Genomic DNA, 72,089 nt, shown 5'->3' with positions numbered 1-72,089 from the left:
GCGTCGATACTTGGGAGTGAATAGGAATCTTTTGTGCAGGCTTTGTTGAGATCGGTGTAGTCGGTGCACATTCGCCACTTTCCATTTGACTTTTTCACCAAGACGACGTTAGCCAACCATAGTGGGTACTTGACTTCCCTTATGAATCCTACCTCTAGTAGAGCTTGTACCTGCTCTTCCATAGCCTGGGATCGTTCGGGTCTGAGCCTCCTACGTCTCTGTTGTATTGGCCTAGATCCTGGATAGACTGCTAACTTGTGGCACATTACCTCAGGGTCTATACCTTGCATTTCCGCAGCCTTCCATGGAAAGAGGTCGACATTGTCTTGTAAGAACTGTACGAGTGATTCTTTTATGTCTCCCTTTAGGTTTGTTCCAATATTGGTCGTTTTGTCCGGGATGTCTCCGATCTGTACTTTCTCTATCTCACCTTCGGGCTGTGGGCGGAGTTCTTCTCGCCTCTGAACTCCCCCGAGTTCGACTGTGTGAAACTCTTCTCCTCTGCCTCTGAGGTTTAGACTTTCGTTGTAGCAGCGGCGTGCCGTCTTCTGGTCTACTTTTATTGTGGCTATCCCTTCTGCAGTTGGAAATTTCATGCATAGATGTGGAGTCCAGACTATTGCGCCGAGCTGATTCAACGTTGTCCGACCTATTAAGGCGTTGTAGGCTGAAATCACGTCGACCACGATGTAGTCTATCTTGAGCGTTTTTGACTGGCCCCCTTTGCCGAAGGTTGTGTGTAGCGAGACGTATCCAAGTGGTTGAACTAGGGTGTCTCCTAGTCCGAATAGGCTATTCGGATATGTCCTGAGTTCTTTTTCTTCTAGGCCGAGCTTGTCGAAGGCAAATTTGAATAAGATGTCGGCAGAGCTCCCTTGGTCTATCAGTGTGCGGTGGAGATTTGCATTTGCCAATATAATGGTGACGACCATGGGATCGTCGCGTCCTGAGATGACACCAGATGCATCTTCTTTGGTGAAAGTAATCGCAGGGATGTCGGGTGCTTCCTCCTTCCCCTCGACATGATATACTTCTTTGAGATATCTTTTGCGAGATGATTTGGAGATTCCTCCTCCTGCAAACCCTCCATGTATCATATGGACGTGTCTTTCTGGTGTGCGAGGTGATCGCTCAGTTCGTCTGACATCTTTGTCCCTTCTTATTTTTCTTTGCTCATCGTCTCGGGTGGCTAGGTATCGATCTAATTTCCTTCTCTTACTAGTTTTTCTATGACATTTTTTAAGTCAAAGCATTCGTTGGTGGAATGTCCGCAGAGTCTATGGTATTCGCAATATTCAGACCGATTTCCTCCTCCCTTCTTGCCTTTGAGTGGTCGAGCTGGGGGTATTTTTTCAGTATGGCAGACTTCTCTGTAAACATCCACAAGGGACACCCGAAGGGGGTGTAATTGTGGTATTTTTTTATTTTTTCCCCATGTCGATCTTCTTTCTTTTTGGATTCTTTATCCTTATCTCGAGACGAGTAGGTGAATCCGGACTTTGAGGTCTCTCCTAGTTGAGAGTTCTCCTCCATGTTAATGTACTTCTCTGCTCGTTCTTGAACCTCGTTCAGAGATGTGGGGTGTTTTTTTGATATAGATTAGCTAAAAGGTCCCTCTCGCAAGCCATTGATGAGGCCCATGATGGCGGCCTCTGTTGGTAGGCTTTGTATGTCGAGGCATGTTTTGTTAAATCATTCCATGTAGTTGCGAAGACTTTATCGTTCTCCTTGCTTGATTCCTAGTAGACTTGGGGTGTACTTAGCCTTATCTTTTTGGATGGAGAATCTGGCTAGAAACTTCTTAGCTAAGTCCTCAAAACTTGAGATGGACCTAGAAGGTAGATTGTCAAACCATCTAATTGCTGTTTTTGTTAAAGTAGTCGGAAAGGCTTTGTAGCGGACTTCATCTGAGGCGTCAGTGAGGTACATTCTACTCCTGAAATTACTGAGATGGTGGCCGGGACCTGTAGTGCCATCATACAGAATCATGTCAGGAAGTTTGAAGTCCTTTGGGATTTTAGTCTTCATGATTTCTTTAATGAATGGATCTTGGTCCTTGCGGGAGTCATTTTCGTGACCGGATCGAGTAGTCTTGGTTTTGAGATCGGCCTCAAGTTTTAAGAGCTTGTCTTCTATCTCACGGCGTCGTCTAACTTCCCTTTGTAGATCTTTCTCAGCTTCTCGTTGATGCTCCACCTTCTTTTCGAGCTGTTTCAAGCGATCTTGAAGTGCCTCCACTGCTTCCTTATTTGGTGAATCCTTGTTTTTGTCAGGTTGAGGGGCATCTTTTGGTGTAGTGTCCGTGTTCTTATGCGGTGTTCTATCTTCTAGATCTGACTCGTGGTCGTTGTCATGGTCATCTGCCATGGCGGTGGGATGACTTCCAGGTTCCCCGGCAACGGCGCCAATGTTCCAAGGGTTACCTGAAACCGTAGGTCGATCTCGGACGAGATCCTCTATGCTGATCGGACATGATGTGTCCAACTGTGAGTGAAGGCCGGGGCTATCATATCCGACTTGTTGAGCTTGGCTGTACTGTTGATCCTTCACCACCGGAGGGTGGGGGGTACCTGCAAGGGACTCCGTTGCTTAAGTTAGCAACGGTATTAAGTAGGTTTTTAGTAGAATCAGAGTATGAGTTATACCTGGGTGCTCTAGTGTATTTATAGTAGTGTGGAGTGAGCTTTTTAGATAAGATAAGTTAGTTATCTTATCTTATCTTATCTTATCTTTGGGTGAGGTCAGCTTATCCTCAAGGGAACCGCCCTTCTCTTTGTAGGCTTGGGCTGCCTTAGGATTTGGGTCGTGTTCCTTGATTTCGGGCCCTTCTTTGGGCTTTCCTGTCGATTTGGCCGAGCTCTTTGAGAAGAGGTCGGATAGTCTGACCTAAAGAGGTTGGTCGCCTTGTTACTGAACATCCTGGGTCGGATAGCTCGACCTAGGGTATAAACACCGGCCATCTTGGCCGAGATCTTCTGAGCTGCAGTAGCTTTTCTCGCCTTCTTAAAGGCCTTCATAGATTCATTGTTTTTCACCATCTCTGGAAAAAACACAAATATTGTTACAAATTGAGAGAAAAAGAACAAAGCTCGACAAAAAGGAAACAAAACGAAAACAAGATAAGACAACCACTACCCAGCTCAGCTCGAAGAAGTGAAGGATCCCCTAAAAACCTTTTTGTGTCAAGATAAGGAGGCTGTCCCCAGTTCTCCTCCAACACGTTAACAAAGGCCTGTTCGACCTCATCCAACATCTCTCACGTATACCTCGACACTACAACATTCTTTTGCCACTCTAAGGGAAAGGCGGGCTCATCGTTCTCATCCAGAAAAAAGGGATGAGGTCATTCAACAGCTCGAACCTTAAAGAAATAATTCTTGAAATCTCTAAAAGACTCATCATACATTGAAAAAACTTTCTTTCCTTGGGTAGACCGAAAAGAAACCTAGGAAGCTTTCTTTTTGGCAGAAATCACAGGCTTGGTCAAAACGAAAAGGTAAAGAAAGAGAGTCTGAGAAGGCTTAACATCCAATTCTTAACACAACAACTGGAAAATCTTAACAAAACCCCATGAATTCAAATGAAGTTGGGATGGAGACACATTGCATGACCACAATAAATTGGTTTCAAAGGGAGTAAAGGGAAAGGTAATGCTCATTTGACTAAAAAATAGTCGTAGGCATAAAAGAAAGGACGTTCCCCCTGGACTGAAGTCGGGAAACAGACCCTCTCATCAGAATCAGGTGCTACTAGCTCATAATTTTTTTCCTGCACCCGATTACTACAAATCCGCTGATGTTTCCTAAGTTCCACGGAAACACACATTAAAACAAGGGAGTCCAACCAGTCAAACATCCCGTCAGGAACCTTAGAAGACGCCTCTACAATATTTTTGCGAGAAGACATGGTCAATGACATGGCGGAAATTGGCGAGTTAAGAATTTGTTATAAGAGATACGTTGCAAGTATAGTTCTTAACCAACCAAAAATCCACTTATCAATTTAGAAGGGTTGTCACAAAATTAAAATTAAAATTCTGGGAGTATGAATCCCAGGTCATCTCCCAACGAGTTGCAGAAAGGTGTGCTATTTTATTAATCAGATGTTTTCTAACAAATGATTTGAGTTGATAAACAGGAAATTAAATTGGAGAATTTATGTAATTTAAATAAAAACCTTGACTGGGAGTAGATTAGTTGGAAGCCCTATCCTTGATGGAGTTCTCTCAAGATCATTTGATAATTGAAGGTTATCTGCTCAGTTATCCTTTACCGGATAAAGGAAAGTCAAGCAAGTTGGAAGTCAGTTTCTATTCACAAGTTCTAATCCTCTCCCTTGGGAAGGATTAGTGTCAGTGATTAGATGGCGACCCAACGCGAATCCCAATTATAATTTTTCTCTTGAGCATCCAACTCAAGGTCCTCCTTTCAATCAACTCCCAAACAAGTTATGGAACTACTCGCTCATTATGTTTGTAAAATCCATGAAATAGGAAAAGGAAATATTGAAAGACATGATAAATAATAATCAAAAGGATCAATTAAAAATAAAAAAAGAAATAGTTCTTGTATTAATAAATTCTAAAAATAATCCAATAATAATTCTGAGTAAATAAAGGATATAGAAGAGTAAGTGACAAGTAAGGAAACAAACTAGAGTGATGAACTCTTGACGGAAGTAATAACTCTTCTTAATATCTGTTCCGAGGGTTACCTAAAACTGTAGGTCGATCTCGGACGAGATCTTCTGTGCTGGTCGGAACCGATGTGTCCGGCTGATGAATGGTGACCGGAGCTGGTACGTCCGACTTGTTTGGACTTGAACGTGCTGCTGATCCTCTCTCACTGAAGGGTGGGGGTACCTGCAAGAGACTCTGATGCTTAAGTTAGCATGGGTATTAAACAGGTGTTATGTAGAATCAGAGTATGACTTATACCTGGGTACTCTAGTGTATTTATAGTAATGTGGGCTGACCTTTCGGGTAAGATAAGTTAGTTACTTTATCTTATCTTATCTTATTTTGAGTGAAGTCAGCTTATCTTCAAGGGAACCGCCTTTAACTCTATAGGCTTGAAGTGCCTTTGGATTTGGGTCGTGTTCCTCCATTTGGGCCCTTTACTGGGCTCTTTTGTTGACACGGCCGAGTTCTTTAAGAAGAAGTCGGTCTGCTCGACCTGAAGAGGTCGGTCGCTTTATCATTGATCATTCCGAGTCGGATAGTTCGACCCAGGGTATGAACAGTGCCCCTGCTTGAGATCGGTCTTCTTTGTTGAGGTCGAGTCCTTGACTTCAGTCCTTCTTGAAGCCGAACTCAAGCATTTTTGTCGATTCCTTCGTAGTAGCTTTTGAATGTAGAACGTTTTCCCTCAAAAAGCGCACGCTTTTGTATTAGTGCTTTGTTCTGGGGAACGTGCGAGGGTTTAATACCCTAATTAATTGGCATTTAATTGCCCCGTTTCCCTTAAACTTCTTTATTTTTGAATTTCATACTCAGGAAACGGTTTCCCTTCTTCGCTCTTTTCGTAATTTCTTTGCAATTTCTTCATTTGTTCTCTTACTCTCTGCTTTTCGCCCATATTTCTATTTTCCTTGCGTTGCGGCGTTGCTTGGCGTTTTTCTGGGTAGCTTTCATTTCTACGTCTCTTCCTTCCCTTGAAGCTTCTTTCTTCTCCAGGTTAGTTTCACTCGCATTTTTCTTCTTCTTTTGTCGCTTTGGTTTTATGATGGAGTTTTGATTTTTCTTTTAAGGAAAGTTTGTATCTTTTCTATTTTTTGTCGCTCCTATTTGAAATGTGTGTTCCGGGAGTTTCTTTCCTCTTCTGCATGATCCTTTTTGCTTTCCTGTTGCTTGATGCTTTTTGGGGCTTTGCATGTTTGTGAGTTGCGTCTTTGATGATTCGTGTTTCGATGTTGATGCTTGTTCTCTACCGATTTTTTGCTGTATTTCGAGAAAGTTTGCGCCTTTTGCTGTTTTTCTGCCTTGGCCTTTTTTGGAACTTCTGATAAATTGTAGGAGGGTGGACCTTTTGCGTTTTTGCTTCTTTTGTTTTTCTTTCTGTATTTTATTTTGATGAGTGCCGGGATGTAGGCTGTAGAAGTAACTTGAAAGTCCTTGTTTGTTTACTGCCTCCAAGGGATGCCCCAAGGGCTTTGGTTTGAGTCTTGGGGTTTTCCTTTCCTGTTTGTTTGTCTGTCGAGTTGTTTTGCCCCTCATCCGAGATGTTTTATTAGTAATCCAATCTTCTTTTCTTTTGTAGGATTTAGTTGACCTCATGTCTTCCCGAAATAACGTTGTAGAGATGCCTTCCCAAGTTCCCGCGGGTATGGCCGACTGGGTGGACTCCATGGTTCTCATGTGTGTCTCGTTGGTTGATTCTGATTTTTGTGCTCAGCTTAGGCAGTTTCATAGTGTCTGTAGTAATTCTGGAGATGAGAAGAACTATGAACTTGTCCCCCCCTCTTCTGACGAGAGAGTCTGCTTTTCAACTCGGGTTGTTGATGGTCGCCCTTTCTTTTATGCTTATGATTTTTTCTTTGGTCAGCTGGGTATCACCCTTCCTTTTACCAAATTTGAAGCCGATCTATTATGGTCTTGTAATGTTGCCCCTTCTCAACTTCATCCCAATTCCTGGGGTTTTATTAAAATTTTCCAATTGCTGTGCGATGGTTTTGGTATTCCTGCTTCTCAATCTCTCTTTTTCTATCTGTTTGTCTTGACTAAGCCCGGTGTGGTAAAAAAGAAGTCAGCTTGGGTCTCCTTTCATTCTACCCAAGGAAAGAAGGTTTTTTCCATGTTTGACGAGTCGTTCTGTGATTTTAAAAACTACTTTTTCAAGGTCCGAGCTGTTGAAGGAGCTCGGCCCTTTTTTCTGGATGAGAATGACGAACCTGCTTTTCCCTTGGAATGGCAAAAAGACGTGAGGGTCTCCCGGTATTCGTGGGAAATGTTGGATGAGGCTGAGCGAGCCTTTGTGACTATCTTGGAAGAACGCTGGGTCAACCTCCCCATCTTGACACAAAGAAATTTCTAACCAATCCTTCTCTTCTTCAAACTGAACTGGGTATCTTGTGTTTCTTTTATTATCTTGTTTATGTTGCTTGTAGCTGTCTTTTCCGACTTATCCGACTTGTAGCTGAATTTTCTATTTTGCTTGCAGAGGCAATGAAGAATAATGAAGCTATGAAAGCTTTTAAGAGGGCACAAAGGGCGACTACTGCCAGAAATGTTGCTGCCAGGGCAGCTGGGGAAGGATCCTCCCTGGTGCGCGAGAAGCCATCAGTGCATAGTTCCGCCGGGGTGAAGAAAGTGATCCCTACACCCCGAGTTTGTTTGGTAGATCCTCACGTCGCCTCTACTGCTCCTTCTGTTGCTCCTCCCAATAAAAATCAAAAGACTGCCGAGCCCTTCGACCTCGATGCTCCTGATTTTAATGCTATTGAATTCGTGGATCAACAAATCGGTCCCTACGGCGCTCTCTCCATGGACGATGTGTCCATCCTTCATCACTTGAAATTCATGGCCCGAAATCATGTGAAGATGGCGTATATGTCGGCTGCCATATATCGGACTGCTCAGAATCTCCCTCTCCCCACCACTAAAGCGTTTATGGAGGAGGCGAAACAAGAGTTTGATCGGATGAAGGAGTTAAAGGAGGAGCTTGAGACGAAGGTGGCCAAGCTGGAGAAGGACTTGAAGAATGAGGAGGCGAGTTCTCAGTCATTGGCAGCTTCGTTGAGGTTGGCTGAGGACGCAGTCTTGATGCACAAGGATAGTTACGTTACCTCTTATCGAGAGGTGATGCGCCTGAGGGAGGAGCTCGACCATGCCCGGGAAGATTATTCTGAGCTTCAAGGTCATCTCGTTGGCAGCGTGACTGCTGCTTACGAGAACTTGAAGGAGCAAGTTCGGGTCATTGCTCTCGAGGCCGATCTCACCCTTTTTAGCCTGGATAATATTGTTAGAGATGGCAAGATTGTCCCTGATGATGAGGGTGATGATGATGAGGTTGTTCCTCCCCCTGTGTCCTCTGTTAAAGTGCCGACTTCTTCTGTTCCTCCAGTTGCACCTGATTCGGATTGCCAGATTCTGAACCGGGAGGATGGAACTGTAGATGCCGTACCGATTCATACTCGTCCTCCTTCTCCTTGTCCTGATACTGCCAAGAAAGTTCCTGATGCTTGCTGATCTCTTTCCTGGGTATTTGTGTAGTTGGCCCGGCTTGTGGGCTTTTTAAAACTTTCTTATTTATTTATTGACGCTTTCCTAGTTGCTTTTCTAGCAACTTTTATTTTGACAAACAAAAAAGGTAGCTCGCCATCCTTAGATTTTGCTGGCCTTCGAGGCTTTTGCAACTTTGTAGATTTTACATAATGCCTTTTGATTTGCCATTTTTCTGTTTTCTGCTGATGTGTGATATCTTGTGGCTCGACCTCCTTGGGTTATTTCGTTGTTTGCAGCTTGAATCCTTTGAGGTTATGATTTGTGAGGTCCAACTTGTTTCTCGGCTTTCCGTATTTGTGACTAGTTCCTTTGCGTTGGTCCCTTTTTAAGTTATTATTGTAATCCTCTCTTTTAGAGATTACTTTTTTTATAACTTGTCTGTAGGAGATTGACTTCGTCAGGTCGATCTCTTTTTAGTTATTTTTGTAATCCTCTTTCTTGGACCTTTGTCAGGTCTCTTTCAGGGATTACTTTGATAACTTATCAGTAGTAGGAGTCCGACTTGGTTATGTCGGTCTCCCTTAAGTTATTTTTTGTATCCTCTTTCTTGGATCATTATCAGATCTCTTTCAGGGACTACTTTGATAACTTTTTGGTAGTAGGAGTCCGTCTTGGTTATGTCGGTCTCCCTTAAGTTATTTTTTGTAGTCCTCTTTCTTGGATCTTTGTCAGATCTCTTTCAGGGACTACTTTGATAACTTTTTTGGTAGTAGGAGTCCGACTTGGTTATGTCGGTCTCCCTTAAGTTATTATTTGTAGTCCTCTTTCTTGTATCTTTGTCAGATCTCTTTCAGGGACTACTTTAATAACTTTTTGTTTTGGGCTGACTTTGTTATGTCGGGCCCTTCTAAGTTAAAGTAATCCTCTTTAATAGGGTTGGCCAGACCTCTTTCCAGGGTTCACTTATAACTTGGTTTGACTTGGTTCGACTTCTTAATGTTCGACCAGTCTTTAAGTTATTATTTTACCGATCCGTAAGACCTCGTCAGGTACTTTTTTAGATCACTTTCGATAACTTCTTACATTATTCTGTGTTCATCTTTGCCGATTTGTAGAAAGTGGTTGTCATCTCTAGATCGTCCTTTGGGTGAATCGCGTTTTCACCTTTATCGGACGGTTGTCTTTATCGTGATCGTGCAGTGAAATTCTTTTTCACTTTCTGCCGATCTGTTGCTTTATAATCAGACGATGAATTCTTCAGATTAATGCATCTTGAAATCTTTGTAGAATATCTAAAATATATTTTATTTAAAGGAAAAGTGCAAATAGATACATATGGGTTTGTCTGAGTCTCAACTTGGTGCCTCATTAAAAAACCTTTTCAGGAAAAAGATTGCATCCAATGATGAGATATTTTTATCATTTCTTAACTGTAGTACCTTCTTAGGTTGCAAGCGTGCCACGACCTAGGAAGCTCTCGTCCATCGAGTTCAGACAGTCTGTAGTAGCCCTTTCCAAGTACTTCTACAACTCGGTAGGGTCCTTTCCAGTTTGCTGCCAGCTTTCCTTCTCCTGGTTGAGTTGTTCCGATATCATTTCGGATTAGGATGAGATCATTCTCTGCAAAACTTCTCGGCACTACCTTTTGATTATATCTGGAAGCCATTCGGCGCTTTAGAGCTTCTTCCCTGATCCGAGCTCTTTCCTGGAGTTCGGGTAACAAGTCGAGCTTTTCTCTCTGAAGTTGGGAGTTTGCTCCCTCATTGTAGTGAACTACTCTGGGCGACCCTTCCTCGATCTCTACTGGAATCATTGCCTCTATTCCGTATGCTAATCGGAAGGGGGATTCCTTCGTGGTGGAATGTGGCGTTGTTCGATATGCCAATAGGACCTGTGGAAGCTCTTCTGCCAAGGCTCCCTTTGTATCTTGTAATCTCCGTTTTAATCCGGCCAGTATGACTTTGTTAGCAGCTTCGGCCTGTCCGTTGGCTTGTGGACGTTCAACGGAGGTGTACTGGTGCTTTATATTCAAGTCGGCTACTAGTTTTCTGAAGCCTGCATCTGTGAATTGAGTGCCATTGTCTGTGGTTATTGAATATGGAACCCCGAACCTCATGACAATGTTTCTATATAAGAATTTTCGGCTTCTTTGAGCGGTGGCATTGGCTAGGGGCTCTGCCTCGATCCACTTTGTAAAGTAATCTACCCCTACTTTGAGGAATTTAACTTGTCCTGATCCCTGTGGGAAGGGGCCAAGAAGATCGAGTCCCCATTTTGCAAACGGCCAAGGTGAGGTCACGCTGATGAGCTCTTCTGGCAGGGCGATGTGAAAGTTGGCATGTTTCTGACATGGTGGGCATGTCTTTACAAATTCTGTGGCTTCTTTATGTAGAGTTGGCCAATAAAATCCCACCCGAAGCACTTTTTTGGCGATAGCTCGTGCTCCGAGATGATTGCCACAGATACCGCCGTGTATTTCTTCTAGCACTTCTCTTGTGTTGGAGGTTGGCACGCATTTTAGTAAAGGTGTTGAGATTCCTCTTTTGTACAGGATGTTGTTTATGATGGTGTAGTACTGTGCCTCCCTTTTTAACCTTTTTGCCTCCTTTTCTTCTATGGGGAGCGTTCCTGTTTTGAGGTAGTTGGTTATAGGGGTTATCCATCCTTGGTCCTGACTTATTATAGTCAGGACTTTTTCCTCTTCCGAGATTAACGGGTTCTGCAACATTTCCTGGATGAGGCTTCTGTTGTTACCCCCTGGTTTGGTGCTGGCTAGTTTTGAGAGTGCATCAGCTCGGGCATTTTGTTCGCGGGGTATGTGGCAGATCTTATACTCCCCAATTTGTCCAAGCTATTCCTTGGTTTTATCCATATACTTTTTCATGGTGGGATCTTTGGCTTGGTAGCTCCCTGTTATTTGTGATGTAACCACTTGTGAATCGCTGTAAATATTGAGTTTTTGAGCTCCGACCTCTTTAGCCAGCTTCAAGCCAGCAAATAATGCTTCATATTCTGCCTGGTTGTTTGAGGCCGGGAACCCAAACTTGAGGGAGAGCTCAACTTGGGTTCCTTGGTTGCTTTCTATTATCACGCCTGCGCCACTTCCAGTCTTATTTGAAGAACCATCCACGTAAAGGTTCCATTCTGTGGGGGTTTCTAGGGCATCTGTGAATTCTGTGATAAAGTCGGCCAGATGTTGTGATTTGATTGCCGTCCGAGCTTCATATTGGAGATCAAACTCTGACAACTCGACTGCCCATTGTAAGATTCTGCCTGCTAGATCTGTTTTCTGCAATATTTATTTTATGGGTTGGTTAGTTCGAACCTTAATGGTGTGAGCCTGGAAATACGGGCGGAGTCGTCGAGATGTTAGGATAAGAGTATAGGCGAATTTTTCTATTTTCTGGTAGTTCAGCTCGGATCCCTGTAGTGCCTTGCTAATGAAGTAGACAAGTTGTTGTCCATTTTCGTCTTCTCTGACTAGTGCTGATGCTACTGCCTTGCTTCCCACTGCGAGGTATAATATGAGTGGTTCTCCAACTCACGGTCGGGATAGGATAGGTGGCTGTCCTAGGAACTTCTTGAGTTCTTGGAAGGCTTGCTCACACTCTATTGTCCATTCGAATTGTTTTCCCTTTCTTAAAGTAGCATAGAAGGGAAGAGATCTTATCGCGGCTCTTGCTAAGAATCGGGATAGGGCGGCCAGTCTCGCGTTGAGTTGCTGTACTTCTTTAACACAGGTTGGGCTCTTCATGTTGAGTATGGCCTGACATTTATCTGAATTTGCTTTAATTCCTCTTTGAGTGAGCATGAAGCCTAAGAATTTGCCTGCTTCTACTACAAAGGTGCATTTCGTGGGATTGAGTTGCATGTCATGCTTCCTTATGGTGTCGAATACTTGAGCCAGGTCGGACAATAGTGTCTCTTCGCTTTGTGTTTTTATTAGCATGTCGTCCACATAGACCTCCATGATCTTTCCGATGTGATCCGAAAAAACTTTATTCATTAGTCTTTGATAAGTAGCTCCTGCGTTCTTGAGACCGAAGGGCATCACGATGTAACAGTAGTTCGCCTTTGGTGTTAAAAATGAGGTCTTTTCTTGATCTGGTAGATACATGGGAATTTGGTTGTATCCTGAATATGCATCCATAAACGAGAGATATTTATATCCAGAGGAAGCATCTACCAGGGCGTCAATACTTGGGAGTGGGTATGGATCTTTTGGACAAGCTTTGTTGAGATCGGTGTAATCGGTGCACATTCGCCGCTTCCCATTCGATTTTTTCACCAAGACGACGTTGGCTAGCCATAGCGGGTATTTAACTTCTCTTATAAATCTGGCTTCCAGCAGTGCCCGTACTTGCTCTTCCACAGCCTGGGATCGCTCTGGCCCAAGCTTTCTTTGTCTCTGCTGTACCGGTCGAGATCCTGGGTAGACCGCCAACTTGTGGCACATTAGCTTAAGGTCTATGCCTGGCATGTCTGCGGCTTTCCATGCAAAGAGGTCGACATTATCTCGTAAGAATTGTATTAGCAATTCTTTTAAATCTCCTTTGAGGATTGTGCCGATATTAGTTATTTTTTCCGAGGTGTCCCCGATCTGAATTTTTTCTATCTCGCCCTATGGTTGGGGTCGAAGATCTTCTCGTCGTTGAACTCCGCCCAACTCGATTGCGTGGAACTCTTCTCCTTTGCCTCTGAGGTTTAGGCTTTCGTTATAACAGCGACGTGCCATCTTTTGGTCAGCTTTTATCGTGGCTATCCCTTTTGGAGTTGGGAACTTCATACATAGGTGTAGGGTCGAGACTATTGCACCGAGTTGGTTGAGTGTTGTCCGACCTATGAGAGCATTGTAAGCTGAACTTACATCGACTACGATGTAGTCTATTTTGAGGGTCCTGGATTGGTCTCCTTTTCCGAAAGTTGTATACAGTGATATATATCCTAGTGGTCGAACCGGGGTATCTCCTAACCCGAACAGACTGTTTGGATATGCCTTAAGTTCTTTTTCTTCTAAGCCGAGTTTATCAAAGGCTGTCTTGAATAAGATGCCGGCAGAACTCCCTTGGTCTATTAAGGTGCGGTGTAGGTTGGCGTTTGCCAATATGATGGTGATGACCATGGGATCGTCGTGTCCTGTGATGATGCCGGACGCGTCCTCCTTAGTGAATGTTATTGCTGGGATGTTGAGTGCTTCCTCCTCTCCTTCGATATGATATACTTCTTTGAGATACATTTTGCGGGAAGATTTGGAGATCCCTCCTATTGCGAATCCGCCATGTATCATGTGGACATGTCTTTCTGGTGTCCGAGGTGATCGTTCTGTTCGTTCGGTATCTTCATCCCTTCGTCTTTTTCTTTGATCATCATCTCGGGTGGCCAGGAATCGATCTAATTTTCCTTCCCTCACCAATTTTTCTATGATATTTTTTAAGTCGAAGCATTCGTTGGTGGCGTGTCCTCTGACCCGATGATATTCACAATATTCCTTCCGATTTCTTCCTCCCCTTTTTCCTTTGAGAGGCCGTGCTGGGGGAATTTTTTCTGTATGGCATACCTCTTTGTATATTTCGACTAGGCATGCTCTGAGGGGAGTATAATTATGGTATTTTTTAATTTTCTCCCCTTGTCGGTCTTCTTTTCTTTTAGATTCCTTGTCTCTGTCACGGTAGGAGGCCCCCGATTTTGAGGTCTCTCCTAACCGAGCGTTTTCTTCCATGTTGATGTATTTTTCTGCCCGTTCCTGCACTTCGTCTAAGGAGGTCGAGTACTTTTTTGATATAGACTGGCTGAAAGGTCCCTCTCGTAGGCCGTTGATAAGTCCCATGATGGCGGCCTCTGTGGGTAAGCTTTGTATGTCCATGCATGTTTTGTTGAATCTTTCCATGTAGTTGCGGAGGCTCTCCCGATCTCCTTGCTTGATCCCTAGTAGACTGGGGGCGTGTTTAGCTTTATCTTTCTGGATGGAGAATCTGGCAAGGAACTTTCCGGCAAGGTCGTCGAAGTTTGAGATGGACTTGGGAGGTAGGCTGTCGAACCATCTGATCGTCGTCTTCATGAGGGTTGTCGGAAAGGCTTTGCAGCGAACGGCATCTGAGGCATCGGTAAGGTACATTCTGCTTCTGAAATTACTGAGATGATGGTTGGGATTGGTGGTGCCGTCGTACAAAATCATATCCGGGAGTTTGAAGTCTTTTGTAATTTTGGTTTTCATGATTTCCCTGGTGAACAGATCCTGTTCTTTGCGTGAGCTTTCCTCAGGAGTGACCCGAGGGGCTTTTAATTTGAGATCGGCTTCTAATTGCTGTAACTTGTCTTCCAATTCACGACGTCACCGTACTTCTTTTTGTAGATCTTTTCCGATTTCTCGTTGTCGTTGGGTTTCTTCTTCAAGTTGCTTCAAGCGATATTGAAGGGCTTCTATTGCTCCCGGTTTAGCTGAATTTTTGTCTTCATTAGATTCCAGAGTGTCTTTTAGTGGGGTATCCGCATTTTTGTGCGGTGTTCTATTTTCTAGATTTGAGTCGTGGTCGTTGTCATGGTTGTCTGCCATGGTGATGGGATGACTTCCAGGTTCCCCGGCAACGGCGCCAATGTTCCGAGGGTTACCTGAAACTGTAGGTCGATCTCGGACGAGATCTTCTGTGCTTGTCGGAACCAATGTGTCCGGCTGATGAATGGTGACCGGAGCTGGTACATCCGACTTCTTTGGACTTGAACGTGCTGCTGATCCTCTGTCACCGAAGGGTGGGGGGTACCTGCAAGAGACTCTGATGCTTAAGTTAGCATGGGTATTAAACAGGTGTTATGTAGAATCAGAGTATGAGTTATACCTGGGTGCTCCAGTGTATTTATAGTAATGTGGGCTGACCTTTCGCGTAAGATAAGTTAGTTACTTTATCTTATCTTATCTTATTTTGAGTGAAGTCAGCTTATCTTCAAGGGAACCGCCTTTATCTCTATAGGCTTGAAGTGCCTTTGGATTTGGGTCGTGTTCCTCCATTTGGGCCCTTTACTGTGCTCTTTTGTTGACACGGCCGAGTTCTTTAAGAAGAAGTCGGTCCGCTCGACCTGAAGAGGTCGGTCGCTTTATCATTGATCATTCCGGGTCGGATAGTTCGACCTAGGGTATGAACAATATCCCAGTCCAAAAACCAATAAAATCAAAATCCTAATAACTATGAATGTGTAGAGAGAAAACCTAGAGGAGGAGTAAAATCAGATCTAAAACTAAAAATTATGCGGAATGAATGTTGTTTTTTTCGTCTCTGCATGTTCCCTGGCTCTAATATGCTTTTCTGGGCCAAAAACTGGGTCAAAACAGGGCCCAAAATCGCCCCCAGCAAATTCTGCAGATTCTGCAGATCGCGCATGTCACGCGATCGCATCATCCAGGAGTTCGCGTCATCTAGCGTTTTGCCTTGCCATGCGTGCGCATCGTCCACGCCTTCGCGTCACTTGTGCAGTTTCCAATCCGCGCGGTCGCGTGAGCCATGCGTCCACGTCACTTCTCGCTGGTCATCTCCTCCATTTCTTGTGTTTCTTCCATTTTTCCAAGCTTCCTTTCTAATCTCCAAGTCATTCATGCCCTATAAAGCCTGAAACACTTAACACATAGATCACGGCATCGAATGGAATAAAGGAGACTTTAAAATACAAAATTAAAAGTCTCTTGGAAGCAAGTTTTCAACCATGAAGTAATTTTGGGAAGCAATTGTAAATGCATGCTAATCATATGAATAAGTGGGTAAAGATTTGATAAAACCACACAATTAAGCACAATATAAACCATAAAATAATGGTTTATCAACCTCCCCACACTTAGATATTAGCATGTCCTCATGCTTAGTTGAAGGAGATAAAATAATTGAGTAGGAACATGTAAAACTCATGTAATGTAATGCAACCTATATATGTGAATGCAACTATATGATTCTTGTCCACTTGGTCAAAAGTAAATAAGCTCTTCAAGACAATTACAAATTAAATTCCACTAATTCAATTCTTATACAGTAAGAACAGATAAAAATGCAAGAAGGTAGCTCATGAAAGCAGGGAACATAGAATTTAAGCATTGAACCCTTACTGATGATGTATGTATGCTCTAATCTCTCTAGTGTATAGGATAATCACTCTATCCTTCTCTAATCATGCTTTCTAATTTTTGTTCTTCTCCTAACCAATCAATAACATTTAATATACCAATGCAAACATCATGAGGTCTTTTCAAGGTCGTAATAGGGCCATGGTATGGGTAAGGGTACATGTATATGGCTAAGTAAGCATATAAATTGAATCTTTAATTAACCCAAGCTTTCACCTAACACACATATATATTCTTTATAGCTTAAATTTCACAACTAGCTACCCAAAATTTTCTTTTCACATTCCTTACTCAGGTATCAACTTTTATTTTAATTTTATCTTACATGCATTGATCTTTGAATTCTTAACTTAACATTGGGGTAATTTTGTCCTCTTATTTAATTATTGAATATTTTTGGATTTTTTTTGAATCATACATATAAACATAGTTTATCAATGCACATAGATTTTTAATTTTTTTTATGGTCTAACATGAGTAGGTACCCAAATTCCCATTATATTATCATGACACATTCCCTTATTATCTTTTGTTCCCATAATTTTCCCATACTCAATTAACACACAATTCTATCTTAAGCTAACTAAAGATTCAATTGGGATATAAAATTGTTTTTCTGCTTAAGGCTAGTGATGTGGTGATGCCAGGGCATTTTGGCCAGTTTCACTGACCTTTTCTTTACTATTTTTCAGGTAGTTTCATGCATTTTCTTAGAAAATAAGCTAGTTTTGGGTAGAAATTCACTTACATCTTGATTCAAGCATACATTGGGTACCTTACATGATTTCATGAGAATTTTGCATGAATTATATGACAAATTGGATGATGCATGACTCATGACTTGGACTAGAACTTTGATGCACTTTGTTGCTTGATTTCAGGACAAAGGAAGCAAAGAAGAACCACGTTAGCAGTCACGTTAGTCCCACTAACGTGACCTCTAACATGGAATGGGTGCTAACTTGCAAAGTTAATGAGAAAGGTAATCGCCAATAATGCCCTCGAAGCCATCATAAGCCCACGTTAAGAGTCACGTTAACCAAGTTAACGTGAACTCTAACGTGGAAGAAGACAACAAGGCCAACATTAGTGACACTCTCCTTTGTCACTAACGTTGGACCAAGCTCATAATTGGCCACGTTAGTTGCCACGTTAACTTAGTTAACATGGACTCTAACGTTAAGAAGCAAAAGAGAAGCCAACGTTAGTGACATTCACCTTTGTCACTAACGTTGGCCAAGCCTCCATAAGCCGCGTTAACTCCCACGTTAACTTAGTTAACAAGAGAGCAATTGATAGCCAACGTTAGTGACACTTACCTTTGTCACTAAAGTTGGGGTGAACCACCAAGAGCCACCATGAGCAACGTTAACTCCCACGTTAACTTAGTTAACGTGGGAGCTAACGTGGATAAAGAGATGATGAGCCAACGTTAGTGACACTCACCTTTGTCACTAACATTGGAGATGGCTAGCATGACTACGTTAGAAGCCACGTTAACTTAGTTAACGTGGACTCTAACGTGGGAAAGAGGGGCACATTGGAACGTTAGTGACAAAGGTAAGTGTCACTAACGTTCTCGAAGGATTGGCATTACTACGTTAGAAGCCACGTTAACCTAGTTAACGTGGACTCTAACGTAGGGACAGGGGAGGACTCTCCACGTTATTGGGAAAGGTAAGTCCCAATAACGTGTGCGAAGGACCAAGAGGAAAAGTTAGTGGTCACGTTAGTGCCACTAACGTTGAAGTCAACGTGATCATATTTGGGTTAGGAACGTTAGAGAAAAAGGTGATTGTCACTAACGTTCTCGAACCCACACTTTCACTTAACGTTGACACCACTAACGTCCTAAGCCAAAGTCTCTGCCTACTTTACCTTTTCTCTCTGCAAGCAAAGCTAAGCCCAAGGAAAAGGATAACTGCTTCAAACTCAAGATTCAGAGGCCCATACCCAAGACTTGAAGAGCCAACTAGAAGATCGGAAGAGTAGTATATATAGGAGTAGCTTTGAATTAGTTTAGAGAGTTGGAAACTATAGGGAGCTTTTGGCATAGAACTACTCTCTGTATTTACTTTCTCTGCAACTAAACTAAACTATAGGGAGCTTTGAATTACAACTAAACCCCTTTCATTGGGTTAGGGAGCTCTGTTGTAATTTGATGGATTAATATTAGTTTTCATTCTCCTTCTTCTATCTTTTCTCTTGATTTTACTAGAAAGCTTTCGATCTTCATCCAATTGGGTAGTTATCTTGGAAAAGAAGATATTCATACTTAGATCTCTTCTAAACCTTGAAAGAGGAATGAAGAGATCATGCTAGAAATGCTTTCTCATGCTGGAGCAAATTGGGTTTGGATGGATATGTGACTATAATTCTACCAACACTTGATTTAGAAAATACATGTGGTATAATCAGTGACCATACTTCATCTCTTCTCATGAGTAATTGACCAAGGAATTGGCTATTGATCAAGATTTGAGAGATTGAATTACCAAGAAATTGGAATTCGATCACTTAAGATTGCCAAGGAGATCAATGAGTGCATTGATTGAGGAAGAGATAAAAATGAACTTGATCCGGAGAATGCAACATCTCCTGAGCCCAATGAACTCCCCATTTCTGATTTTACCCATTCTCTTTAATTTCTGCCATTTACTTTTATGAGCAATTACCCCATTCCCGTTTAGGATTCTGCAATTTACTTTCCGCATTTACATTTAGCTCTTTATTTCTAGCATTTACTGTTTTTGCTATTTACTTTCCTGCCATTTAATTTTCTGCAAATCTCAAATCAAATTCTGGTTCGCTCAACTAGAACATTCCTCTAATTAAAGTTGCTTGATCAATCAATCTCTGTGGGATTCGACCTCACTCTATTGTGAGTTTTTACTTGACGACAAATTCGATACACTTGCCGAAGAAAATTTGTTGAGAGATAAGTTTTGTGCGTATTAAGTGGTAAAGTAAAGAACAAATGGGATTTAAAGCTCAAAGTAGCTAACAAAGGTAACTTAAGGGGTAGGCTTAATTTGGATAAGTAAGCTAAATAATTAATGGCCTCAATCATATGCAAGCATATAAATATATTAAACATTGGACATATAGGATGAAACAAAATATAGATTACAATTATAGAGAAGTAAACACACAAGAATAAAATAATTATGGTTAAATATTGTAACCATGTTTAAAGGCTCAAATCTCACAGGTTGTGTGTTCTTAGCTCAAAAACCATGTTCCAAATACAACTTCAAGCAAATTTTAACATAAAAGTTTTGATTAAAATTAGTGAAATTTTGTTCTAAAAATAGGGTCTTAGAGGAAACTTATTTTCTTTTCAATCAAGTAGAACATGCATGCAACTAATCTATTACTATGCAATTTATCCTATTCTACAAAAGAAAAACTAACTAAATATTCTATTTTACTGACCGACCTCCCCACACTTAAGGCTTTGCACCGTCCTTGGTGCCATCTGTCAGGAACAAAGGTGGGCTGGTAGCAGTATCTCTATAGTCGGGACCATCATGGCTCCCTGTGCTGGTAAAGGAAGTGGAGTCCGGGGTGTCTGAGTCTCCGTATTTTCCTTTAAGTAGCTCCTTGAGGTATGTGAATCGGCGCTTGTTATGGCGCTCTCTTAGCTTTGCTTTGTGTTCCTGCCGATACAACCTTTCAAGTATATGATGGAGCAGTTGGTTTGTTGTAGGTGCTTGTGGTGTTGAAGGAGGAATGTCTTCAGCCGGTTCAGTAGGCTGGCTTGTAGTGGCTGTCGGAGGTCTGATATATTTCCTGTTAGGGACATATTGATCATCTCGTGGGAGCATGGCTTTGGTGTCCCCAACTCTGTAGGAGACTCCGATTGCTGAGACAAGATCTGAGACTAAGGCGGGAAAAGGTAAGTTGCCCGCAATTTGTACATGTCCCATGGCATTTCGGATGTGTCTTGGTAGGTTCAGAGGCTGGTCTGTAAGGATGCACCACAGTAGAACGGCCATGTCTGCAGTGAAGGAGGACTCGTGAGTGCTCGGAAAGACATAATGGGACATGATCTGTGTCCATACGCGAGCCTCCAAGGTAAGTGCAGAAGCCAAGATTCCCTTAGGACGAGAACGATGGTATCCGTAGATCCATCTGCTGCCAGGTAGGGCGATAACTCTGAGAACGGCGTTCCAGTTAAATTGGTACATCTGGCACTTAAGTGCGACTTCGTGAAATGAGTCCAGTCCTTCTGGAGTAGGGGGAAGATCTAAAGCTCATTGAATGGCCTCTTCTGTAATGGGGACTTACTTCTGACGGACATAGACAGACTGCAGAGTTGGCAGGTGGAAATTGGAGTAGAACTCGACTACCCAAGAAAGATTAACCTGCCGTGGCTGTCTCCGTAGGAAACCCAATTATCTTCGTTCAATTTGCGGCTCAACAAATTCAGCAATACGGGTCGGGAGGATAAGAAGGTATTCATTGTTGTAACTCCTTTCTGCCAGGATGGGGAACATTTGCTCACAGAAGCGATTAGAAAATCGCGCAGTGTCCTTTGCTGGGAAGGCTTTCTCCTTTTCATCAACCTTTATAATCCTCTTAATTCTTTTTGTTGAGGGCTTAACTGCAGTCGAAGATGGCTCTGCCACTAATGCTCTCTTTTTTCCCCTTCTTGCTGGAGGTTTGGGAGTAGCTTTCTCCTTGCCTTTCTTGGTGGCCATCCTAAAAGGGAGAAAAGAGAAAGTATGTCAAAATGTCAAGGGATAGAGCAAGGAAGAGAACAGGAAAGGTGGTAATTACTACACATAAAAAGGTAAATGATGTTAACGCATGGTCATGACTACATGTGAAAAATCATAAATGGAAATATAGGAAGTGCATATGATGACAATTAAATGCAAGGTGTTTATATACAGGCAAAGACATGAGTAGCATAGAGCAGGCATTCAATGTCCATGGTGGATTACCAAGCCTTTCAAACTGATAATTTGTTTGTATTGACAATTATATTAAATGAATAAAATATAAAAAGGGTATTGTGAAAAGCAAAAATTTAGAGTAGTAGGATAAAAGAAATCCAAAAATAGTGCACAATGCCATAAGGGCATTTTCGCAAACACATAGCATGCATGGTAGGTAATTAATTGAAAATAATAAGTTGAACATGCAAGCAACCCTTTAAAAATTGATATATAATTGCCAAACAATTTTGCAACAATCCACAAGCATATCATAAGAAACAATGACCCAAATAAATTTCCAACACCAAATAAAAGAGAAAGAAAGAAAAAGAAAACATGAATAATGAAAATAAAAAGGGAAGAAAAAGACAATATAAAAAACAAGAATAGAGAAGTAAGGAGGGAAGAAGAAAAGAAAAACCTTGTTAATGGTGGTGAGAGAGAAAAAGTAGAGAGTGAGAAAGAAGGAAGGAGGAAGAAGGAAGAAATAAGGGGATAAAGGAAAAATAGGATTTGGGGAAGAGAAAGATAAGATATTTTGGCAGATTAGGTTGAGCTGTGCAACGCCAGCGATGCGGACGCGTGGGGTACGTGTTCGTGCCGAAGGCGCTTAGATGGGTCGACGTGGTCGCATCGGTCACGCGGTCGCGTGACATGATTGGTGCGAGTGGCGCGAGGGCAGCCTCGCACTCGCACAACTCTCTGTTCAGAACTTATTATTGCCAAGTATTTGGGTGACGCGGTCGCGTGGTTGACGCGATCGCGTGAGTGGCCAATATTGGGATATGACGCGGACGCGTGGGGCACGCGTTTGCATGGTAGGGACTATGCGTCCAGCGCCAGTCCAGCACCACTCTAGCCCAACTTTCTGCCATGCACCCTCTTTTTTACGTCGATTTCAGGTCACGCGTCCGCGTGGGTGACGCGGACGCGTGGAAGGCAATTTTCCCACATGACGCGGACGCGTCAGTGACGTGGTCACGTGGGGTAATTTGTGCCAAAGGCAGGCCTCCAGCCACACTCTCGCGTGACTCTCTGTTCGATTTCTTATTCTTTCTGAGCCACCTGCGACGCGGACGCGTTGGTGACGCTGTCGCATCGCGTGCTCCTTTTTCCTTTTTTTTTAAATTAAAAATATGTAAATGCAGATGCAAAATAAATGTGCTAATAAAGAGAAGAGTTATTGAAAAATAAAACTAAGAATAAAGAAAGGAACGATCATACCATGGTGGGTTGTCTCCCACCCAGCACTTTGCTTTAACGTCCTTAAGTTGGACACTCCACTAGCTCAGTCTTCTGCTGTGGGTGGATCCTCCAAGAGGAAGATCTCGTGCTCCTTGGGTTTCATCGCCTTCTCACCATGATATAGCTTTAAGCGATGCCCATTGACTTTGATGAATTCAGAGCTTGAAGGATGACTCAGATGGAAGACTCCGTATGGCTCATCTTTCTCTACTCTATATGGACCTTCCCATCTTGATCTTAACTTGCCTGGCATGAGTCTCAGTCTAGAGTTGTAAAGGAGGACAAAGTCCCCAAGTTGGAACTCTCTCCTCTTGATGTGCTTATCATGCACAGCCTTCATCTTTTCCTTGTACAGCTTTGAGTTCTCATAAGCTTCTAGGCGAAGGCTTTCTAATTCTTGCAGTTGCAACTTCCTTTCAGCTCTGGCTTTCTCAAATCCCATATTGCACTCCTTTACTGGCCAAAAGGCTTTGTGCTCGACCTCTACTGGGAGGTGACAGGCCTTTCCATAAACTAAGCAGAAGGGACTCATCCCAATGGGTGTCTTGTATGCAGTTCTGTATGCCCAAAGTGCATCTTGTAGCCTGGTGCTTCAGTCTCTTCTATGAAGTTTGACTATCTTCTGCAATATACTCTTTATCTCTCTGTTAGACACCTCAGCTTGCCCATTAGTCTGGGAATGATAGGTTGTTGCCACTTTATGAACTATCCCATGCTTTTTTAGTAATCCTGTTAGTTTCCTATTACAGAAATGGGTGCCTTGATCGCTCACGATTGCTCGTGGTGATCCAAAGCGACAAATAATGTGGTTTCTAACAAAGGAAACAACGGTGTTAGCATCATCAGTGTGGGTAGGAATTACTTTCACCCATTTAGAAACGTAATCTACAGCTAACAATATATAAAAATGACCATTAGAATTTGGGAATGGACCCATGAAGTCAATGCCCCAAACGTCAAAATTTTCACAGAAAAGCATAGTTTGTTGAGGCATCTCATCCCTCTTGGATATATTACCAAACCTTTGGCATGGGGAACAAGATTTACAAAATTCAGCAGCGTCTTTAAAAAGAGTAGGCCACCAGAATCCACAGTCTAAAATTTTCCTAACTGTTCTTTGAGGGCCAAAATGTCCTCCACTCTCAAATGAGTTGCAGGCCTCTAAAATGGACTGGAATTCTGATTGAGGCACACACCGTCTAATTACCTGGTCAGCGCCACATCTCCATAAATATGGGTCATCCCATATATAATATTTGGACTCGCTTTTCAGCTTGTCTCTTTGATGCTTAGTAAAGTTTGGAGGAAAGGTGTGGCTAACTAGATAATTAGCTACAGGCGCATACCAAGGGACTACTTCAGATACTGCTTGTAAGTTATCAAACGGGAAATTATCATTTATAGGAGTGGCAGCATCCTTAATGTGTTCAAGGCGACTCAAGTGGTCTGCCACTAGATTCTGGTTACCACTCCTATCCTTAATTTCTAAATCAAATTATTGTAGTAGCAGTATCCAACGTATAAGCCTTGGTTTGGACTCCTTTTTACTTAATAAATACTTTAGAGCTGCGTGGTCTGAGTACACTACAACTTTAGTACCAAGTAAATAGGCTCGGAATTTATCCAGAGCAAAAACAATAGCAAGAAGCTCTTTCTCAGTAGTAGTGTAATTAGACTGAGCTGTGTCTGAAGTCTTAGACACATAAGCAATTACAAAAGGGTCCTTACCGTCATGCTGAGCCAGTGCTGCTCCTACTGCATGGTTGGAAGCATCGCACATGATTTTAAATGACTGGCTCCAGTCTGGTCCTTTCAAAATTGGAGCTTGAGTTAGGGTAGTCTTTAGCTTATCAAACGCTTGTTTGCAATCCTCACTGAACTCGAACTCAATATCCTTCTGCAGTAGTCTGGATAAGGGTAGTGCTACCTTACTAAAAACCTGCATGGCCAAGGAACGAGCGGACTTCCCTCACAGAGGAGGGGTAAGGTAAACTAGAAATATCATCCACCTTTGCTGGATCCACAGAAATGCCAGTATTAGACACAACATGTCCTAGTACAATCCCTTGTTTTACCATAAAGTGACATTTTTCAAAATTCAATACAAGGTTTGTACTGACACATCTCTCTAATACTTTAGATAAACTATCTAAGCAAAGGCTAAAGGAATCACCATAAACGCTAAAATCATCCATAAAAACCTCCATACAGTCCTCAATAAGGTCAGAGAAAAGACTCATCATGTACCTTTAGAAAGTAGCTGGTGCATTGCACAAGCCAAAGGGCATTCTCTTATAGGCATAAGTTCCAAAAGGACATGTAAAAGTAGTCTTTTCCTGATCTTCAGGAGTTATATGAATCTGGAAATAGCTTATGTAACCATCTAAAAAGCAATAATGTGATTTACCTGACAGGCGATCCAGCATTTGATCAATAAATGGAAGGTGGTAGTGATCCTTACGAGTGGCCTGGTCGAGGCACCTGTAATCAATGCAGACTCTCCAGGCGTTCTGTACTCTGGTTGCTATGAGCTCTCCATGCTCATTCTTCACTGTAGTGACTCCAGACTTCTTGGGTACCACTTGTTCTGGTCTTACCCATTCACTGTCTGAGATGGGATAGATGATATCCGCCTCAAGTAGTCTGGTCACTTCCTTTTTGACAACCTCCAGGATAGTGGGATTCAGTCTTCTCTGGGGTTGACGAACAGGCCTAGCTCCCTCTTCTAAAATTATTCTGTGCTCACAAACTTGAGGGTTGATGCCTTCTATGTCTGCCAAGCTCCATCCAATTGCCCTTTTCTGTTTCCTCAGTACATTGAGTAACTGCTCTTCTTGTTGGGAAGTGAGTTCCCTTGCAATAATAACTGGAAACTTCTGCTTGTCTTCAAGGTAAGCATACTTGAGGTGTGGAGGGAGGGGCTTATAATCTAATTTCTACTCATGGTCAGGCTCTGGATTATCTGGGGCTGGTGATAGTGGCAAAGGACCTTCATTGTCCTCTGAAAGTGTCTCCACACTTGGACCTTGTCCGGTGTACTTCTCTTCTAACTCCTCCTGGTGAACTTCAGCCATGGTTTCGTCTATGATGTCACACTAGGAGATAGAAAGGTCATCCAGAGGGTGCTCCATAGCTCCATTTAAACTGAATTTCACTATTCTGCCATCTATTTCAAAGGAATAAGTTCCTGAAAATGCGTCCAGCTTAAACTTTGAAGTCTTCAGGAATGGTCTTCCAAGCAGGATTGATGATGGCTTTCCTGAGTCATTAGGGGGCATTTCTAGGATATAGAAGTCAATGGGAAATGTGAGTCCCTTAATGCTCATTAATACGTCTTCAGTAATTCCAACCACTGTAATTATGCTTTTATCTGCTAACACAAAACGAGCTGCTGACCTTTTTAAGGGAGGGAGCCTCAAAGTATCTGATGAGAGAACTTTTGCGTGGTCTAGAAATTCGCAGATAAATCCTCGTTGCAAGTATAGTTTCTAAACCAACAAAAGTCCTTTCATACAAAAGTTTTGGTTGTCACAAGTAACAAACCCCTTAAAAATTGATAACCGAAGTATTTAAACCTCGGGTCGTCTTCTCAAGGAATTGCAGGGAAGTATGTTCTTATTATTGGTTATGAGTCTTGTAAATTGGGGGTTTTGAAAGTAAGGAAGTAGTATGTTGAATGATAAGAAGAATAAAATAAATAAATAACTATAAAATAGACTCTTGGCAAGGTATGAAAACTGAAAGTCCTATCCTGGTTATCCTTATCAATTGTAATGAGAATTGGATTTTTCTCCCACTTTGTTAACCTCTAACTATGAAGGTAAGTTAAGTGGATGAATTAATTTTTATTCCTTAGGTCCTAGTCTTTCCTTGGGAAAAGTTAGAGTTATTGGAACTCGAATTAATTCTTGAAGAATTCCAATTTTCAATCAATAATGAATTTGTTAACTCAAGTGTCTCCAATGACTCAACCAAAGCTAAAAGGGAAAAATCTAAATTATTTATATAAATAAAGGAAAGCAATCATAATTCTGAAATACCTCAAATTATATCAAATAAAGAGAATCCTTAACTTGGATGGTTCATAAGCCAATTAGGCAACATAATTAATACAAGCATTAAAGCATCTGAAAGTAAAAGAGAAATATAAAATAAAAGCAATATCGAACCTGTGACTGAAGATGAATTGAACTAAACTAATAGAAATCCTAAAATCCTAAATCCTAAGAGAGAGGAGAGAACCTTTCTCTCTAAAAACTAGATCTAGATCCTAAAATTGTGAATATGAAGGTATGATGATGAATGGATGCATTCCCCCACTTTATAGCCTCTAATCTATGTGTTCTGGGCTGAAAATTGGGTCAGAAACAGCCCAGAAATCACTCCCAGTGATTTCTGTTACGTTCAGGTCGCGGGAAAGTGACGCGGAGGCGTTGTCCACGCGTTCGCGCGGATTGCAATTCGCAGATGCGACGCGGGCGCGACATTCACGCGTTTGCGTCATCTAACTTCGAGGCAGCTATGATAAATTATATATCAAATCGAAGCCCCGGATGTTAACTTTCCAACGCAACTGGAACTGCATCATTTGGACCTCTGTAGCTCAAGTTATGACCGTTTGAGTGCAGAGAGGTCAGGCTGGACAGCTTTGCAGTTCCTTCAACTTCTTGTATTCCTTCCACTTTTGCATGCTTCCTTTCCATCCTCTAAGTCATTCCTGCCCTGTAATCCCTGAAAACACTTAACACACATATCAAGGCATCTAATGGTAATAAGAGAGGATTAATATTAGCAAATATAAGGTCAAAGAAGCATGTTTTTAATCATAGCACAAAATCAGGAAGGAGAATGTAAACTCATGCAAATAGTATGAATAAGTGGGTAAAGAGTTGATAAAATCCACTCAATTGAGCACAAGATAAACCATAAAATAGTTGTTTATCAACCTCTCCACACTTAAACATTAGCATGTCCTCATGCTAAGCTCAAGAGAAGCTATAAAGATGAAGAGGAATGGTAGATTGTATGAAATGCAACCTATGAATGCAACTAAATACTAAATGCTTTTACCTACATGGTTAAAAGTAAACAAATCCTTCAAGAAGAAGTATGAACTGGATTTCACTAATTCAAATCATAAAAATGAAGTACAAATAGACTTGCAAGAAGAAAATAGCTCATGAAAGCAGGGAACAAGGAATTGAGCATCGAACCCTCACTGGTAGTGTATACACTCTAATCACTCAAGTGTTTAAGGTTCGATTCTCTCAATTCTCTACTAAGCTTGCTTTCTAAGGCTTGCTCTTTATCTAACAATCAACAAAAAATTTAATGCACAAATACACAAATCAAGAGGTCTTTTAAGGGTTGTAATGGGGTTAGGGTCAAGGTAGGATTGTATTTGGTCAAGTGGACTAAAATCTGAATCCTTAATTAACTTAAACTTTTCCCACCTAACTTAAGACAATCCATGTAATCATAATATAACATCTAACTATCCATTAACCATGTTTTACACATATTCATGCATTCTAATTTTAAGTACAGAACATAAGCATTGCTTTCACCACTTACTTTGGGGCATTTTGTCCCCTTTAACTTATTTGCTCTTTTTCTCTTTTTTTCTTCTTCTTTTTTTATATTTTTTTCTTTTATTTTATTTTATTTTATTTTTTTCAATGCATATGGTTAAATTATTGAATGCATGAACATGTCCTAAATATTTCTTTTCACATTTTCAGAAAATTCTAACATACTCAATTCTCAAACCAAATGTTTTCAAACCCAATTTTCCCACACTTAATTCATGAGCACTCTCACTAGTCTAAGCTAATCAAGGATTTAAATTAAGGACATTATTGTTTTTTGCTTAGAGTTAATGATGTGCTAAAAATAAAGAACAGAGGGGTAAAAATAGGCTCAAATTGGTTTGCAAGGTATAATGAAGGGTTAAGGCCATATGGGTATGTAAGCTCAGTGAAACAAAGGCCTCAATCATATAAGTGCATGCATACATCAAACCATGGAAATACGTTAGTGACAAAGGTGAATGTCACTAACGTTGGCTCATCATCTCTCCTCCTCACGTTAGCTTCCACGTTAACTAAGTTAACGTGGGAGTTAACGTGGCTCATTATGGCTTGTGTGGGCTCCTTCCAATGTTAGTGACAATGTTAGGTGTCACTAACGTTGGCGATCACCTTCCTTCTTCACGTTAGCTTCCACGTTAACTAGGTTAACGTGGGAGTTAACGTGGCTTATTGGGGCTTGTGTAGGTTAATCCCAACGTTAGTGATAATGTTTGGTGTCACTAACATTGTCGACCACCTACTTTCTTCACGTTAGCTTCCACGTTAACTAGGTTAACGTGGGAGTTAACGTGGCTTATTGTGACTTGGCCAACGTTAGTGACAAAGTTGAATGTCACTAACGTTGGCTTCCCCTTTACTTCTTAACGTTAGAGGCCACGTTAACTAAGTTAACGTGGCTCTTTACGTGGCCACTTATGAGCTTGGTCCAACGTTAGTGATAATGTTAAGTGTCACTAACGTTGGCTCCCTTTACTTTCTTCCACGTGAGAGTTCACGTTAACTTAGTTAACGTGACTCTTGACGTGGGCAATGATGGCTTCGAGAGCATTATTGGCGATTACATTTCTTATTAACTTTGCAAGTTACTCCCATTCCACGTTAGTGCCCACGTTAGTGTAACTAACGTAGCCACTAATGTGGTTCTTCTTTGCTTCCTTTGTCCTGAAATCAAGCAATCAAGTGCATCAAAGTTCTGGTCCAAGTCATGGGAAATGCAACATCAAATTTGTCATAAAATTCATGCAAAATCCTCATGAAATCATGTAAAGTGCACAATGTATGCTTGAATCAAGATGTAAGTGAATATCTACCCAAAACTAGCTTATTTTCTAAGGAAATGCATGAAACTACCCTAAAAACAGTAAAGAAAAGGTCAGTGAAACTGGCCAAAATACCCTGGCATCAGTTCCTGGATGAGTTCAAGCACAAGCCACCATAACAGGGAGCTCACCAAATGTCCAACTTAAGGACATTTGGAACATATAACGTGGACTCGAACGTGGGAGCTAAGGGCACATTGGAACGTTAGTGACAAAGGTAAGTGTCACAAATGTTCTCGAAGGTTGGCAAGCCTACGTTAAAAGAGCCACGTTAACTAAGTTAACGTGGACTCTAACGTAAGGAAGGGGGAGACTTCTCAACGTTACTGGGAAAGGTGAGTCCCAATAATGTGTGCGAAGGACATAGAGGCAGCCACTAACGTTGAAGTTAACGTGGCTCTTACTTTGTTGAGGAAGGTTAGTGAAAAAGGTAATTGTCACTAACGTTCTCGAACCCATATTTTCACTGAACGTTAACACCACTAACGTCCTGAGCTAAAGTCTCTGCCCACTTCACACTTTCTCTCTGCAAGTAAAGCCAAGCCCAATGAAGAAGATAACTGCTTCAAACTCAAGATCCAAAGGCCCATACCCAAGACTTGAAGAGCCAACTAGAAGATCAGAAGAGTAGTATATATAGGAGTAGCTTTGAATTGAAAAGAGAGTTGGAAATTAGAGGGAGCCTCTTGGCGTAGAACTACTCTCTGTATTTTACCTTCTCTGCACTTCTAGTTTCATAATGTATTCTCCATCTTTGTTTTCATTTTCTAGAGCTATGAACAACTAAACCCCTTTCATTGGGTTAGGGAGCTCTGTTGTAATTTGATGGATCAATACTAGTTTTCATTATTCTTCTTCTATCTTTTCTCTTGATTTTACTTGAAAGCTTTCGATCTTCATCCAATTGGGTAGTTATCTTAGAAAAGAAGCTATTCAAACTTGGATCTCTTCTGAACCTTGAAAGAGGAATGAAGAGATCATGCTAGAAATGCTTTCTCATGCTGGACCAAATTGGGTTTGGATGGATATGTGACTATAATCCTCTCAACACTTGATTTGGGAAATGCATGTGGTATAATCAGTGACCATACTTCATCTCTTCTCATGAGCAATTGACCAAGGAATTGGCTATTGATCAAGGTTGAGAGATTGAATTACAAGGAATTGTAATTTGATCACTTAAGATTGCCAAGGAGATCAATGAGTGCATTGATTGAGGAAGAGATGAAAATGAAATTGATCCGGAGAAAAGGAAACTGTGGAAGTAGCATTCAAAAGCCAACCATCCACGCCAACAATTTTGAACTGAAGCCACAGCTCATCACCTTTGTTCAGAACAACTGTTCGTTCGGAGGAAGTGTCCAAGAAGACCCCAATCAACATCTAACCACCTTCCTGAGAATTTGTGACTCAGTGAAGTCTAATGGTGTTCATCCTGATGCCTATAGACTGCTTTTATTTCCATTCTCACTCAAGGACAAGGCAGCTAAGTGGCTGGAGTCTTTCCCAAGGGAGAGCTTGACAACTTGGGAAAATGTGGTGAAAAATTTCTTAGCAAGATTTTACCCCCCTCAACGAATCAATAGGCTGAGAGTTGAGGTCCAAACTTTTAGGCAACAAGATGGTGAGACTCTGTATGAAGCATGGGAGAGGTTTAAGGACCTGACAAGGAGGTGTCCACCTAACATGTTCAACGAATGGGTGCAGCTGCACATTTTCTATGAAGGGCTATCTTATGAATCAAAGAAAGCAGTAGACCATTCATCCGGAGGATCTTTGAACAAGAAGAAGACCATTGAGGAAGCCATAGATGTCATTGAAACAGTAGCAGAGAATGATTATTTCTATGCTTTTGAAAGAGGCAACACTAGAGGAGTAATGGAGCTAAACAATGTAAATGCTCTGCTGGTCCAAAACAAGCTCATTACCCAACAGCTGGCTGACCTCACCAAGAAGATAGAGAGGAACCAAGTAGCAGCAATATCCACTTTATCAACAACCCAAGAAGGAGTGAATAAAGAAGCAGAGGGAAGTCAGGAGCAAGTCAACTACATTGGGAATTCACCTAGGCAAAACCATGATCCATACTCCAAGACCTATAACCCTGGATGGAGGAATCACACAAACTTTGGGTGGGGAAATCAACAAGACCAAAGCCTTGATCAAAGACGCCCAAATCCCAACAATGCAGCTCACCAACATTTCACATCTAGACCATATCAATACTCCCATAACAACACCTCTCCACATCCATATCAAAACCAAAATAACTTACCTCATTCTTCCACCTCTAATCCCAATCTACAATCATTTGACGACAGACTCTCAAGGATTGAGAATCTACTTGAAGGCATAGGCAAAGAGATTCAAGATAGTAAAGCATTCCGAGAAGAAGTGATGTCCAATATGCAGAATCAGGATGCTACCATCAAGAAACTTGAGACACAAATTGGCTACTTATTCAAGCAAATTTCCAGCCACAACCTTCGCAACAATACTAGCTCAACACAGAGGGAGGAGTGTCAGGCTATCACCCTTCGGAGTGGGAAGGAACTGAAGGAAACCCCCCAGAAACCACAAGAAAAGGACTCAGATAAAGAGGAAGAAGAGCAGGATGGAGCTCAAGTTCCTAATCTGAGTTCACAAAAAGGGGAAGGAGTACTGAAGCCAGACATACCAAGAGTTCCATATCCTTAGCAATTAAAGAAGAAGGGGGATGACAACCAGTTTTCGAGATTTTTGGAAATCTTCAAGAAACTACAAATCAACATACCCTTTGCTGAAGCAATAGAACAAATGCCACTCTACGCCAAGTTTTTAAAGGAGCTAATGACTAAGAAGAGAAGCTGGAAGAACAACGAGACTGTAATATTAACCGAAGAATGTAGTGCTATCATTCAGCACAAACTACCCCAGAAATTGAAGGATCCCGGGAGTTTTCAGATCCCTTGTATTATAGGGGAAATCACAGTGGAAAAGGCTCTTTGTGACTTAGGAGCCACCATCAATTTGATGTCGGTAGCTATGATGAGAAAGATGAAGATTGAGGAGGCTAAACCAACAAAGATGGCCTTACAATTGGCAGACCAATCGTTCAAGTTCCCGCATGGCGTCGTAGAAGATTTGCTAGTGAAAGTGGGAGATTTTATCTTCCCAGCAGACTTTGTAGTGCTGGACATGCAGGAGGAAGCCAAGGCTTCCATCATCCTGGGAAGGCCATTCTTGGCCACTACTGGAGCTGTCATTGATGTACAAAAAGGAGATCTCACCCTGAGATTACACAATAAAAAAATGACGATCAATGTGTTCAAGGCCATGAGTTACCCACAAGAACAACTGGGGGAATGTATGAGGTTGGACTCACTTTAAGAGGAAGTGCAGGAGAGTTTTGAAGAAGAAGAGTCTGAAGAGCCGGAAAGAATAATAGAGGAAGAGTGTACATCAAGTGAAGAGGTTGCAACAAAAGAAATTGGCATACCAGGTGCACCAAAGGAAGAGAACGAAAAGTCAGAAGCACCTAAACTTGAATTCAAAGCACTGCCACCCACTCTCAAATATGCATACTTAGGAGAAAATGAAAATTACCCAGTGATCATAAGCTCATGCCTCAGCAAAGATCAAGAGGATGAACTGATCAAAGTACTGCGACAGCACAAGGATGCCATTGGTTGGACACTTACTGACCTGAAGGGGATAAGTTCGGCCGTATGCATGCACAAGATACTGCTAGAAGATGATGCCAAACCATCCATTCAATCCCAAAGAAGGTTGAACCCAATCATGAAGGAAGTGGTACAGAAGGAAGTTATGAAGTTATGGCAAGGGGGGTAATTTACCCAATCTCAGACAGCCCCTGGGTTAGCCCCGTGCATGTCGTCCCAAAAAAGGGAGGAATTACCGTAGTTCCCAATGAGAAGAACGAACTAATTCCTACAAGGACAGTCACAGGATGGAGGATGTGCATAGACTACAGGAAGCTCAATGAGGCTACACGAAAAGATCATTTCCCCCTTCCATTCATGGATCAGATGTTAGAAACACTTGCAGGGCACACATATTATTGTTTTCTCGACGGTTATTTAGGATATAACCAAATAGTGGTTGATCCCAGAGATTAAGAGAAAACCTCATTCACTTGCCCATATGGAGTGTTTGCCTACAGGCGCATGCCATTTGGGCTATGTAATGCACCTGCGACTTTCCAACACTGCATGCTTTCTATCTTTTCAGATATGATAGAAAAATTCATTGAAGTTTTATGGATGATTTCTCAGTATTTGGAGATTCCTTCCCTAGTTGCCTACATCACCTCGCCTTGGTATTGAAAAGATGCCAAGAGACCAATCTGGTCTTGAACTAGGAGAAATGTCACTTTATGGTGACAGGAGGAATAGTCCTTAGTCACAAAGTTTCTAACCAAGGGATTGAGGTTGACAGAGCTAAAGTAGAACTTATTGAAAAACTGCCTCCACCCAGTGATGTCAGGGCAATTAGGAGCTTTTTGGGGCATGCTGATTTTTACAGAAGGTTTATTAAAGATTTTTCAAAGATAGCCAAACCCTTAAGCAATCTCCTTGTATCTGATACACCATTTATCTTCGATGAAACATGCATGTTAGCCTTTGAAAATTTGAAAATGAGGTTGTCCTCTGCTCCTATCATTTCCCCACCTAATTGGAAATTACCGTTTGAATTGATGTGTGATGCATCTGATTTTGCAATTGGGGCAGTGTTAGGACAGAGAAAAGACAACTTAGTCCATGTGATATACTATGCTAGCAAAATCCTTAATGATACTTAAAGAAATTATACCACTACTGAAAAGGAGTTACTAGCAATAGTTTTTGCATTTGACAAGTTTAGATCATATCTCATTGGTACTAAAGTGGTTGTTTTTATAGATCACACAGCACTTAAATATTTGTTTGCCAAGCAAGAATCAAAACCAAGACTAATAAGATGGATCTTATTGCTGCAGGAATTCAATATTGAAATCAGAGACAAGAAAGGAGTGGAGAACAAGGTAGCAGATCACCTATCCAGGATTCCTCAGGATAAAGGTGGAGCACATGATACGAGTGTGAACGAGCTCTTCCCTGATGAGCAGTTGATGACAGTTCACAAAGCACCATGGTTCGCAGACATTGCCAACATCAAGGCAACTGGGGCCTTACCTCCATAGATCAATAAACATCAAAAAAGGAAGCTCATGAATGATGCAAAATACTTTGTCTGGGATGAGCCATATCTCTTCAAGAAGTGTTCAGATGGAATCCTTAGGAGATGTGTTTCGGAAGAAGAAGGACGAGAGGTCCTATGGAATTGCCACGGCTCATGCTATGGAGGCCACTTTGGAGGGACAGAACTGCAGCAAAGGTGTTACAAAGCGGATTTTTCTGGCCCACCCTTTTCAAGGATGCCAAAGAACTAGTAAAGAGCTGCAATGAATGCCAAAGATCTGGAAACTTGCCCAAAAGAAATGAGATGCCACAAAATTTCATCTTGGAACTAGAATTGTTTGATGTGTGGGGAATCGATTTCATGGGACCATTCCCAACCTCATATGCAAACAAGTACATCTTGGTAGTAGTGGATTAAGTTTCCAAGTGGGTAGAGGCTATTGCAACCCCAACGAATGATAACAGGGTGGTCATGAACTTCCTCAGGAAGAATATCTTTAGCCGGTTTGGAGTCCCACGAGCACTCATGAGTGATAGAGGGAGCCATTTTTGTAACAGACCACTAGAAGCTCTTCTCCTACGATATGGGGTAAAATACAAGGTAGCCACGCCTTACCATCCCCAAACAAGTGAACAAACTGAGATATCCAACAGAGAGCTTAAGAGGATCCTGGAAAAGACTGTGGTTGCATCAAGAAAAGATTGGTCGAAGAAGCTGGATGATGCTCTTTGGGCATACAGAACAGCATTCAAAACACCACTTGGAATGTCCCCATATCAACTGGTGTATGGGAAAGCTTGTCATTTACCACTGGACCTGGAACACAAAGCTCTCTGGGCTATCAAGATACTAAATTTTGACAGCATTGCTGCTGGTGCAAAGGGGATCTTGCAGCTGCAAGAGATGGAGGAATTCAGGTCACAAGCCTATGAAAATACCAGGATGTATAAAGAGAAGGCAAAGAGAAGACATGACCTGCATCTTGCACCCAGGAGTTTCGAAAAGGGGTAGCGAGTACTCCTTTACAATTCCAAATTGAGACTGTTCCCAGGAAAACTCAAATCAAGGTGGTCCGGCCCTTTTCTTGTCACAAAAGTTTCGCCATATGGACACATCGAAATCATGGATGAAGGTTCAGATAGGACTTTTACAGTGAACGGACAAAGACTCAAGTATTATCTGGGCAACATGGGGGAAAACCCCAGAGTACAGTATCATCTCAGGTAAAGGAGGAATCGTCGAGCTAGCGACGGTAAAAGAGCGCTCTGTTGGGAGGTAACCCAACCTCAGGTAGTTTCCTTTTCAGCTTTATTTCAATAAAGGTCATAAGATGTTTCCCCTGTATTGCGAGGAGTTAAGTTTGGTGTTCCACACCAACACAAACTAAGAGTGAAAGTGTAATTCTAAGTTTGGTGTTCCACCAAAGGATATTAGTTAGAATCACACTCCACTCCCAAAGAACATTGCTAGCTCCAACCAATCAAGGGAAACCACTTAGATGTAGTTAGACTTTAGGTAATCATTGTTTGTTAATAACAAGATATGAGGTTCTCTGCATATATGCAATGTTTTGCACTGGGCAAGGAACTAAGTTTGGTGTTCACACACCAAATTAAGTTCAAAAGTCACAAGCATACATGCAAGCTAACTATTTCTCAAGTACTTTGGGAACAAGCAACTTCCAATAACTTTGCAGGAATCTTATGAGGAAATGGTGCACCTTCACCCAAAGAAGTGAGGTAGCAAGGACTAGGATGGTGACAAAAAAAAAAGAAGGCAACTAGAAATCATCACCCGAAGGTTGTATTGTTACTTAATTCCATTGTACTTAGAATGTTGAAAATTGAAAGTCCGAATGCACTTTTGATCAATAGTGACTCGTTAATTGGAACCTTTTTCAATTCTGTCTTTTAAATTTTTGGTTGAAGAGGTCTATGATTGCTAGTCTTTATGTCACTGTATCCGTACTTTGCTTACTTGTATGCTTGTCCCTTTGAATCAAATAAAAAAGAGAATGAGTGTTTTAAAAGACCAGAGAGGAGTTCATACTATGGAGTAAGTTCATGAGTTTATGGTATAGTCATAAGTTAGCTAAGTTGGTTCAACCATAAGGTGGGAAGACAACTATCTGTCCTGAATCATATGCTTTGAATACACCCTATGAGACTAGCTAAATAAGAAGATCCTAATGAGAAAAAGGGAAAGAACAATAAAGGTTGAAAAATAAAAGAAAAAGAGTAAGCAATAAGGCTAGGCACCAATGGTTTTAATCTTGAGGCATGTGTCTGTGGTGCTCCTGTGTGCGGGATCTACTTGGATGAATAAGCTCTTAGGGGTGCCTTATCACTTGGTAACTTGGGTTAACTAACTCGGGATTATCAGTTGAAAGTCCACTATCAAGAGTAACCTTCACTACAGAGCATTTAGTAACCCAAAGAGGTCCTGGACACCAAGGTCTCAAGAAAAGAAAATAAATAAACTATATGCCTGTGGTGTGTATGTATGGGGGAAAGAGACTTGAGGGAGTAAGTTCTTAGGGGTGTCTTAACACCTAGCACCTTGAACCAACTGGTTCGGGAGTGTTGGCTGAAAGCTTATTTTAAAAAGTCGCCCCCTTACAGAGCATTTAGCCTAAGAACACAAATAAGCCCTGAAATAACAATAAAAGGATCAATGAATAAAAGTCTCATGGGATGCAATCACAGTGAGTATTCTAGGACATGATAAAGGTCTGAAAGCCAGGAATGAATCTAAGTTGCTATGCATAAAACCACCATAAAACCAGGGGCATGACCTCCACAAGAATGACTCATTTCTCTTAGCATTCCATTCATCATTCTCTTGTTCCAGTACTTGCTTAGGGACAAGCAAGCTTTAAGTTTGGTGTTGTGATACCAGGGCATTTTGGCCAGTTTCACTGACCTTTTCTTTACTGTTTTTAGGGTAGTTTCATGCATTTCCTTAGAAAATAAGCTAGTTTTGGGTAGATATTCACTTACATCTTGATTCAAGCATACATTGTGCACTTTACATGATTTCATGAGGATTTTGCATGAATTTTATGACAAAATTGATGTTGCATTTCCCATGACTTGGACCAGAACTTTGATGCACTTGATTGCTTGATTTCAGGACAAAGGAAGCAAAGAAGAACCCCATTAGTGGCTACGTTAGTTACACTAACGTGGAATGGGAGTAACTTGCAAAGTTAATGAGAAAAGTAATTGCCAATAACGCTCTCAAAGCCATCATTGCCCACGTTAAGAGTCACGTTAACTAAGTTAACGTGAACTCTAACGTGGAAGAAAGGAAAGGGAGCCAATGTTAGTGACACTTAACATTATCACTAACGTTGGACCAAGCTCATAAGTGGCCACATTAAGAGCCACGTGGCCTCTAACGTTAAGAAGTAAAGGAGGAAGCCAACGTTAGTGACATTCAACTTTGTCACTAACGTTGGCCAAGTCACAATAAGCCACGTTAACTCCCATGTTAACCTAGTTAACGTGGAAGCTAACGTGAAGAAAGTAGGTGATCGATAACGTTAGTGACACCAAACATTATCACTAACGTTGGGATTAACCCACTCAAGCCCCAATAAGCCACGTTAACTCCCACGTTAACCTAGTTAACGTGGAAGCTAACGTGAAGAAGGAAGGTGATCGCCAACGTTAGTGACACCTAACATTGTCACTAACATTGGAAGGAGCCCACACAAGCCACAATGAGCCACGTTAACTTAGTTAACGTGGAAGCTAATGTGAGGAGGAGAGATGATGAGCCAACGTTAGTGACATTCACCTTTGTCACTAACGTTGGAGATGGCTAGCACAGCCACGTTAGAGGCCACGTTAACCTAGTTAACGTGGACTCGAACGTGGGAGCTAAGGGCACATTGGAATGTTAGTGACAAAGGTAAGTGTCACAAATGTTCTCGAAGGTTGACAAGCCTACGTTAAAAGAGCCACGTTAACTAAGTTAACGTGGACTCTAACGTAAGGAAGGGGGAGACTTCTCAACGTTACTGGGAAAGGTGAGTCCCAATAACGTGTGCGAAGGACATAGAGGCAATGTTAGTGGAAACGTTTGTGCCACTAACGTTGAAGTTAATATGGCTCTTACTTTGGTGAGGAACGTTAGTGAAAAAGGTAATTATCACTAACGTTCTCGAACCCATATTTTCACAGAACGTTAACACCACTAACGTCCTGAGCTAAAGTCTCTGTCCACTTCACACTTTCTCTCTGCAAGTAAAGCCAAGCCCAATGAAGAAGATAACTGCTTCAAACTCAAGATCCAAAGGCCCATACCCAAGACTTGAAGAGCCAACTAGAAAATCAGAAGAGTAGTATATATAGGAGTAGCTTTGAATTGAAAAGAGAGTTGGAAATTATAGGGAGCCTCTTGGCATAGAACTACTCTCTGTATTTTACCTTCTCTGCACTTCTAGTTTCATAATGTATTCTCCATCTTTGTTTTCATTTTCCAGAGCTATGAACAACTAAACCCCTTTCATTGGGTTAGGGAGCTCTGTTGTAATTTGATGGATCAATACTAGTTTTCATTATTCTTCTTCTATCTTTTCTCTTGATTTTACTTGAAAGCTTTTGATCTTCATCCAATTGGGTAGTTATCTTGGAAAAGAAGCTATTCAAACTTGGATCTCTTCTGAACCTTGAAAGAGGAATGAAGAGATCATGCTAGAAATGCTTTCTCATGCTGGACCAAATTGGATTTGGATGGATATGTGACTATAATCCTCTCAACACTTGATTTGGGAAATGCATATGGTATAATCAGTGACCATACTTCATCTCTTCTCATGAGCAATTGACCAAGGAATTGGCTATTGATCAAGATTTGAGAGATTGAATTACAAGGAATTGTAATTCGATCACTTAAGATTGCCAAGGAGATCAATGAGTGCATTGATTGAGGAAGAGATGAAAATGAAATTGATCCGGAGAATGCAACATCTCCTTAGCCCAATGAACTCCCCATTTCTGATCTTACCCATTCTCTTTAATTTCTGTCATTTACTTTTATGAGCAATTACCCCATTCCCATTTAAGATTCTGCAATTTACTTTCCGTCATCTACATTCAGCTCTTTATTTCCAGCATTTACTTTTCTGTTATTTACTTTCCCGCCATTTAATTTTCTGCAATTCTCAACTCAAATTCTGATTCGCTCAACTAGAACATTCCTCTAGTTAAAGTTGCTTGATCAATCAATCCCTGTGGGATTCGACCTCACTCTATTGTGAGTTTTTACTTGACGACAAATTCGGTACACTTGCCGAAGGAAATTTGTTATGAGACAAGTTTTTCGTGCATCAGAAATCTCCACCAATGTTTGTAATTCCAATTGCCTCCGGGATCCCAAACTAGGCATAGAAAGCCTTCAAGCAAGTTAAAGCACGTGACAAGGCCCCAAGAGTGTTGATTGCTAGAATGAATTTCGGGGTCCCAAATCTTGCTTTTGCACCCGTATGCTTGTTGATCATTATGATTCCATCCGGGTAGCAAGCAATCTGAATTCTCACTAAAGTGGCCAAACAACTTCCTAGACCTATTTAGTTGAGCTTTACACCAACCTTTGCGTTTAAACTTAAAGCTTCCAACCATAATGAACCTTGCAGGACAATTCTTACCACTGGAAATCTTCCTCTTACTCCTAATGCCACAAAGAGCTCTAAGTTGACCATCCGTCTCCAGTAGCCCATATTCAAGTGGGATTAGAAAGCTAAGGGATATGAATTTTACCCACTTGAATGTTGTGAAGGATGATGGCAACTTAGGGGGAGGGGTCTCCAATAACTTTGGCAAGGTGATTTCAAGCTCCACTCCCTTGTGCTCTTTGACAACTTCCACCTCTTTGCAAACTTCTTTAATTTCAACCTCTTCCTCTTGGTAGCTTTCTTCCAATTCAATCTCTTCTTCATTACTTACCAAGGGCATAGGAGGTTGTGCTTCTTCTTCTTGAATCTCCATAACTTGATCAACCTCTTCAAGGTCTTCAACCAGGCTATGCCTTAGAGGTTGTACACCCTCCTCAGCATCAAGTTCAATTGCCTTGGAAGGAGGTTCCATAACCTGACTTTCCCATGGAGGGTCAGCATCTCCTAAGTCTGCAACCACTTTTTCCTCTTCAATAATTATAGCTTCTTCCATTTGTTCCAGTACAAAGTCATGCTCCGTACTGTCCACTGGGTTTCTAATATCTCCTTCATGCTACGTTCTTCATTAGATTGTCTACATGAAGCCATGGGGGTTTCTTGAGTGTCCGAACGTCGGGAAGATAATTGATTTATTGCTTGATTCAATTGGTATAGAGTTGCAAGAAATTGATCCACTTGTGACGATCTTGTGATTCTTGTTGACGATCCACTTGATTCTAATATTTCCTTGTGACGATCCTGTGATTCTTGTTGCGCTTGGATATCATAAGTAGGACCATAAGGCTCTTGGATTGATGGATATGGATATGGTGCATATGAAGGTGGTGGTTCTTAGGAGTAATTGGGTTGGAATTTGGGTGGTTCTATATATGGTTCATATGGTTCATAAGGTGGTTGGTATGGTGGATACGGGTTAGGGTCATATGTGTAACAACCCTGATTTTCGAGTACATGAGATCTTTTCTGAAAGTACGGATTTTTCCGGAAGATCAGTAAAGGAAACACCTCTGATATATCATCAAGCATCTCAATCCTCATTATCATTATGTCATTCATAAGCTAGAACCTCCTCTGAAGCAAGCTTGATAATCCAATCGGGAAGAACCTAGCTTTTGAACCGTATCGGTTGGCAGTTTTGATTCCGATTTTTTAGAGATGTTTTTATGAGTGTTCCGATACACCTAGTTTTAGTAGTTGTACACCAGAGATATTTTAATATTATTTTAATCCACCTCCAAGCCAACCAATCACAACTCACCTTACACCCCCAAGACCTCCAAGGCTGTCTCATTTCTTCATTTTGGCCAAAAATAACAAGAGAGAAAAGAGAGAAACTTTCATGAACACTTAATCTTCAAAGCTTGATTTCTTCTGAACTAAAATTCAAATCAAAACTCCGATTTCACCAAAATGATCCTCTCTTCTTCCTCTACATAACCATGTAACTTATCAAGGATGGAAATAAGGTGAGATGGCTGTCTCCCTCCTATTTCAATTCGGTTTTCAAGGAAAACCATGCAAAACATGTGTTTTCTTGATGTTCTTCCTTAGGAATAATGCTTAACTTGACTTGAGGGCCAAGAAACGTGAATTTCCAGCAAGTCTAAGGTGAGATATATCTTCCTAACATACTGAGTGAGATATGGTCAGTTGAGAGTTTTTGGATTTAAAGTTGTTCTTAATGTGATTTAGGAGGAAAAAGTGCTTAAGGACCACCTGAAAGTCTAACTAAATTAGGAGCAGCAAAACCAGGTAGGGATTGACGAATTTAATCTTGATTGATTGTGTTTGAGTTGTGTGATTATGATATGGTTTGGCAGTGCTTGAAATTGATTGTTTGTATGAGTAATTCTTGTTGAAATTTTCGTGAAAATTTGATGAAATTTGATGACATTCAAGCTATGAATGTATGTTCTTGTGGCTGCTGGAAAATGAAACCCTAGAGCTTAAATTGGGGTTCAATTTGTGTTAAAATCATGTAAAAAATATGGGGTTTTAGTGGCTGGAAATTTATTTTGAATTTTGGTAAAAATCGGTTGCTGAAAAGACTGAAAAATGGGTAAAAACAGAGAAAGAATCTGAAGAATTTACGAAGAACACGAAGAACACTTTGAGTGTGATGAAGAATATTGAAGAACACCTTTTAGATCTTAGAAAGGGCAAGGAAGTAAAATTTTTGGTGGTTAAGGGGTTATATGGTAATTTCTGGAAGCTAGGGTGGTAAAAGTAGAAATATTAAAAGTTACGTGTGGTAAGAAGTGAATTTTAAAGGTTAAAAGTAAAAGGTAAGTTAATTTTCGAAAATTAATGATAAAATAATAAATAAAAATAAAATATTAAATAATAATATTTAATTAAAAATAATATTTTAATAAAAATAATAAAATAATACGAAGAAGGCAATTTTCTTTAAAAGCTTTAGAAAGACAACTTTAAGCGCAGAATCTCATAATTACCTTCATAAAACACTTAGGGAGTGGTAATAACATGATAGTGAGGCAAAGATAAAGAAAAGTTAAAAAGTTAAAGAAAAGATAAAAACCAAAGAAAATTCTGTAAAGTTTTAATGACAGAAAAACAGACAGAGATTAGTGAACGAACTAGGGCAACATAGTTAGTTCTTGAGTTTCGACTAGGGTTAGGTATTATATGAAAAGTTAAACTGTTTCAGTATAGACTTAATAAACCTATACTTGGGACAGACTAACTATTCATACCGAAATTTACATAAGCTTTAAATACATACGTTAAATAGAGAAATCAGAGCAGAGTAGAGAAACACAGAGAACAGGGCAACCAGAGTAAAGTAAAGAGATAAAGAGAAAAAGAGTAATATAGATACAGAGGAAAGAGTAATCAGAAAAAGTAAAGAGATACAGAGAACAGAGTAATCAGAGCAGAGTAAAAAGACAAAGTGAAAAGAGTAATATGATAAAGAGAATAGAGAACAAGTAGAGGGCCTGTTGAAAGGTCATTTGTTGAGTTAAGGCAACTCCAGAGATATTTGTATATTCATCTGCTGCTTTTCTGTTGGCCCTAGAGGTCCTGTAGGCCCAAGTTCACCTACAGTGAGTTGTTATTCCTGCAGGCCGAAGTTCACCTACAGTGAATATCAATTGTGTATCTCAAGGTGTTGCTCCTGTAGGCCGAATTTCACCTACAGAGAGTTGTGATTTCTGTAAGCCGAAGTTCACTTACAGAGGTGCTATTTCTGTAGGCCGCAGTTCACCTACAGAAAGTTGTTGTGCTTTAATTAGACTTTTTCTGTAAGCCGAAGTTCACTTACAGAGGTGTTATTTCTGTAGGCCGAAGTTCACCTACAGAAAGTTGTTGTGTTGTGCTTAGAGTATTCCTGTAAGCCGAAGTTCACTTACGGGAGTGCTATTTCTGTAGGCCGAAGTTCACCTACAGAGAATAAGCCATATCTAGGACTAGTTCCTGGGTAATGTCGGGCTGCAGGGTGTAAACCGACACGTGAGCTTATGGCCTGCATAGGACAGACATGCATCATACTTGGTTGTGCATTTCCTTTGTTATGATTGTGGTATGAATGTATGCTTTCCTTGTTTGTATTCTATTCTCTGTGTCTGTTTTGTATTTTCTTGTATCCTTCTGTTTGTGTGCTGTTTTTTATTTCTCTATTTCCTCTATTTATCTTCTTCTTCTATTTACTGCTTTCTGTATTTTGCCATTCGTTTGCAAAACAACATATAATTAATGAACTTAACTAATAACCCCGACCCTACTAAGAACTCCCCAGTTCTTACCCCTTCTCTCTCCCTTCCCTCTTCAAATGGAAGCAAGAGTTCCTTTCTGTAGTTCGTTGACAACCGTTTATAAAAAGGATTCCGCTCTAGGTAGTCTTCTGAACCTAGGGTGAATATCATTCTCTGTTTATATGTATATACTGTGAGACCAGCCGATGTCTACACCTCGTTTGTATGTGAACTTTAACCTAAATCCTGTGTACGAGACTCCTGTTGTGTGGCTACTTCATGAGGTACCAAAGAGACGTCCTATGGCAATGTCTGATCCTGTAGAGGAGTAGCAGATGATGTCCTACATTTTGATGACGTTCTACCTGACTTGAGTTTTGAAGACCTAGAACGTACTTTCCCTCGCTTTAGTAGTTTAGAGGGACTAGGTGAGTATAGAGTCTAGGTTAGCCTGGGTGCCAGCTTAGGGACTTCTTGAACAGGTCAGGACCTGGGATATTGTATGTATATATATGTATATAGTTATTATTTAGCTATATCTAGGGGTGTTCTAACTAAAAGTCTATACTCTAATAAAGGCTGGATCACCGAATATTGTCAACTACTTGTGATGTAGTTATGTGTGGTTGTTTATAACTGTATTATCTGTTATCATTTGTGACTTGATTATTAATGATTCTGTTTATTAATCCAAGCGTTTTTAAAAAAAAAGTACCTCGCAAATTAACTACGTTTTTAACAACGAATCAGGATCATATGATAAATAATAGATAATAATTAGGAAGACAAATTGGTAGCGCTCAGTTTCTGGTATGATCTAGACATATTAAAAATTGGGTCGTTACAATATGGAGGTGAATGGTGTAAAGAGGCTTGTGAGTTTCGTGGTTCAAAGCTATGTTGAGAGGACGGTCTATAAGCACAGGGTGGGGCATGTTGGTAAATACAAGGGGGTCCACCATATCTATCAGCTTGGTATGCAGTGTTGAGTGGTCCTTGCCCATGATATCTTGGAGGGTGTTGTTGCCTAAAGGGTTGATCAGATCCTCTTGGCTCCATCCATCTTTGATTGCTTAGACCTTGATGCATATTCCTGTTATAGCTTCCACTCCTTTCAATGGATTTAGAACCAAACTCAAAGCGAGAGGGGTGAGAATTCATGGTAGCTAATAATAATTAAAAACGAAAATAAAAACAAATTTAAATAAAAAGGTTATTTAATTTTTTGAATTTGAAAATTAAATTTTGAAATTTGAAAATTAAATTTTGAAATCTGAAATTTGAAATTTTGAATTTTAAATTTTTTAAATTTGAATTTTGAAATTTGAAATTTGAAATTTGAAATTTAAATATTGAAATTTGATTTTTAAAATAAGATAAGATAAGATTTTGAAAAAGATATGATTTTTTTGAAAAAGATTTAAATTTTGAAATTTTAGATTTTGAAATTTGAGATTTTAATTTTAAATTTTTAAATTTGAATTTTGAAAATTGAAATTTGAAATTTGAAAATTGAGTTTTAAATTTTGAATTTTTGAATTTAATGAGGAAAGAGAAAAACAATAAAATGGCACCACACTGAAAATTTTTAGATCAAAATGAAGAAAACAACTAAGAACAACTTGAAAGTCAAGATGAACACGAAGAACAACTTGAAGATCAAGATGAACACCAAGAAAAAATTTTTTTGAAAAATTTTTTTTTAATAACTAAATAAAAACCAATAACCTCTTAATTTACGAAAAAGAAAACATAAAAACAAAAATAAAAACCAAATAAAACAAGCAAAAAAAGCAAATATTTACAATAACCAATAATAAGGCACACGTTTGCAATTCCCCGGCAACGACGCCATTTTGATGAGAGAACTTTTGCGTGGTCTAGAAATTCACAGATAAATCCTCGTTGCAAGTATAGTTTCTAAACCAACAATAGTCCTTTCATACAAAAGTTTTGGTTGTCACAAGTAACAAACCCCTTAAAAATTGATAACTGAAGTATTTAAACCTCGGGTCGTCTTCTCAAGGAATTGCAGGGAAGTATGTTCTTATTATTGGTTATGAGTCTTGTAAATTGGGGGTTTTGAAAGTAAGGAAGCAGTATGTTGAATGATAAGAAGAATAAAATAAATAAATAACTATAAAATAGACTCTTGGCAAGGTATGAAAACTGAAAGTCCTATCCTGGTTATCCTTATCAATTGTAATGAGAATTGGATTTTTCTCCCACTTTGTTAACCTCTAACTATGAAGGTAAGTTAAGTGGATGAATTAATTTTTATTCCTTAGGTCCTAATCTTTCCTTGGGAAAAGTTAGAGTTATTGGAACTCGAATTAATTCTTGAAGAATTCCAATTTTCAATCAATAATGAGTTTGATAACTCAAGTGTCTCCAATGACTCAACCAAATCCAAAAGGGAAAAATCTAAATTATTTATATAAATGAAGAAAAGCAATCATAATTCTGAAATACCTCAAATTATATCAAATAAAGAGAATCCTTAACATGGATGGTTCATAAGCCAATTAGGCAACATAACTAATACAAGCATTAAAGCATCTGAAAGTAAAAGAGAAATATAAAATAAAAGGAATATCGAACCTGTGACTGAAGATGAATTGAACTAAACTAATAGAAATCCTAAAATCCTAAATCCTAAGAGAGAGGAGAGAACCTCTCTCTCTAAAAACTACATCTAGATCCTAAAATTGTGAATATGAAGGCATGATGATGAATGGATGCATTCCCCCACTTTATAGCCTCTAATCTGTGTGTTCTGGGCTAAAAACTGGGTCAAAAATAGCCCAGAAATCACTCTCAGCAATTTCTGTTACGTTCAGGTCGCGGGAAAGTGATGCGGAGGCATTGTCCACGTGTTCGCGCGGATTGTAATTCGCTGATGCGATGCGTCATTCACGCGTTTGCATCACCTAACTTTGGGGCAGCTATGATAAATTATATATCAAATCGAAGCCCTGGATGTTAGCTTTCCAACGCAATTAGAACCGCATCATTTGGACCTCTGTAGCTCAAGTTATGACCGTTTGAGTGCAAAGAGGTCAAGCTGGACAGCTTTGCAGTTCCTTCAACTTCTTGTATTCCTTCCACTTTTGCATGCTTCCTTTCCATCCTCTAAGCCATTCCTGCCCTGTAATCCCTGAAAACACTTAACACACATATCAAGGCATCTAATGGTAATAAGAGTGGATTAATATTAGCAAATATAAGGTCAAAGAAGCATATTTTCAATCATAGCACAAAATCAAGAAGGAGAATGTAAACTCATGCAAATAGTATGAATAAGTGGGTAAAGAGTTGATAAAATCCACTCAATTGAGCACAAGATAAACCATAAAATAGTGGTTTATCAGTATCATATATAGACAAAGGCATTATACTAACAAATGCTCCTAAATCACACATGCAGTCAGAAAATATCACACCACCAATAGTACAATTGACCATACATGGGCCTGGATCACTACATTTTTCAGGTATACCTCCCATTAAGGCAGATATAGAACTACCTAAAGGAATAGTTTCTAATTCATTAATTTTGTCTTTATGTATACATAAATCTTTTAGAAAGTTTGCGTATTTAGGTACCTGCTGAATAACATAAAAAAGGGGAACAGTTACCTCAACCTTTTTGAATATTTCTACCATTTTGGGATCAAGTTCCATCTGCTTCCTGGGCTTCCTTGCAATTTGTGGAAATGGAATAGGGAGGGCGTTTCTTGCAGGGTCTGCCTCTTTTGGTGCTTCCTTCTGTGGTTGAGCGTCTACTTCTTCACCCATGTCTTGTATCTCATCTTCCTCTTCAGCATCCTCTACTTCTACCACCTCTTCAGCTGAGTCGTGTTCTGATGGAATTGGCTCTTCCTGATTCCTCTCTTGCAGTGTGGTTCTGGACCTTAGGGTGATGGCATTGATACCACCCTTTGGATTGGGCAATGGTAGAGAGGGAATTCCGCTGGAGCTCAAAGGCTGGTTGTTGGAATTATTTAGTGACCCAATCTGTGATACGAGAGCTTGTAAGGTAGAGTTCAGACCATTTAAAGTAGAAGTAAGGTTGTTTTCCATGGCTTGCTGTCTCCGATCAATAGATTGTAGTAACTCATCATTAGAAGATGAAGAGGGATAAGTGATCTGAGAGGTCTGCTATTGGTTGTGCTGTGGTCCTTGGAATTGCCTCATGTGAGGTGCTCTGTAAGGCTGGTTCTGCTGCCTGTTATTGTTATTATTCCACCTCTGATTTCCTTGATTGTCTCTGCCTCCTCTGTTATTGTTGTCCTTCCAATTCTGGTTAGAATTATCTCTCCAACCCTGGTTAGAATTGTCCTTCCATCCATGGTTGTAACTGTCACCTTGATTTTATCCTTGATTGGGGCGGTCATAAAAGTTATAAGTGGCTGCTACAGTGTTGTCTTCCTGCTGGAGCTGCGGACATTCATCAGTATAATGGCTATAATCAGTACAGATCCCGCACACTCTTTGTGAAACCAACTGTTGGCTTTGCTGTGGTGGAGAGGGCTGAGTTTGCTGAGCTTGTTGTTGACTCAACTGCATCTACTTCAGTAAGTTGGTTATTTCGCAGATACTTTGAGTTAGAGCAGAAGTCTCTCTGCTAGAGGATACTTCTGCAACAGTTTTTGACCGGCTTTATTTCTGCCTGTGATTCCTAGTAGATTTAGCTAAGTCGCTGATCAATTGCCATGCCTCATCAGTGGTCTTGTACTTTTTCATAGACCCATTGCTAGCACTTTCCAATGTGGTCTTATCTTGGAGCCTCATGCCTTGTGTGACGTAGCTGAGCAACACTATCTTGTCAATCATATGGTGGGGGCATGCTTCCAGAAGGTTGTTAAAGCGCTCCCAGTATTCATAGAGAGTCTCGGATTCATCCTTAACAATCATGGAAATGTCTTTCCTTAGTTTATCAGTAACTTCAGCTGGAAAGAATTTTTCCAAAAATGCTCTTCTAAGCATATCCCAGTCAAAAACAGTTGCTGTAAGTTGAGTGTAGTACCACTCTCTTGCCTTTCCCTCAAGAGAGAACGGGAAAGCTTTTAACAAAATAGAAGTTTCATCTGCACCATCGCGCCTGACAGTAGAACAGGCTGCTTGGAAATCCCTCAGGTGCTTGATAGGCTCTTGAGCAGGTAAGCCATGAAACTTAGGCATCAAGTTGAGCAGTGCAGTCTTTATTTCAAAATCTGTGGCCACTGCTGGGTGATGCGCTTGAAACGGTTGCATTGTGAAATCAGGGGCTCCAGCCTCCTGGATATTAACTCTCCTAGGTTCTGCCATGTCTCCTGCACGTGAATCAACCAAATTAGTAGAACGGGAGCTTGTTTCTTCCTTGAGTGACGTTTCAGATCCGCCCTCAGAGAGGACTAACCGACGCTGAGCTTGCCTTATACGTGAAATAGTTCTTTCAATCTCAAGGTCAAATACTGGCAAGCTTGGATCAGGAAGTGAACGCGTCATTTAACGAATGAAACATGCAGCTCATAGTAGCAAAAGTAAAAGAAAATGCAAATAAATAAATCCCAATCAATAACTTAGCACTCTATTGCAACTCCCCAGCAATGGCGCCAAAAATTGACGTGGCGGAAATTGGCGAGTTAAAAATTTGTTATAAGAGATACGTTGCAAGTACAGTTCTTAACCAACCAAAAATCCACTTATCAATTTAGAAGGGTTGTCACAAAACTAAAATTAAAATTCTGGGAGTATGAATCCCAGGTCGTCTCCCAACGAGTTGCAGAAAGGTGTGTTATTTTATTAATCAGATGTTTTCTAAAAAATGGTTTGAGTTGATAAACAGGAAATTAAATTGGAGAATTTATGTAATTTAAATAAAAACCTTGACCGGGAGTAGATTAGTTGGAAGCCCTATCCTTGATGGAATTCTCTCAAGATCAATTGATAATTGAAGGTTATTGATGAGACGCAGAAGCTGGTGAATTAAAAATTATTAAATGGTTACGTTGTAAGTATAGTTCTTAACTCACCAAAAATCTACCTATCAATTTAGAAATATGTCACAGAGAATTAAATTAAAAATTATTGGGAGTTTTAAGTCCCAGGTCGTCTCCCAACGAGTTGCAGAAAAGTGTGCTACCTTATTAATAAGATGTCCCAAGAAGTTGAGCTAAGTAAATTAGAATGTAAATTGAGGAAGTTTAAATAATATGAATAAAAGCCTTGACTGGGAGTTGATTGGTTGGAATTTCTATTATTGGTGGAGTGAATATAAGATTAATTTATAATTAATGGTTGTTCTGTTTGGTTATCCTTTACCAAGTAAGGGAAAGTCAAACAAGCTGGAATGCCAAATCTGTTCACAAGTTGCAACCCACTTAGTTCAAAGGGATTGGCGTTGGTGACAGGATAGCAATCCAACATTTAGCCCAATTACAAATTTTTCTTTCAATCCTTCTAACTTAAGAATTCCTTTTAATCTACTCCCCATCAAGTAAGGAAACTACTCATGCATTGTAAATAAAGAATCCATAACGCATGAAAGGGAATTAAAAGAAGACATGATTATTGGAATTGAAATTGAATTAAAAAGAAATAATCCTTGCATTAATTAATCATAAAAGTATTCAAATAACAAAATTGAACAAAACAAGGAACATAGAATAATGGAACCAAGTTAAGAAAACAAACTAGAATGATGAAGTCTTGATGAGGAAATAACTCTTCTGAATGTTCCAATGCTAAGACTAATTGAAAATTAAAATTCTAAAACCTAGAGAAAAACCTAAGAGAGTAAAACTAGATCTCAAACTGTCTCTGAATGAATGAATGTCTTCATTATTTCTGCATGTTCTCTGACTCTAGTCTGCTGTTCCGGGCCAAAAACTGGGCGAAATAGGGCCCAAAATCACCCCCAACGAATTCTGCAGATTATGCAGATCGCACATGTCATGCGATCGCGTCATCCATGCGGACGCGTCATTCGCGCTTTTCCTCGCCACGCGTTCGCATCGTCCATGCTACCGCGTCGCCAGAACTTTTCCAATTCGCGCGGCCGCGTGAGCCATGCAGCCGCGTCACTGCGATTTGCTCTCCTTCGCGCGGTCGCGTGAGCCATGCGACCGCGTCATTTCTCGCTGGTTATCTCCTCAAATTCTTGTGTTTCTTCCATTTTTGCTAGCTTCCTTTCTAATCTCCAACTCATTCATGCCCTATAAAGTCTGAAATACTTAACACACAGATCACGGCATCGAATGGAATAAAGGAGAATTAAAAATAAATAATTAAAGTCTCTAGGAAGCAGTTTTCAAACATGTAATAAATTCATGAAGGAAATCTAAATGCATGCTAATTTAATGAATAAGTGGGTATGGATCATGATAAAACCACACAATTAAACACAATATAAACCATAAAATAGTGGTTTATCAACCTCCCCACACTTAAACATTAGCATGTCCTCATGCTTAATTGAAGGAGATAAGGAAATAAGTATGAACATGTAGAAACTCATGAAATGCAGTGCAAACCTACACATATATAATATAAATAAATGCAATTATATGATTCTTGTCCTCTTAATCAAAAGTAAATAAGCTCTTCAAAACAATTACAAATCAAATTCCACTAATTTTATCATTACACAATAAAACAGATAAAGGTGCAAGAAAATAGCTCGTGAAAGCAGGGAACATGAAAATTCAAGCATTGAACCCTCACTGATAATGTATGTACGCTCTGATCTCTAGTGTATAGGGTGGTCACTCTATCCTTCTCTAATCATGCTTTCTAACTTTTGTTCTTCTCCGAACCAATCAATAATAGTTAATATACCAATGCAAACATCATGAGGTCTTTTCAAGGTTGTAATAGGGCCAAGGTATAGGCAGGGGTGTATATTTGGTCAAGTGAGCTAATAAATTGAATCTTTAATTAACCCAAGCTCTAATATGACTTGTATACACTTAATGTCAACTTTTGAAGTTCATACCTAGCTACCCAGAATTCCCTTTTTCAATCCATACTCATGTATCAACTTATATTTTTGGTTCTATCATATGTGCATTGATCTTCGAATTCTGAATTCAATATTGGGGTAATTTTGTCCCCTTATTTATTGATTTTTCATATTTATTATTTTATATATATATATATATATATATATATATATATATATATATATATATATATATATATATATTATAAATAAAGCTTGTCAATGCACATAGATTTTTAATTCTTGTAGTTTCACATGAGTAGGTATCCAAATTCCCTTTAAATTTTCACGACACATTCCCTTAACAACTTTTGTTCCCACAATTTCCCATACTTAACCAGCACACACAATTCTATCTTAAGCTAACTAAAGATTCAATTTGGGATATACGATTGTTTTTCGGCTTAAGGTTAGTAATGTGGTAAAATATCGAACAAATGGGAATTAAAGGCTCAAAGTGGTTAACAAAGGTAATTGAAAAGGGTAGGCTTAATTTGGATGAGTGAGTTTAAACAAATAATGGCCTCAATCATGTGCAAGCACGCAAATATAATAACTATTGGACATATAAGATAAAACAAAATATAGATTACAATCATAGAGAAGTAAACACACAAGAACGAAATAATTATGGTTAAATAATGTAACCATTCATAAAGGCTCAAATCTTTCACAGGTTGTGTGTTCTTTAACTCAAATATCATGTTCCAAATACAACTCAAGCAAATTTATCATAAAAGTTTTGAAAAATTAGTGAAATTTTGTTCCAAAGATAGATTTTTAAAAGAAACTTATTGTCTTTTCAATCAAGTAGAACATGCATGCAACTATCCTAACCTATGCAATTTATTCTATTCTATAAAGGAAAGAAAATCTAACTAAAATATCCTAATTATTGATGCCAGAGAAGAGAAATTACCTCCGGAAGTCAGGTACTGACCGACCTCCCCACACTTAAGGCTTTGCACCGTCCTCGGTGCCATCTGTCAGAAACAGGGGTGGGCTGGTAGCAGTATCTCCACAGGCGGGGCCGTCATGGCTCCCTGTGCTGGTGAAGGAAGTGGAGTTCGGGGTGTCGGAGTCTCTGAAATGTCCCTTGAGTAGCTCCTTGAGGTGTTTGAATCAGCGCTCGTTATGGCGCTCTCTCATCTTTGCTTTCTGTTCTTGCCGATCCAACCGTTTGATTATCTGCTGGAGCAATTTCTCAGTTGTAGATGCTTATGGTGTTGAAGAAGGATTATCTTCAACTGGAGCAGTAGGAAGGCTTGTAGTGGCTGCTAAGAGTCTGAGGTATTTCCCGTTAGGGACATACTGATCGTCCCGTGGAAGCATGGCTTTGGTGTCCCCAGCTCTGTAGGAGACTCCGGCTACTGAGACAAGATCTGAGACCAAGGCGGGGAAAGGTAAGTTGCCCACAATTCGTACGTGTTCCATAGCATTCCGGATATATCTTGAGAGATTCAGAGGTTGGTCTGTAAGGATGCACCATAGTAGAACAGCCATGTCCGCAGTGAAGGAGGACTCATGAGTGCTCGGAAAGACGTAATGGGACATGATTTGCGCCCATACGCGAGCCTCCAAGGTAAGTGCTGAAGCCAAGATTCCCTTAGGGCGGGTACGGTGGTATCCGTAGATCCAACGACTGCCAGGTAATGCGATGACTCCGAGAACGGAGTCCCAGTCGAATTGGTATCTCTGGTGCTGAAGGGTAGCTTCTTGAAAAGCGTCCATTCCTGTTGGAATAGGGGGAAGATTCAGAGCTTGCTAAATGGCCTCTTCTGTGATGGGGACTTGCTTTTGCCGGACATAAACAGACTGCAGGGTCGGCATGTAGAAGTTGGAGTAGAACTCAACTACCCAAGAAAGATTGACCTGCCTTGGCTGTCTCCGTAGAAAACCCCATTGTCTTCGCTCAAGTTGCGGCTCAACAAAGGTGGCAATATTGGACGGGAGGATAAGAAGGTATTCATTGTTATAATTCCTTTCTGCCATGATAGGGAACATCTGCTCATAGTAGCAATTGGAAAATCGCGCAGTGTCCTTTGCTGGAAAGGCTTTCTTCTTTTCGTCAACTTTTATTTTCCGCTTAACTCTTTTTGTTGAGGGCTTGATGGTAGTTGAAGAAGGCTCTGTCACTAATGCTCTTTTAGTTCCTCTTCTTGCTGGTGGTTTGGAAGTTGCTTTCTCCTTTCTTTTCTTGGTGGCCATCCTGAAAGAAGGAGAGAAAGAAAATTAAATTTAAGGAGACATACAGCTGGGAAGGAAACGAAAAAGAGGGTGAATGATGCACAGCAAAATGTAGATGACATTGACACATGCTCTCGAGTACATATGAAAAGCCATTAATGGAAAATAGCTAGTGCAGATAAAAACAAGTGAATGCAAGGTGTTTATTGGCATGCTGGCAAAGGGCATGAGTAGCATAGACCAAGCATTACTTCGTAACAAACCATCACGTTTGTATTGACAATTGAATTTAATTAATAAAATAATAAGGAGAATTTGTGAAAAGCAAGCATTGAATAGTAGAGTAAAGTAATGTAGAGAAGTGCAGAGGGCTATATAGGCTTTTTCACAAACACATGGCATGCATGGTAAGTAAGATATAAAAAGTATGAAATTGAACATGCAAGCAATCCCCTTAAAAATAATAATAATTGCCAAATAAATTGTAACAAGTCACAAGCATATAATGAGGGATAATGACTCAAAAATTTTCTAGCACCATGTAAAAAGGGAAAGAAGAAAATGAAATACAAAAGTGAAAAGAAAAAAGAGGAAAAAGAAAATAAAAATGTATATAATATAGTAAGAATGATGGAAAAGAGAAGAAGGAAGAAGAAGGTAAAACCTTGTTAATGGTGGTGAGAAAGATAGAGAGTGAAAAGTGAAATAGAAGGGGGAAGGAAGAAATAAGGAGGGAAAAGAAAAATTAGGATTTGGGGGAGAGAAAGATAAGATAATTTGGCAATTTAGGTTGAGCTGTGCGGCGCATGCGACGCGGCCGCGTGGGGCACGCGTTCGCGTGGGTGCGCGTCAGGTAAGGGGACGCGATCGCGTCAGTCACGCGGTCGCGTGATCCGTGTTACACTGCTGGCGCGAGTGCAGCCTCGCTCCAGCACAACTCTCTGTTCGATTTATTTTAATTACCAAATTATGGTGACGCGATCGCGTGGGTCACGCGATCGCATGAGTGTGCATTATAAAATGGGTGACGCGGTCGCGTGAAAAGGATTGTGCTTCCAGCACCAATCCAGCACTACTCCTGCACAATATCTCAGTGTGCACCTTTATGCGTCGAAAATTCAGGGCACGTGGCCGCGTGGGGAACGCGGTCGCGTGGGAGGCTAGGTTTCCCATGCGACGCGAACGCGTCAGGGACGCGGTCGCATGGGTTGATTTGTGCCATTGGCACGCCTCCAGCCCGACTCCATCCGAACTCTCTGTTCGTTTAATTATTTTCTCCACCCTCTTTGCGACGCGGACGCGTCGTTGATGCGATCACGTCGCGCGGCGAAAAACCCTTTTTTTTTTTTAAAGAAAAATATGAAGACATGAAATGCAAATGCACGAAAGCACTAATAAAGAGAAGAGTTATTAAAGAAGAAAAACTAAAAGTGAAGAAAAGAACGATCATACCGCAGTGGGTTGTCTCCCACCAAGCACTTTGCTTTAACGTCCGTAAGTTGGACGCTCCACTAGCTTAATCGGCTACTATGTGGGGATCTTCCAGGCGGAAGATCTCAAGCTCCTTATTTTTCTGCACCTTCTCACCATGGTACAGCTTCAGGCGTTGTCCATTGACGTTAATAAGTTCAGAGCTTGAAGGATGGCTTAGGTGATAAACTCTGTACGGTTCAGCCTTCTCTACTCTGTATGGACCTTCCCATTTTGATCTCAACTTACCGGGCATGAGCCTTAGTCGAGATTTGTAAAGGAGGACAAAATCTCCAGGTTGAAACTCTTTCTTCTTGATGTTCTGATCATGCACAACTTTCATCTTTTCCTTGTAAATTCTGGAGTTCTCATAAGCTTCTAGGCGAAGGTTCTCCAATTCCTGCAGTTGCAACTTCCTTTCAGCTCTGGCGTTCTCAATTTCCATGTTGCACTCCTTAACTGCCCAGAAGGCTCTGTGTTCTATTTCAACTGGGAGATGACAAGCTTTTCCATAAACCAAGCGGAAGGGACTCATCTCAATGGGCGTCTTGTATGCTGTTCTATATGCCCACAGTGCATCTTGTAGCCTGGTGCTCCAGTCCTTTCTGTGAGGCATTACTATCTTTTGCAAAATACGCTTAACTTCTCTGTTTGATTCCTCGGCTTGCCCATTAGTTTGGGGATGGTAAGCTGTTGCAACTTTATGGATTATCCCATGCTTCTTCATCAATCCTATTAGTCTCCTATTACAAAAATGGGTGCCTTGATCTCTCACGATTGCTCGTGGTGATCCAAAGCGACATATAATATGGTTTCTCACAAAGGAAACAACAGTGTTAGCATCATCAGTGCGGGTAGGAATTGCTTCTACCCATTTGGAAACATAATCCACAGCTAACAATATATAAAAATATCCATTAGAATTTGGAAATGGACCCATGAAGTCAATGCCCCAAACATCAAAAATTTCACAGAAGAGCATATATTGTTGAGGCATCTCATCCCTCTTGGATATATTACCAAATTTCTGGCATGGGGGGCAGGATTTACAAAACTCAGCAGCGTCTCTAAAAAGAGTAGGCCACCAGAATCCGCAGTATAAGATCATTCTAGCTGTTCTTTGAGCGCCAAAATGTCCTCCACTCTCAGATGAGTGACAGGCCTCTAAAATGGACTGGAATTCTGATTAAGGCACACAACGTCTAATTATCTGGTCAGCGCCACATCTCCATAAATATGGGTCATCCCATATATAATATTTAGACTCGCTTTTCAGCTTGTCTCTTTGATGTTTAGAAAAATGTGGAGGAAATGTGCGGCTAACTAAATAATTAGCAACAGGTGCATACCAAGGGATTACCGCAGATACTGCTTGCAGGTTGTCAAAAGGAAAATTATCATCTATAGGAGTAGAATCATCCTTAATATGTTCAAGGCGACTCAAGTGGTCTCCTACTAAATTCTGATTACCACTCCTATCCTTTATTTCTAAATCAAATTCTTGTAACAGCAGTATCCAACGTATAAGTCTTGGTTTGGATTCCTTTTTAGCTAATAGATACTTTAGAGTTGCATGGTCCGAATACACTACTACTCTAGTACCAAGTAAATAGGCTCAAAATTTATCCAGAGCAAAAATAATGGCCAGAAGCTCTCTCTCAGTAGTAGTATAATTGGACTGGGCAGTGTCTAAAGTCTTAGACGCATAGGCAATAACAAAAGGATCATTACCTTCGTGCTGAGCCAGCGCTGCTCCTACTGCATGATTGGAAGCATCGCACATGATTTCAAATGGCTGACTCCAGTCTGGTCCTCTCACAATTGGGGCTTGAGTTAGAGCAGTCTTCAGCTTATCAAATGCTTGTTCGCAATCCTCACTGAACTCGAACTCAATATCCTTCTGCAGTAATCTGGACAAGGGAAGTGCCACCTTACTAAAGTCTTTAATAAATCTCTGGTAGAAACCTGCATGGCCAAGGAACAAACGGACTTCCCTCACAGAAGAGGGGTAAGGTAAACTAGAAATAACATTCACCTTTGCTGGGTCTACAGAAATACCATTATTAGATACCACATGTCCTAATAAATCCCTTGTTTTACCATAAAGTGGCATTTTTCGAAATTCAATACAAGGTTTGTGTTAACACATCTATCTAATACTCGAGATAATCCATCTAAGCAAAGGCTAAAAGAATCACCATAAACGCTAAAATCGTCCATAAAAACTTCCATACAGTCCTCAATAAGATCAAAGAAAAGACTTATCATGCACCTTTGGAAGGTAGCTGGTGCATTGCACAAGCCAAAGGGCATTCTCTTATAAGCATAGGTCCCAAAAGGACATGTAAAAGTAGTCTTTTCTTGATCCTCAGGAGCTATATGAATCTGGAAGTAACCTGTGTAACCATCTAAAAAGCAATAATGTGATTTACCTGACAGGCGATCCAGTATTTGATCAATGAATGGAAGTGGGTAGTGATCCTTACGGGTAGCTTGGTTGAGACGCCTGTAATCAATGCAGACTCTCCAAGCATTCTGAACTCTAGTTGCTATGAGCTCTCCATGCTCACTTTTCACTGTAGTGACTCTAGATATCTTAGGCACCACTTGTACTGGGCTTACCCATTCACTGTCCGAAATGGGATATATGATACCTGCTTCCAATAGTCTGGTCACTTCCTTTTTGACAACTTCCAAGATGGTGGGATTCAATCTTCTTTCGGGTTGACGGACAGGTCTTGCTCCCTCTTCTAGAAATATTCTGTGCTCGCATACTTGAGGGTTGATTCCCACTATGTCTGCCAAACTCCACCCAATTGCCTTCTTATGCTTCCTCAGTACATCAAGTAACTGCTGTTCTTGTTGAGCAGTCAGTTCCCTTGCAATAATGACCGGAAGCTTCTGCTCATCCTCAAGATAAGCATATTTGAGATGTGGAGGGAGAGGTTTCAATTCTAACTTTTGATCATGGGTAGGCTCTGGATTATCTGGGGCTTGTGAAAATGGTGAAGTGCCCTCCATTAGGAATTTAGAGGCACAAGTGGGCCAGCTGAGTTAAAGAGTCACTGAAACTCCTCCTAGTACTCTCCCAAGCAATACAGAAGAAAATCCAAAGAGAGAGTGCAAGGCCATTGATTTGACCATCATGGCCGAACCTACAAGGGAGGAGGAGGAGGACGTGAATCCTAGTGAGGAAGACCTCCTAGGACGTTCAGTGACCAATAAGGAGTATCCTTTTGAGGAACCAAAGGAATCTGAGACTCATCTAGAGACCATAAAGATTCCATTGAACCTCTTTCTGCCCTTCATGAGCTCTGATGAGTATTCTTCCTCTGAAGAGGATGAAGACATTACTGAAGAGCAAGTTGCTAAATACCTTGGTACAATTATGAAGCTGAATGCCAAATTATTTGGTAATGAGACTTGGGAAGATGAACCTCCCTTGCTCACCAATGAACTGAATGCATTGAATAGGTAGAAACTACCTCAAAAGAAACAGGATCCTGGTAAATTCCTAATTCCCTGCAAAATAGGCACCATGACCTTTGAGAAGGCTCTATGTGACTTGGGGTCTGGAATAAACTTAATGCCACTCTCTATAATAGAGAAACTAGGGATCTTTGAGGTGCAAGCTGCTAGAATCTCATTAGAGATGGCAGACAACTCAAGAAAACAGGCTTATGGACAAGTAGAGGACGTGTTAGTAAAGGTTGAAGGCCTTTACATCTCTACTGATTTCATAATCCTAGACACTGGGAAGGATGAGGATGAATCCATGATCATTGGAAGACCCTTCATAGCCACAGCAAGAGCTGTGATTGATGTGGACAGAGGAGAGTTGGTCCTCCAACTGAATAAAAACAACCTTGTGTTTGAAACTCAAGGATCTCCTTCTGTAACCATGGAGAAGAAGCATGAAAAGCTTCTCTCACTGCAGAGTCAACCAAAGTCCCCACAGTCAAACTCTAAGTTTGGTGTTGGGAGGCTACAACCAAACTCTAAGTTTGGTGTTGAACCCCCGCATTCAAACTCTAAGTTTGGTGTTGGGAGGTTCCAACCTTGCTCTGATTATCTGTGAGGCTCCATGAGAGCTCACTGTCAAGCTATTGACACTAAAGAAGCGCTTGTTGGGAGGCAACCCAATGTTATTTAATCATATCTATTTTATTTTCTTTTTGTTATTTTGTGTTTTATTAGGTTGATGATCATGTGAAGTCACAAAAACTACTAAAAAATCAAAAATAGAATGAAAAACAGCATTGAAAACAACACACCCTTGAGGAGAGCAGTCTGGCGTTTAAACGCCAGAAATAAGCATCTGTCTGGCGTTTAACGCCAGAAACAGGCACGAAGCTGGCGTTAAACGCCAGAAACAAGCATCTGCCTGGCGTTAAACGCCAGAAACAAGCTACATTTAGGCGTTTAACGCCAAAACAGGCAGCAGTCTGGCGTTAAACCCCAGGATTGCACAGCAAGGGCGTTTTACATGCCTCATTGGAGCAGGGATGTTAAGTCCTTGACCCCACTTGATCTGTGGACCCCACAGGATCCCCACATTTTCTTCTCTCCTCTTCACACCTTTTCATAACTCTCTTCCCCAAATACCCTTCACCAATCACCTCAATCACTCTTTCCCATCACCTCTTCACCACTCACATCCATCCTCTCTTCCCCATAAATCCCACCTACCTTCAAAATTCAAACTAATTTCCCTCCCAAACCCAACCCTAAATGGCCGAACCCTACACCCCCCTCACTCCTATATAAATCCCTCACTCCTTCTTCATTTTCACACAACACAACCCTCTCTTCTTCTCCTTGGCCGAATACATCTTCTTCCCCCATCTCCTCCATTTTCTTCTTCTTCTACTACTTTCTTTCTTCTTTTGCTCGGGGACAAGCAAACATTTTAAATTTGGTATGGTAAAAGCATAGCTTTTTATTTTTCCATAACCATTTATGGCACCTAAGGCCAGAGAAAGCTCTAGAAAGAGGAAAGGAAAGGCAATTGCTTCCACTTCTGAGTCATGGGAGATGGAGAGATTCATCTCAAAGGTCCATCAAGACCACTTCTATGAAGTTGTAGCCAAGAAGAAAGTGATCCCTGAGGTTCCTTTCAAGCTCAAAAAGAATGAGTATCCGGAGATCCGACTTGAGATCCAAAGAAGATGTTGGGAAGCTCTCACCAACCCCATTCAACAAGTTAGGATCCTAATGGTTCAAGAGTTCTATGCAAACGCATGGATCACTAGGAACCATGATCAAAGTGTGAACCCGAATCCAAAGCATTGGCTCACCATGGTTCGGGGGAAATACTTAGATTTCAGTCCGGAAAATGTACGGCTGGCGTTCAACTTGCCAATGATGGAAGAGAACGCACGCCCCTACACAAGAAGGGTCAACTTTGATCAAAGGTTGGACCAAGTCCTCATAGACATATGTGAGGAAGGAGCTCAATGGAAAATTGACTCAAGAGGCAAGCCGGTTCAATTAAGAAGGCATGACCTCAAACCAGTGGCTAGGGGATGGCTGGAGTTCATTCAACGCTCAATCATTCCTACTAGTAACCGGTCTGAAGTTACTATAGACCGAACCTTCATGATCCATAGTATCATGATTGGAGAGGAGGTGGAAGTTCATGTGATTATACCTCAAGAACTTTACAAGGTAGCTGACAAGCCCTTCACTTGGGCAAGGTTAGCCTTTCCTCACCTCATATGCCACCTCTGCAATTCGACTAGAATTGACATAGAGGGAGACATCCTCATTGAAGAGGACAAGCCCATCACTAAGAAAAGGATGGAGCAAACAAGAGATCATGGACCTCAGCAAGAGCATGAAGAAATTCCCCACCATGAAATCCCTGAGATGCCTCAGGGGATGTACTTTCCTCCACAAAACTATTAGGAACAAATCAACACTTTCCTAAGAGAATTAAGCTCGAACATGGGACAACTAAGGATGGAGCACCAAGAGCATTCCATCATCCTCCATGAAATTAGAGAAGATCAAAGAGCTATGAGGTAGGAGCAACAAAGACAAGGAAGAGACATAGAGGAGCTCAAAAGCACCATTGGTCCTTCAAGAAGAGGAAGACGCCACCCTCACTAAGGTGGACTCATTCCTTAATCTCCTTGTCTACTTATTTTCTGTTTTCGGTTTCCATGCTTCATGTTTAATTATGTTTGTGTCTTTACTAGATGATCATTAATGTTTAAGTGTCTATGTCTTAAAGCTATAAATGTCCTATGACTCCATCACCTCTCTTAAATGAAAAATGTTTTAATTACAAAAGAACAAGAAGTACAGGGTTTCAAATTCATCCTTGAAACTAGTTTAATTATTTTGATGTGGTGACAATACTTTTTATTTTCTGAATGAATGCTTGAACAGTGCATGTGTCTTTTAAATTTGATGTTTATGAATGTTAAATATGTTGGCTCTTGAAGAATAAGGAAAAAGGAGAAATGTTATTTGATAATCTGAAAAATCATAAAAATGATTCTTGAAGCAAGAAATAGCAGTGAATACAAAATCTTGCAGAAAAAAAAAGAAAAGAAAGAAAATGGCAAAAAAAAGAAAAAAAAAAGAAAAAGCAAGCAGAAAAAGCCAAAAGCTCTTAAAACCAAAAGGCAAGAGCAAAAAGCAAATAGCCCTTTAAAACCAAAAGGTAAGGGTAAATAAAAAGGATCCAAGGCTTTGAGCATCAGTGGATAGGAGGGCCTAAAGGAATAAAATCCTGGCCTAAGCGACTAAACCAAGCTGTCCCTAACCATGTGCTTCTGGCGTTAAGGTGTCAAGTGAATACTTGAGACTGAGCGGTTAAAGTCAAGGTCCAAAGCAAAAAAAGAGTGTGCTTAAGAACCCTGGACACCTCTAATTGGGGACTTTAGCAAAGGTGAGTCACAATCTGAAAAGGTTCACCCAGTTATGTGTCTGTGGCATTTATGTATCCGGTGGTAATACTGGAAAACAAAGTGCTTAGGGCCACGGCCAAGACTCATAAAGTAGCTATGTTCAAGAATCAACATAATAAACTAGGAGAATCAATAACATTATCTGAACTCTGAGTTCCTATAGATGCCAATCATTCTGAACTTCAATGGATAAAGTGAGATGCCAAAACTATTCAAGAGGCAAAAAGCTACAAGTCCCGCTCATCTGATTGGAGCTAAGTTTCATTGATATTTTGGAATTTATAGTATATTCTCTTCTTTTTATCCTATTTGATTTTTAGTTGCTTGGGGACAAGCAACAATTTAAGTTTGGTGTTGTGATGAGCGGATAATTTATACGCTTTTTGGCATTGTTTTTACATAGTTTTCAGTATAATTTATTTAGTTTTTAGTATATTTTTATTAGTTTTTAAATAAAAATATCATTTCTGGACTTTAGTATGAGTTTGTATGTTTTTCTGTGATTTCAGGTATTTTCTGGCTGAAATTGAGGGACTTGAGCAAAAATCAGATTCAGAGGTGGAAGAAGGACTGCAGATGCTGTTGGATTCTGACCTCCCTGCACTCAAAGTAGATTTTCTGGAGCTACAGAACTCCATATGGCACGCTCTCAAATGCGTTGGAAAGTAGACATCCAGGGCTTTCCGGAAATATATAATTGTCCATACTTTGCCTGAGTTTAGAGGATGCAAACTGGCGTTCAACGCCAGTTCCATGCTGCATTCTGGAGTTAAACGCCAGAAACAGGTTGCAAAGTGGAGTTAAACGCTAGAAACAGGTTACAAACTGGCGTTCAACTCCAAGAGAAGCCTCTACACGTGTAAAGCTCAATGCTCAGCCCAAGCACACACCAAGTGGGCCCCAGAAGTGGATTTCTGCATCATTTACTCATTTCGGTAAACCCTAGTAACTAGTTTAGCATAAATAGGACTTTTTACTATTGTATTTACATCTTTTGGAACATCTTTAGTTTTTTCTTGAGATCACGTTTGGGGGCTGGCCATTCGGCCATGCCTGAACCTTCATCACTTATGTATTTTCAACAGTAGAGTTTCTACACACCATAGATTAAGGTGTGGAGTTCTGCTGTTCCTCATGAATTAATACAAAGTACTATTGTTTTTCTATTCAATTCAAACTTATTCCGATTCTAAGATATTCATTCGCACCTCAATATGAATGTGATGAGCGTGACAGTCATCATTATTCCCAACTCATGAACGCGTGCCTGACAACCACTTCTGTTCTACCTTGGATTGAATGAGTATCTCTGGGATTCCTTAATCAGAATCTTCGTGGTATAAGTTAGAATCCATGGACGGCCATTCTTGAGATCCGAAAAGTCTAAACCTTGTCTGTGGTATTCCGAGTAGGATCTGGGAAGGGATGGCTGCAACGAGTGTAAGACCCAAAACCTTTGAAAAAGGGCTATCATTAGCTAATTTCAAATTTAGTATTTCTGTAGCTTTAATTTCAGAAATTTCTCTATTAAAGAAATTTAAAGCAAGTTTTGGTTGATTGAATTTGAAATAAATTGAGATTATTATCCAATTTTACAGTTATTGGATTATTTTCTATATTCAACTTATAAAGTTGGTAGTTGTGAAATAATAAGGATTTCTATATGATTTAGATTAAATAATTAATATTTTAAATATTAATACTGCTATTTTGGAAAATAGAGAAATTAATTATATTATTTCTAATTTTTAGATTTGGGCATTTTATTGAAAATAATTTGTAAAATTGATGAACAAATAGTATATTTTTATATACAATTAGTGTTGGATTTACATTGGGTATCAATTACTATATTATTCCCAATTTTATGTGAAATTACCATAATGCCCTTAACCCTAATTTTCAAAATGAAACCCTAACCCAGTAACTCGTACCCGACCCGGTTTCCTCCTCACCCAACCTAGCAGCAGCAACGCAATTTTGCTTTCCCCTTTCCTCAAGCCAAAACTACCGCAGCAGCAGCTGCAAGATGAAGGAATGAAAACAAAATTGAGGGAGAAGGAGGGGAGTTCGCTGCGTGTGGAGAGAGAGAGAGAGGGTTATCCTCGTCGCCGGAACCGTGAGAAGCGTCGCCGCCGTCGCCAACAGAAGGAGAGGGAGACTGAGTCGTGGCGGAGGAGAGGAGGAGGGAGCTCGCTATCGCGCCACCGCAATGGTCCATGCCGCCAGGGTCGCCGTCGCCAAGCCTCCGCGCCGTCGCGTCGCTGCCGAAGCTTCCTGTGTCGTCACTGTGCACGCAGAGGAGGGTTTAAGGGAGCGGGTTCCGCCACCGTGCCCAGCCATCTTACCACGCCGTTGTTCACGCCTTGAGGGTTGTCAAGCAAGGGAAAAGAGAAGGTTGGTGCGCCGTTGGAGCCTTTGCCATCGCCGTTCAAACCGGAGCCGCCGTCGCGCCTGGGTGCGACTGCCGCGGACTCGCGTTGGCCTCGTCGCCGTGCCACCCTCACACCATAGATCTACTCTGTTCGCGAGCTGAGCTAAGGAAGGAGAGACGAACGCGACGGGGTGGAGTGGGAGAGCCGCGCCGGCGCTGTTGGGGTCTCACCGCCGCCGGAAAAGAGGTTCTGGCCACTGCAGGTGTCTCTGTCGGAGGGGGAAACTGCGCCTCTGCATTTCTGACCGCTGGGAATGGTTATGTGGCTTCTGGGATCACCGCCGGAGATCCGGACTGAGCTTCTGCCACTTGAGACCCTGCTGCCGTCGCCGGAGAACTCTGCCGGTAAGGGTTAATTTGCGGTTTTGGTCATTTTGGATCTTGAGAAGGTTTTAATGCTGTGCAGTTTTTTTATAGTTGATCCACCGAAGCTTCTGGCCGCTGCCGGAGCTGTTGTCGGGGCCGGTTCAAAATCGCAACTGTTTCGTGTTGTTATTCCGGTAAGAAATTATGTTTCGAAAAGCCTCGCGTTAGTTTTCAGTTGTGTTTGGTTAATAAATGAGTTTTGGTAACGTGGGATCGAGTCCTGATTATTGTATGTTGCGATTAGTGTTGCTATGGTTATTGCGAACGTGACTGGGAGCTGAGGTTTTGGTTGCCGTCAGTTCGGGTTGAGGCGGAAAGGACTCTGTGACGCGTTTGAGTTATGGAATTTGCGTTTTGAGGTAGGGGCGCTTTCCAAAAACTATGTTTTGTGTATTGGAATTATTACATATGGATACTGGTGCGAGATATTGTGTATTTGGTGATTGTATCTGCTTTATGTATTATTTGATTAACTCGAATGACTATGGATGTTGGTTTGGCTGAATTGTGGTGCGGCTTTGTGAAATGTAATGTCTGAAGTTGATTCTTTAAAGATTTGAAATATGAGTTTAATCCGTTGAGGATTGGTTTGAATTGAGTCAATTATTTTGATGATGTGAAAGATAGAATACTCTTGAAAGTCAGCTTGGGTTGCTTTAATTGATTTGGTTTTGATAAATGATTTAATGCTGAACCGATTCTTTAAAGCTTTGAAAATGAGTTAAATCGGTTGATATTGAGTTGATTTTGAAATGGTTTTCTTGAGATATGCCACTGAGGCAACTGTTGGATTTAGCTTGCTTTGAATTGATTTCTGGTTTTGAGCTGTTGAAAAGGAATGAGAAACGGTTTAGTGGGGACCCGAACCGGGTGGCAAAAGTCCGAGTTTTAGGGGAGATGCTGTCGAAATTTTTATAAAATCTGAGTCTTTATTGAAATATTGTCTGAAATAATGATGAGTTAAAGACTTCTACTATTCTATTTGAATTATCAAGAAAAGGATGATTCATGCCTTTGAAATGAGTTATTAAAAAGGAAACTGTGATTTAGTCTTGTTTCTCAAGAAAGGTATTACATTTCCTTTGTAAACAATTTATTTAAACGAAACTTATGCCTTAAGGCCGTTGGAATGTGAAAAAGGTTTATGCCTTCGAATTTGACTTGGGGTTTTCAATTAAAGAAGTTTCAATGGTTTTGAAAGGACCCGAGTGTCTATTGACAAGTCTCATTTTAAAGTGTTTTCGGAAAGGTTTAAGTACTCCTCGAGTTCTGAATTTTAGCAAGACTAAAACAGTTTCTGAGCAGTTGAAATGCTTTAGAATCCCTCATGGGGTTGAAGTTGGTTTTTGTTTAAGTAAAAGGAAAAGCCTTTGAAAGAAGTAAATGATTATGTGACTCGGTTTGGCTTAGATTCTATTTTATTACTCAAATCAGGAAGCCAAGGTTTTTAATGAATTTGAATGAACTTAGCAAAATGAGTTATGTTATTCTCCCCTAAAGACTTGGGACTCTGCCGAAAAACTTTTGTTATAAAATCCCATCGTTGGATGGATGATTTTGAATACTGTGAAACAAATCCTTAACTTGCCATGGTTTTGGAAGTTTTGGAAAGAGAATGCCAAGAGTGGCTTTGTTTTAAAAAGGGAACTCACTTTGAGTAAATTCGGCTTATGAGCCTGAGATGATTTGAGAAATGAGATTTCTAAAGCCAAGGCTGAAAAGAGTTGAAACTCGATTTCAAAGTGAAATGAATTGAGAAAATGATTTATGGCTTAAATGCCGACTTTATGAATTTAATGATGTTGAATGGTGGAAGTGCTGTTTTGTCGTGAGCCGGAATGGCTGTGTATGATTATACATATTGGTTGGTTCTAGATTGAACCGTGAGCCGGAATGGCTGTGTATGATATGAATATTGGCTGGTTCTGGACTGAACCGTGAGCCGGATGGCTGAGATGGATGTTGATCCATGGATGAGATTGAATGCATGTTTATGCTGAATCATTGATAAATGTGAATGTTGCACTTCCACTATCTGAGATACGAGTTTCCCTGGGTAGTAGCAGTGGCTAGCCACCACGTGCTCCGGGTCGAGACTTGATACTCTGTTGACCCTATGTCGTAAGTGTGGCCGGGCACTGTGAAAGGCCCGGATGAGCTCGCCCCCGTAAATATTCACCAGTGATGGTGATGGATATGGATCATGATTATGATCAAGTTTATGATGAGTATAACTCGAGTTGGGGATGCACGACAGAGGGACAGTCCAATGGTTAGCTACCAGGACTTGTCGGGTTGGCTCTATAACCGACGGATGATATCATCAGCCACTAGGGACAGGCATGCATCATATGCATTTGTGTGACATTGGTTGGGTATGCATATTATACTTGGTTTGCCTATGTGATTAATTGCTAACTGTTCTACTTGTAATAACTGTTTGTTTGTGCTTGAACTTCCTATCTGTGTTTGCATCTGGGACTCTGTTGGATGGTGGTGATTGGTTGTTGGTTGGATTGTTTGGGCCTAGGGCCGTGGTTGGAATAAGATGAACTGATGGTTGATTTCGGTTTTGTGTTTCTGGTTTGGAATAAAATATGAAAGGCTATTTTGGTTTCGCATAGATAAACCGTTTTGAAAGGCTTTTGAGTTTTTGAGAATTGAACGGTTCTTCTTTCAGAAAAGATTTTTGACTTTACTTTTATTGTACCCGTTGTTTTTGAAAAGAGGCATAAGACGGTTATGAATCACTGGTGCGGTTATCTTCATGTATCCTATTACAGTAATTCCTAAAAACCCTCTACTGAGAACCCTTTCGAGGATGATGTTCTCACCCCCCCTACGTTTTTCCCCTTTCAGGATATGGGCGCAGAAGTTACGAAGAGTTTATTTAGTTATTGAAATGTTCTGTATTGCTTTAGTTATTGTTTATTGTACCCTCGCCTTTATCTTGATATATTCTGTAAGAGGGATAGGGATTGTATTGGTTAATGCTTGTAATATTATTTATATATATGTGTGTATATATATGGATGTACTCTTTATGAGTTATTATAAGTTGTATGGTATCTATAGATGTATGTTATCGGATGAAAGTATTTTTGGGAGCGGTATTACGGTTTAAAGTTTTAAACAGGCTCATATTTTAGTATTAAATAATATAAGTGTCGTCGTAATGTCCGAGCTATCAGAGTCGCGCAGCCGGAAGCGTGAGCTTTGGTAGTTAGGGTGTTACATTATGGTATCAGAGCAGTTCTTCCTGTAGAGCCTGAGGAATGGACTGACTATGCTTCAGTTGCATGCTCTGAGCGTTTGTCATGGAATAGGTCTTGTCGAATGACGAGAATTAGAGCTTTATGCACATGACGATCTATTGATTAACGCTGTTAGTCTTGCTTTGCATAATTCTTGGTATTAAGTTTGGCCGGCTTACTACTAGTGAATTATGTATATGAAAGCACTAATGGGTTATCATAGATGATATACGAGTTTTGAGAAAAGCAAATCGCGGATTTTGGGAACGTTAGAAACTATTTCTCGAGGCTATTCAGTTGTGTGTCTTGAATCCTGTTTGAGTCGACCTGTTCTTTCATATCCTAACTTGAAGTTCTTGTGTACTGATCCTCTTGAAAAGTAGTTTGATTTTCTCGACTCTATTCCTCTATTCATATGCCTTCTTGAATGATCTTAAGTGCATATGCTTGTTTGAAATCCTTGTTGCATCTCTCTTCCTCTGTTTGAGTTCTTCTTGATTCGAGTATTCTTTGATAAAGTCTTGAACTTGTCTTAATGTGCTGTGACTTTTAACTCCGGGTTCCGTGTTCATTCTTAGAGAACTTATTGATTCAGTTTTGCTCTTATTTGACATTGATTACAGCTAATTTTGAGATTTTTTATAAAAATTGCTGTTGATTAGATACATACTTATCTATATATGAACTTTGAAGATTTCTTATAAAGTTTAACAATTAGTTACTCCTAATACCTCGACCATACTTTTACTGGTTTACGGAACTGCACTTACTTTAAAAGTAAATTGACTTTCTAGTAATTCTACTATAGCTCCAGTGCACATCTTCATTTGATTATGTATTTGGATTTTTTTTCAAAATTTTGAAAAGAAAAGATTTACCACTTTTGTCTCGGTTGAGTTTCGTTTGATAAACATCACTTAATTCATTTTGATTGGAGTTTGATTTAGCATACTACATGGTTTATGCCATTGTTGTTCTTTTGAAAGTGTTGGACTCATAGCTTTCTTCCTATGAACGGACTAAATTCTCTATTAAATCTTCCATCTCCATGAATGTCATGTTTGACCTTGTTTTTAACTGATCTTTTACATCTTGTGAATATTGCCATTGATCTTGGTTTTTCCTTTTTGTGAATCTCATTCGTATATGAGTCAGTTTGATTCGTTTCAAGTTAGTGCATTGTTTATTCTCCCATTATCTTTACAAGAGTTTAGTCAAAGATTTATCCCTGAGAAATTACAAATGGTTGAGTTGTCTTTCGTATGACTTTTGTATTCTTTTTGATCAATTTAAAACTTGTTTGATGTTTCATGTCTAGTGGCTCTTGTTTGAACTACTTTAAATTAAGATCCTTTCTAGTATGGCTTGACTCTTTTTTAGTACATCTTAAACTTCTTGAATGTTCTTCTGAGATAGTGATTTCAAGAACACTTTTAGAGTCTTGTTTTGAACTTTTTAAAGAAGTTTCGAATTCTCTTTGAAGAAATATTAAACGGAATTTATTTTCTGTTGTTTGATTGAGATTAGAACCATTGTCCAATTTTGATGAAATTAATTTAAAGTTGGCATCCGCCATTTTAAATGAAGTTTTGAAAAGCTTCCTTGTTTAGTGGAAACCGGTTTGTTTGTAACGCACCACTTATTTCCTTACCAGATTGTGTGCAAATTTTTACCTTGGAGTTTCCTTTCTAAAAGGAGTTTAACTTCCTCTTTCATCCTTGCTATGAATGCTATACACGCTTGTTTGAATATGAACTTTGAGAATTTTTGAACAAGCATTTGATTTCTCTCCCGAGTTTTATGAACTGCTTTTGGTTAAGTTGTGCATCTAATTACCTTTCTAAAATATTTGAGGAAATATTTTAGCCTTTAGCCAAACCCGTGTGCACCTTGTTTTTAGAACTCTACAAAATCTACTTCAACATGAACTTGCATTAAAGCAAAGCCACGATTATGCTTTTGATACTCTCTTGAAGGATGTTGTTACTTAACCTTTCTTTTAGACTGCGAAGTGGATTTTCCGCAAGTTTCGGTTCCTTTATGAACAATGTATTCGGAAGTACTTTTAATCGTGCTCTTGAGTTCTGTGAGCTTTGTCTTGGGTTTGAAATATTCTCTTCTGTAAACCTCATGCTTCCTCTACTTAGCTTGAGTTTGTTTCAAAATAATGCACTGAATTTTCTTCTTATTGGTCCTGTTGGATTTCTTTGATACAAGGGTTATCTTTGAAGTTGTCAATCGATTTATTTCTAGCAAACTTCATTGCTTGAGCGTCTTTGTTTATATGAAAATTGGATACATTCCCTTAAATCTATGAGTATTACTCTTGGTAATTGTCCCTTCGTTCTAAATCTGGTATCCTTCTGAGTAGACTCGAGAATTATTTTGACATCACGCGCGACTTGTAGACGTAGTAATGCGATGCGTTAGTCCTTTAAGACGTGATATGTGTATATGAAAGGTGAAGCGGTAGGTGTGTGACGTTATGATGAGTTGCGGGTGTCTTGTCCCTTGCAAACGAGCTTGCAATCGTTAGGCTTATGATCGGATATGGGAATTGTAAAGTGCTTAATAGAGTTGGAAGGTTGAAGCTTTGAGGTTGAGATGAGATTAGTGTACGGATGTTGAGCACGTCGTTGTAACCTCATCCTGTTTTATAACCTTCAATGCCTTACCTTACTATCACATGATTGACCCATGTTATCTTTTGCATTGAGTCTACCTAGTAATTTTTGCTTTGCAATCACACTCCTACCTTTGCACCCTTATGCATATGACAATCAAAGTATTTGAAAATCGTATATATGTTTATATGATGAGATATGTTTGCTTCTTCCTTAAATGTGTTCAAGGATGAACTGTTATGAAATTTTTTTTTTATTTTGCATCAATTTTCGAGGGCGAAAATTTTTATAAGGAGGGTAGAATGTAAGACCCAAAACCTTTGAAAAAGGGCTATCATTAGCTAATTTCAAATTTAGTATTTCTGTAGCTTTAATTTCAGAAATTTCTCTATTAAAGAAATTTAAAGCAAGTTTTGGTTGATTGAATTTGAAATAAATTGAGATTATTATCCAATTTTACAGTTATTGGATTATTTTCTATATTCAACTTATAAAGTTGGTAGTTGTGAAATAATAAGGATTTCTATATGATTTAGATTAAATAATTAATATTTTAAATATTAATACTGCTATTTTGGAAAATAGATAAATTAATTATATTATTTCTAATTTTTAGATTTGGGCATTTTATTGAAAATAATCTGTAAAATTGATGAACAAATAGTATATTTTTATATACAATTAGTGTTGGATTTACATTGGGTATCAATTACTATATTATTCCCAATTTTATGTGAAATTACCATAATGCCCTTAACCCTAATTTTCAAAATGAAACCTTAACCCAGTAACCCGTACCCGACCCGGTTTCCTCCTCACCCAACCTAGCAGCAGCAACGCAATTTTGCTTTCCCCTTTCCTCAAGCCAAAACTACCGCAGCAGCAGCTGCAAGATGAAGGAATGAAAACAAAA

General features: G+C 40.2%; 1 non-coding gene across 1 annotated transcript; it reads right to left on the bottom strand.

The window, feature by feature from the left end:
* Positions 1-30,947: 30,947 nt before the first annotated feature.
* Positions 30,948-31,051, bottom strand: LOC148548820 (small nucleolar RNA R71). Its single transcript, XR_015898823.1, has one exon. It is a non-coding gene; the product is annotated as a small nucleolar RNA R71 (small nucleolar RNA).
* Between the last annotated feature and the right edge of the window lie 41,038 nt (positions 31,052-72,089).

The sequence above is a fragment of the Arachis ipaensis genome, chromosome B8, assembly GCF_059453495.1.
Source record: "Arachis ipaensis isolate K30076 ecotype BB chromosome B8, ASM5945349v1, whole genome shotgun sequence".
NCBI classification, from domain to species: domain Eukaryota; kingdom Viridiplantae; phylum Streptophyta; class Magnoliopsida; order Fabales; family Fabaceae; genus Arachis; species Arachis ipaensis.
The sequence above is the reverse complement of the archived record's forward strand: the minus strand, read 5'-3'. Positions and strand labels throughout refer to the sequence as shown.